The sequence below is a fragment of the Peromyscus eremicus genome, chromosome 9, assembly GCF_949786415.1.
Source record: "Peromyscus eremicus chromosome 9, PerEre_H2_v1, whole genome shotgun sequence".
Lineage (NCBI taxonomy): Eukaryota > Metazoa > Chordata > Mammalia > Rodentia > Cricetidae > Peromyscus > Peromyscus eremicus.
In genome coordinates this window covers 90,930,218-90,998,141 of record NC_081425.1, presented here as the reverse complement: position 1 = coordinate 90,998,141, position 67,924 = coordinate 90,930,218, and the positions used below count along the sequence as shown (strand labels likewise).

General features: G+C 48.0%; 2 protein-coding genes across 2 annotated transcripts; one reads left to right on the top strand and one right to left on the bottom strand.

The window, feature by feature from the left end:
- Positions 1 to 6,730: 6,730 nt before the first annotated feature.
- C9H10orf71 (chromosome 9 C10orf71 homolog) lies at positions 6,731 to 11,130 on the top strand. Its single transcript, XM_059274542.1, has one exon. It carries the CDS (start codon positions 6,731 to 6,733, stop codon positions 11,012 to 11,014), a length of 4,284 nt encoding a protein of 1,427 aa, XP_059130525.1. The 3' UTR covers positions 11,015 to 11,130.
- Positions 11,131 to 38,020: 26,890 nt separating this feature from the next.
- On the bottom strand, positions 38,021 to 67,111 carry Drgx (dorsal root ganglia homeobox). Its single transcript, XM_059274541.1, has 6 exons — positions 67,078 to 67,111; positions 63,258 to 63,355; positions 61,925 to 62,026; positions 58,872 to 59,050; positions 58,674 to 58,786; positions 38,021 to 38,663 (listed from the first exon to the last, which is right to left on the bottom strand). Exons 1-6 carry the CDS (start codon positions 67,109 to 67,111, stop codon positions 38,398 to 38,400), a joined length of 792 nt encoding a protein of 263 aa, XP_059130524.1. The 3' UTR covers positions 38,021 to 38,397.
- Between the last annotated feature and the right edge of the window lie 813 nt (positions 67,112 to 67,924).

The window sequence follows — 67,924 nt, the reverse complement described above, 5'->3', positions numbered from 1 at the left end:
ATCTTGGGGCTAAGAAGTGGAGAGGATGAAGGACTCAGAAAGAAGAAGAGAAGGAAGTTTCCTGTGTTTTGAGGTTAGTGGGATACCCAGAGACATCACCTGGGTGCTTTTTGAAACATGTGAGTTTGGAGGGAGGGAGACCCAAGCATGGAGCTGGCTGTCAGGTGGCTGGAGACTTGGAGACTCAGCTGAACCTGGACACAGCCTTGGTATGTAGATGCTTAGGTGTGAGCAAAGTCACAGTTACTGAACTTCGAGGGTTATACCCTACATCCCAACAAGGCAAGTTTAGCTACTTGTCCTCAATGAGCCAATCAAAGGAATCACATCAATAGTGAAAAGGCAGAAAAGGGAGTTTTATTCAATGTGGCACATTGGGAAGAGTAACAAAGACATCCAGCAACTTCCCCAAGTCCATCTTAGAGGGTCCTGACATGAATGTAGGATTTCAACAGAAAGTAAGAGATCCGCATGAACAGTGTGGCCAGGAGTGACCCCTGCCTGATACCACTTCAGCTCCAAGTCTCTCCTGCAAGGCCATTTGATAAGTCACGGAACCTTTCTCCAGGAGACAAGCTCCTCCTCTGCCTGACCCCAGGCTTTCAGCCTTTTCCTCTTCCTCCAGGAGACTCCTGGACAAACTTGGGGTCCTTTCTTTCAATAGTCTGATGGCCAAAGAGGGGAGCACGTATCTCTTTAGATAAATTCATCCCTGCCAGACAGGTGTGTTACAGCCTATGTCCATGGTACAGAGTGAGGAGGGAAGCCTTAGCTAGAAGAAACACCACAGTGAGGAGGGGAAGGCAAGAGACTGATGGGGGGGGGGAGCCAAGGGCACTTGCCAGAGGCCAATAGTCTTAATTGTAGCTAGAAGTTCCGAGAAGCAGTCCTAACCCCTTGGAAGATTCATCCAGGAGCAATGGAGGAGGTCCAAAGGCAAAGCAAGCAGGCTGAGGCACTCCTGGAGAAAATGATGTGCAGGGATCATGTAGAAAAACAGAGCTGTTTTGGAAGGTTGGGGGCATGTGGCGGAATCCACCCAACCCAGTTACATGTTCCCTTATGTCCCCCATGTACTTGTCAACTCCTATTCTAAGGCCAGCTTCTCACACGGCTCAACCCTGCACAATATGTCCGGTCAGCCACGTCATGTGCCAGAGAACTCACAAGCCTAGGTGGGCTTCTTTCCAGTGGTTCATAGGAGTGAGCCAGGTGCTGCCAAAGTGGTCAATGGAGACCACCCCAGCAGCAGTGACCATGAATCTATCAGGCAAGTGGGTAGGGGGAAGGTCTGAGCACAGAGTGGCCGGTCCTCAATGTCCTCAAAATAAATGCCACCATGTCATTCTCACCTAGGCGTGTCTACATGGAGCCCCACTGGCTTTACTACCCATTCCTGTCTTGTTTCAGGAGAGCTCTAGAAGTGGGATGCATTTTATTTGGTGGTGCAAACTAGTCGATCTAAACTTTTCAGATGGCCTTAAGGCCGAAAGTCAGGGCCTTTTGTCACCAAACTTTCTATCATCTTGCTCCTCCAACTGTTTATATGTGTGTGTGCCTTGGTTTGCCTTGGGTGGGGGTATAAATCATGATAAAGATTCTCAGTTGTAAGTACTGCCACATCAGGGTTGACACGCTCAGCATGCAGACACATAAGACCCTCTTCCTGGGTTCAAGGAACCTTCTAGTTTGTAAAAGAAAGAATCAATCACCAATTTGTAGAACATATGGGTCCTGATATCTGATCTGTCACAGCGCAGAGTGCTCTGGGAAAAGCAGTGGCAGCAAGCTGTGGGGACAGGAAGGAGACCCATCAAAACCAGCTGGGGAGTCGGGACGGGCCTCGCCGTATGGCAGTAGACACAAAGCTTCTCTCTGATTCTCTAAAGAAATATGATCCCCGAATTTGAGTTATTATGATTATTAATATTATTAATAAGCTAGCTTAGGCTAGATTAATATCCAGGAGCTACAATCTGGAGAAGGTCTGGAGGAAGCCCCATGGGTCTGCCTTTAAGATTTGCATAGTGGCTTTATTTTAATTAGTTTACCTTCATCGTGAGCGCTCTGGAAACCCTCCTGGGCAACTTTGGGGTTCTTTTAGCTGTCAAAACAGATACTCACACCTCCTGCCAGCAAGAAATCGAGCACCACAGCTGTCTGCTGAGTGGACTTAAATGGGCAGCTCTATGTCCCTTTACTGTAAAAACTAAGGTACCGATTTGTTAGGAAGGGGTCCTTGCTCAGATTTTACTAGGAAAGAAAAAGTTCTTCACTGGTCCACTCCTGTTAGAGATCTCTCCCACTGGCTACCAGGGGTACCTGGAGATTCTCCGGATCACCAGCAAATCCATGAATATTAGGAAGAATATAAATTAACTTTGTATTGGTTTTTACCAAAAAGTGTCTATATTTGAATTTCAAATGCATGGAAGTATGAATTTAACAAAGGAGATCGTCAGCCAACCACCTTACAAACTGTACTATTGACATTTGAAGACAGTTTTTCTATTGAAGACTCTGCAATTGGTTTCCTGAAAACTCATCTTCCTCTTCATTCTAGATGGGCAGGGATGACGCCAAATCTCAGTGTGAAAAAACGTTTGAAAAACACAGGTCCTAAAAAGCAGCAAGTCAGGCACCTGCAACCCCTACTGCCATAACAGGTAGGTGTGTGAGTCAGCTTTCCACCGCTGTAAGGAACACCTGAGATGATTCCCACAAAAAGGAAGAGCCCACTTTGGCTCACTTGCGTGTACAAACACAGTGAGCTCCATGGGCTTAGCACCATAGAGAGGAATGCATCACGGAGAAGTAAGCAGTGGAGGGAGATGCTCACCTCACAGCAGACTGGAAGAAGTGTGGAGGGGGACAGCCAAGGCTTCAATTTACTGGCTTCCCACTAGCCCCCACCATTTAAAATTTCTAACATCTCCAAGATAGGAACAAGCCTTTCACAGAAGGATCTAAGGGGGGCATCCTAGACCCAAACCAAAGCCCAGTGGAACCAATCCAAAAGCCAGCATCAGGAAATATTTTCTGTAATTGATGAATGGGCCAAAGGTACTACTGGGAAGGGTCGGGGTGAGGCTAATGTTATGACCGTTCCATTTGACTCCAGGTATCATATAGAATTGAAGAAATTATCTGAATGAAGCTGGTAGGCAGAAGTCATGTGGTTATTCTCTGACCATCAATGAGCATCTCTCCCTCTCTGTTTGGAACCACGCTGAACCCAAGATCAGGTAGGGTTTTCTGAAAGCAACAGAAACAGAACCTAAACACACACCAGAAATGGTTCGGTGTGAAGAGGAGACTCATGCCAGTTGTGATGGTACATGTAATCCCAGCACTTATGGATAGAGGCAGGAGGTTCAAGGTCATTCCTGGGCTATATGAGACCCTGTCTCAAAAAATCAGAATAAGGCGTTCAAGGTTGAGGCTGAAGTTCATGGAAAGCACCTTGAGCGTTTTCCTGCTGAGAACTCCCTTATACACATCAGCACCTGCACAGCTTCAGACAAACTATAATAGCTGCTTGTCTCTAGAGGAGCTCAGCAGTCACCTTGACTATACCATCAACCCTCAAGGGCATTATGCTAAATGAAATAATCCAGAAACAAAAAGGACAAACTGCTATGTGATTACAAAGTAGAGCTGAAGGCTGGGAGTCTAGCTGCACCCAGCTAGAGCTCTGGCTTTGTAAGATAAAAGCCCTGCCTTTGAACTCCCAGCACCACAGGAACTAAAGTGCCCTCAGTGAAACATAAAGACATATTCTTGCAATCCTAGCATTCAGGTGGCTGAGGCAGGAGGATCACCAGCTATAAACTTACTCAACAATCTCATCTCAAACAAATGAATCAGAAAAACAAAGTAAAATAGAGGATGTGAGATCTAGGAGAGAGATGAGTGCAGAGCTGGTGTTTAATGGCCAGACTGTCACTTTATAAGCTCAAACCATGCTGGAGAAGGAGGGTGGTGGGGTCGCATGCACACAAGTGTGTGTTAGAAATGGTTAAGATGGCAAACTTTATTTACTTACTTATTTTCCAAGACAGGGTTTCTCTGTGTACAGAGTGTCCTGGAACTCACTCTGTAGAGCAGGCTAGCCTTGAACTCACAGAGATGTGCCTGCCTCTGCCTCCCAAGTATGGGATTAAGGGCATTTGCCACCACTGCCCAACAGGGAATGTGGAATCACTCAGAAAGAATGGAAGCCAGTTTCCTGACAGCAATGGTTTTGGAGCCCAGGGAGGAGCCAGAGTTACAGAGGGCAGCAGTGTGGTCAGGACTCCTGCAGGGATGAGGCAGGAGGGAGGAGCATCTTCTGGGCAGATTCTGTGAGATGAGTGGCAGCCAGTGAACAGACTGTCCTGTGCTCCTAAGCTCCGGGTGCACACAGTATAACATGTGGACAAGAAACAAGGAAATAAAGAGACTAAGACGGGACAAGCCAGTGGAAGGTCAGAGGACACTGCCAACATGATCCACCTCAACTTCTGGTACCCGATTCATCGGGTTCTCCAGAACAGAGCAGTGAGATTCCAAATGATAGAAATTCAACCTAAGAGCTCCCCCCTCCCACAGCACATTTTGAAGCACAACGTTGTTAACTACAGGCACCATGCTCTACAGGACAGCTTTAGGTCTTATTCATCTTTTCAAAAAAATCAAAACTTTGGGGGCTGACGAGATAGTTCAGTAGGTAAAGGTGCTTGTCACCAGGCCTGAGTGACAACCTGAGTTTGATTCCCTGAACCCATGTGACCCAAGGAGAGAAGAGACTCCTGCAATTTTGTCCTCTAGTCCCCACACATTCATGGTGGCACCTACGTGCTTACACACACAAAATAAGTAAGTAAATAAATAATTTGAAAATCAACACTTTGATTTATTTGGCATCACCTCTCTGCCTACCTTTCTTTAGGCCAGCCCCTGGTGCCTACCATTCCACCCTCTGTTTCAAGGAGTTTGACTTTTAGATTTCTCACATAAATGGTATCACATCCCACTTATTCTTCTGTGACTGATTTATTGCACTTAGCACCCTGTCCTCTAGCTCATTCATGTCATCACTAACAACAGACTTCCCTTTGTTTTTAAGCATAAACAAGGTTCTACAGTGTATGTATCCCATTTCTCGATTCATTCAACTTTCTGTGCATATCTTGGCTGCTTCCATGTTTGGCTGTTGACAGTAGTGTCCCGGGAACATGAGAGAGCAGTGTCTCTGTAGGCCCCAGCTACATTGCATTGGTTACATGCACATGGCTGGATTGTTGGTGATTGTAATGGTTATAGTGCTTGTAATGACTAATTTATGTTTTAATGTATTTATTTGATGTGTGTGAGTGTTCTGCCTGCATGTATGTATATGCATCATGTCAGTGCCTGGGGCCTGAAGAGATCAGAAGTGGGCATCAGATCCCCCGAACTGGAGTTACAGGCAGTTGTGTACCCTGTTAATACAGCCTATACGCTTAACCACTGAGCCATCTCTCCCTAATTCACACTTTTCACATCAGTGCGCATGGGTTTTCTGTCCCTCTATCACATTTTTTTTTACATTTTATTTATTTTATATACTTTGTGTGTATAGGTGTGCACGTGGATGGTTTGAGTATGGCGGTCAGAGGATAACCTGTGAGAGTCGGTTCTCTCCTTTTACCACGTGGGACCTGGGGACCAAACTCAGATGTCAGCCTTGTCAACATGTACTTTCACCTGCTGAGCCAGCTCCCCACATGCCCCCTTTTGTTGCTGTTGGTGGCTTCTGTAGTAGTTAACCTAGCAGACATGGTTTCTCACTATGGTTTTAACATGCACTTCCTAGACAGTGATGCTGAGCACCTGTTCTTATACCTGGTCACCATTTGAATGTCTTCTTTGAAGAAATACCCATGTAATGACTTCCCTTTTATTTATTCATTTATTTTTAAGACAGAGTCTTTCTACATAGCTCAGGCTGTCCTGGAATGCACTGTACAGACCAGGCTGGCCTTGAACTCACCTGCCTCTGCCTCCCAAGTCCTGGGATGAAAGGTATATGCCACTATGCCTGGCTTTCTTTCCCAATTTTCCAATTGAGTTCTTCGGTTTTATTTTTTTAGGGTTTTGATGTTTTGAGGTTTTGGGGTTTTGCTCTTTAGTTATAGTCATTCCTTACTAATCCTTCGGGATACACAGTTGCCTTTTTACTTTGCTAACTACTTCCTTTGCCACACAGGAGCCTTGTAGTTTAGTGAAGTCACACTCAGCCATGTTAGCATCTGTTGCCCGTCACCTCAAGCATCTTTCTCTTAAGACCTTGGACTGATTAGGTACCATTCACTTGCATTACACAAGAGAAAGTGCTTTGCCCAAAGTCTACTGATTTTATTGCTAATCACATCTAAGAAATACTGTCCTGGCAACCTCTAGACTAGTGAGCAGAAATAGTACACTTGGTCAGTCAAGTTGACATGTGAAATTAACTACACACAGACACTAGTATCCACTTAAGACTGGCATGTAGCACTTGTATGGATTGATTAAGCTGGGTAGCCTGTTCACACCATGTACTTCTTCCTTTCACAGAGGAAAAAAAAAAAAATCCGCACTTTGCTATTGCAACTGGTCAACTCAAAGCTCTACTCCGTGCCAGGTGGGTTTCTCTTGACTCTTGCCGAAACCTCACCAGAAGCCACCTACCAGCTGCCGGGGACAGCCCTACTCCAGCCAGCAGACTATGCAGGCGAACAGAAAGGGCACAGATGGGTTCAGTGACACCTCCAGCATCGGCAGTGTGCTGGACGATGCAGACAGGGAGGTGAGCAACCTCACAGACCGGGCATTCCGGAGTTTATGCATCTCAGAGGACACTTCCTTCCACGACTCTGACCTGGCTCTGTCCCCAGATATCTCCAGCCAGGGGTTTGGGACTTTTCACCAGGAAACAGTGAGCCACACCAACAGGAAAAGTGGGATTTGGAGCCAGTTTCCAGCTCAAGATACAGAGCATTCTGGTTGGGCAGCCACCTTCCAACAGCAACCCAAATATGTTCAGGGAGAGGAAAAGTACCCCAAAAACAGTCCCCCGCCAACTCCAGTCCAGAGGAGACTGGAGGTACCCATTTCTGGCCTGAGGAGCAGCAGCAAGCCCATCTCCAAGGTCTCATCGCTAATCAGATCTTTTGACAGGACAGAGAATCAACGCTGTGACAGCAGGCCTCCTCCCAGCAAGCCTCCAGCTCTCAAAAATCCCCCCAAGTTTGCACTTCCCCCAGAAGGTGGTGTCAACTTCTGCTTCGATTCTGCCTTTTTGACCGTGAGGAGGGTGCCTGCTGAAGTCTCTAACACCCATCAGAGCAGCCACCAGCCTGGCAGAATTCCTGGAGAACAAGAGTCTCCCAAGAACCCAGAAGTAGTAGCATGCCACAGCTCAGAGAGACTCCTCCGGACACCTGACCATGTGGCTGACTCATTTGAGTCAAGGTTTCCCACTCCACCACTCAAGCCAGCCAAAGCTGAGCCGGGAAGAGGCAAGGAGTGGGTTCCCAGGGGGACTTTTCTGCACAGTGAAAATAGTGCATTTGAGTCATGGAATAGCCACCAACCAAAGCTCCCAGAAAGAAAGGACATTGCTGAAACAATCCCAGAAAGCAAAGCTCCCAAACATCATGAGGGCATGCCCTTGTTAAAGAAGCCCCACCCCTCTGAGTCCAAAGTCTCCCCCTGCCAAGCCCAGACTAACTGCACCCAGGAAGAGACCAGGTCAGCATCAGGGCCTCAGTCCATATCTGGAGCCTGGGGGGACAGGGATCCAGGATCCCAGGTATTCCCTATAGAGGGAAATGCTTCACAGATTGACCCTCAGATGAAGCAGAGCCAGGCCCCATGGAGGAAGCCAAAGGCTGGCAAAGGAGGAACAGATGGTCCACGTGATGCTTTGGAAGACAAGAAACAGCCTAATAAGAGAGGCCTACCTCTGTATTCAAAGCTCAACCCTCAGGATCAGCTTCCAGAAAATGGTGTTCTGGACATGCCAGAGGATCCCAATGATCATTACATCCCCCCCTTTAACATCAGTAAACTCCTCACCCCAATTATACCCACCAAGAATGTCCTGGAATCTTCAGACACCCAACCAGTGGAAATCAGCCCATCCTCTCCAGGACAGCTAAATGGATACCAGGAGAAGGAGCCCAACGAGGCTCAGTCTCGGGATAGCTACAAGTCCAAAGCACCCAGCTTACTGTTCAACCTCAAGGACGTCAGGAAGCGTGTCAAGAGTACTTACAGTCCCTTGCCTCTCTTAAAAAGCTCTGATGAGAAAACCAGAGGTAAGCTTGATAGCAAGCAAGAACTTGTGAGCAACGGGGTCACCCTTCCCAATGGGCTTGAAGAAAACCCTCCTGCAGAGCTTTTGAAGGAGAGGCCAGCTAGCATTTTGCACAGCATTACCCAGAAGGATCCTGCAATTAACTGCACTGAGTCCCTTGCCGACAGCCACTCGACCCTTGGTTCACCTTCCACCAGCTCCAAAACCCACGTCTGTGTCAATGGGGAAGCCGCAGAAAGGCACAGTAATGAGAAGGAAGATGCCAATGGAGCATCAGAGCAGGGTCCTTCCCAGCACGGCTGGCATCCAGACTCCAGGGAACACCTTCCCCGGAAACAGCTCTCCCTGAAACTCAGCAACAGGGAGTCGGAAACAGGACAGGCTACAGAGAAAATGAAGCCCCACCAGCTGGACAACGGGCTCTCAAGATCCATCTCCCAAGAGATGGAGCCTGAGCAAGAAACGGGGCTCCAGAACCCACCCTTGAACCAGAAGTCCTCCCCAGGGCCCCTTTCCCCTGAGGAGGAGGATGTGTTTTACAGCGACAGCCAATCCGATTTTACGCCATGCCTCCAAACCAAGGCTAAATTCAGCACCAGCTCTTCAGATCAGTCCTTTGCTTCTTTTGATGACCAGCAGAAGATGTGGTTTACAGAAGGTCCCTGGGAAGACAGGAAGAATCATGTGAGTGCAAGTGACGATCAAAAGGATGAGAAGGAGACCAGGATGGAGAAAGATGAGCCACAGCCATGTGCCTTAAGTAACGGACATATAGGTGTGGAAGAACACAGACAGGAAGAAATGCAAAGAAAAGCACAAGGTTGGTCGGGAGGGACACCCAGGAAGACATCGGTGGAGGAAGTCAATTTCAGAGGCTCTTGGGTGAGGGCCGATAAGGATACAGCTCTTCCGCATGCCAAGGACTGGACTCCCTTGCCAGCCTCTGCCAACAAGCACAGACTGTTCCCAATTAAAGACAACACACTCAGGGCCACCCCGGTGATAAAACCTATCATTCTGCCTCTCCTGAGGACAATGTCCTCAGAGGACTCACTTAGTAGTGGACACAAAGAGAGTGAATTACCAAGGCAACAGTGGGGTGAGGATGCTGGTGGCCTCTGTGCCTCAGAAAGTCAGGAAATGCGTAACACTCCTCTATCCAGCAACATGCTGGGCGCACAGCAGACGTGTGTGGTGTGTGAGGGCGTGGAGGAGGACCCGGTACACACTGCAGCCCAGGCTGAAACTTCTCAGCAAGCCCGGAAGGGAAGTTTCTCTTTTCTACCACTGGTGGAAGAGGAGGGCAAGATGAAGCCACGCCCAGATATAACAGGCGAAGCGCCAGCGCGTGGTAAGAGCAGGTCTGCAGACTCAGGGAAACCCTCTGCAGACTCAGGGAAACCCGCTGCCCCACAGCACATCCCCACCATTGCTTTACCCCCAGATGACCCAGAAGACCCGCCCTCCTCCCAACCACTCCACACCAGTTGGGAAGAACAAGGTTTCCAAAGCCACTTTCTGTCTGCACCCAGAGCAGGACCTTCAGGAAGAAGACTGGTCCCCAGTGAGGCAGCGACTTCCCCCAACCCCAGCTCTCTAGGTGAGAGCAGCACCTGCTCTCCCTCGGCCAGCAGTGTTTGGGAGGAAGCTCCCCAGGCTCCTGGGGAACAGTGGCTGCGCCAAGAGCCTCCAAGCCCCAGCCCCTGGGCCAGCCCGGGTCGAGCCAGGCTCACCCGGAGGGAGGACATGACACATGGCCTCACATGGGAGGCTGAAGGCTCTGATCCCCATCTCGAACGGTTGGCAGACCTCAGGACCCTCTCTCCGAGAGGCGCCTTGCTGGCAGAGGCTGCTGAGAAACCCGAGCCCCCTGCGCTGCTGGAGAGGGCGGCGGCGGGCAAGCCCCCTGCAGTCCCGCCCAAGACCGAGAAGGCCCTGCGGCGGGCCAAGAAGCTGGCCAGCAAGAGAAGGAAGAGCGATCAGGCGCCGGAGAAGCACACCGAGGCCTGGGAGGGCCAGTCTTTCGCAGAGGATATGCAAGGGACCGAGAGGAGGCCGGTGTCTCCCGGAAAGGGGCCGCGGCCCAGGTTCCCTGCGGTCCGCTCCCTGCCCCCGCCCATGCACCGCCACTCGGTGTCCTGCGGCTGGGAGTCCTCGGGGAGGAGGCCTTGGGGGCCCCAGCCCCTCACGCCCCTGCCCCCTTATCCCGCCACCCAGAAGGTGCTCCAGGATCCTCAGTCCGGACAATACTTTGTCTTCGATGTGCCTCTCCAAGTGAAAATCAAGACTTTCTATGACCCCGAGACTGGCAAGTATGTCAAGGTCTCTGTCCCATCCTCGGAGGATGCCTGCTCCGAACCACCTCTGCAGGATGCCCTGGCTGCTCCCTACCTACTGTACCCTGGCTTCCGGCCAGTGCCTGTAACCTCCGTGATGCCTCTGCGCTGCTCCTCTCAGCTGGCAGCTCCCACCTTTCTCAGGCAAGGGGGTTCCAGCCACAGGCCCCAGAGCTCCCAAGGCGCTAGACTGCAGCCTCCCCCTGAACGTCTGGGTGAGTCCACCCAGCATGCCTCTGCCCAGAGACCCCGCGGGCCTCCCCATAGTCCAGAGGAAGAGGCTGCAGAAGCGCCAAGCCTCAGCATCATCTCCACCGATGACCTAGAGGACTTTGCCACAGAGGGTGTTTCTTGAGAATTGAAGCCGACTGCCCCCAACTCCCCACAAACCAGAAAAGCTTACAGTCACAGATCCTCTCCAACAATGCCTCTATCTCTCTACCTACCTATCTACCTACCTACCTATCTCTGTCTACATGCATACACACACACACACACACACACACACACACACACACACACACTTCAACTCATATTTAGCCATTTGAGATTTCTATAGTCCAAGAGGAAGTGAAGATCCCTGTGGGCTCCCTGGGGCCAAGGCTCGTTCCCCTCTTCCCCTAGCCATCCCCTGCCCTTCTCTGATCCTGCAGTGGGGTGGATATGGCATGGGACATTGGCCATCCTAAGAGTTACTGGGCTCAGGGCACCCCCACAGTCTCCTTCTCGAGGGTGGGCTTCCTCAGCAAGGCTCCCAGAAACGCTGAGCCCTGCAGTGGGTGGGAAGCCCTCCACCTGGTGGACTCCACCACACCCAACCTGGGGTCAGGCGTAGCACATAGCAGCAGTTTTAGGTCCCCTCAGGTGGCACTGGCTAAGGACAGACCCAGGGCAATCTCGCAGAAGTGATCATTTGCACAGTGGTTCTCCTCATGGTGGAAACTTTGTCTCTGAAGAAGATCTACTGAGAAAGCAAAGGCTACTATTTGAAATGTGAAACAAGTTTGCCCGTGTGGTCCTGTCCCTGGACTCTGTCTTTCTTCTGTGCCGTTCTTAGCTAGGAGGCAGAGTCATGAACCCACCCCCCCCCCCAGCTGCCAAGACCTTCTCCCTCCTGGAACACCAACTCTGTACCTTCTCAGTCCAGGCCTGCTGCTCTTGCAGGGGATAAAAATGATGGCCTGAGCCCACCAAAAGAGATGGCCTAAAGAAACTAAGTCAGATTGTTAGTGACCCAATCAGTGACTGGTCCCTGTGTCCTGCACTCAAGACCCAGAGGATTCCTTAGTCCCTGGCCTCAGAGAATTTGGAATTGAATCTACAGAGGGAGCTGAGGGTGGTCACTGGCCCTCCTAGTCACACTGTGAGGGTCAGAGAGAAACAGCCTCAGCAGGCAGCCATGCCAGGGAGGAAAGCTTGCCCAAGCTCCAGGGCACCCACCTGGCCACTAGTGCTGGTGCTTAATTCCTGTTCTGGGGAGAGATGAGGATCAAGTAGCCTCCTTTCTTGTTTGCAGCTGTCAAGACTGTGTTTCCACCTCCCGGGAGCATGGGGGTAAAATCTGCCACCCTCGCTCTGTTGGGGTGTCACTGGGAATGGGAAATGTGTGCACAGCTCACCATGTCTAAAAACAGGCTTTGAGCAATATTCTGAGTCAGGATTTGAATTCAGGATTTGGTATCTAATGATTTTCCTAGCAAGTGAAGCCACAGCTGGAGCTCATAATGAAAATACCCCCACAGACCTCTACCTCATCTATACCATTAGAATTGGATACAGCCAGGTGATAGCCGGTCAGGAGTTCAAGTCACTTGTCCCACAAATGTGGCTCCTCCGAGTCACCGACAAGAGTCAAGACAGAGGTTGTGTTTGGGTGACGCAACCAAGTCATCTCAGGGTCCTCTCTGCTACCTTCTCATCTGACTAGAATTTGAAAAATGATCTCATCTTGAAAGTCTCAAGGCCCCTAGAAAAGAAGTACCTAACCAAAGTTGAGTTCCAAGGCTCAATAGTTACCATAGTTAAAGAAACGCTGTCCCCACAAGGAAAAATACCTGGGGCAGTTTGTTTGGGGAAAGCACTCTTGGAGGCAATGTTGGCAGGGCTATAAACAGAGACGGAAAGCTCATCAGGAGGGTGTTTGGAGGCCAGGGTCACCTCTCCTTGGTTGTAGTGGAGGAGCAGAACCCAGGCAGATGGTGGTATCTACTCACATTGGGGAGCAGGGATGTCATGGGCTCCAGGATCCCCCACAAGCCAGTCCTCACTCACAGCAAAGCATCAGTGGTCCTACATTCAGAGGCTAGCTCAGAGAACAAAAGGTAAGTTCCACCCAATGAGAGCAACTCACCGACCAGTGATCTCTTTCAGCTCCTCCCTGTCAAGAATGACAAAGCTCACTTATGCTTCTCTGCTCCCTGTTTTTGTTTGTTTGTTTGTCTCTCTTTCCTTCCTTCTCTTCTCCTTCCTCTATCCCTTTCTTCCGGCCTGCCTTCCTCTCTTTTCCTCTCCCTCCTTCCTTTTTACAAACTTTTGCACTATGATAGACACTTCAGTTGGACACTGAAATTACCACGGTATGATCTGGTCTCTGCACATTTGGAGTTCCAGTATAACAGACAAGGAAGACAATTACCATCCCGTATGTTCAGTAATTTAGAGGTAGCTCCGAGGAGCACCTAACTCAGCACAGAAGGAAAGGGGCCTTCCTTGGGCAGATGGCATCTGAGCCAAGTCAAGACACCCAAGGTATCACACTGGCCCGTGAAGACAGAAGGTCTCCCCAGCATTTGTTTAGCAAAGATGACATTGATCAAATACTAAGAGATTTGTCATACCATATCAAAGTACGTTGACTTAGCTAATTATTCATTATTATTTCTAATCAGAGCAAGAACTGAAATTATAGCCTCATGGGATAGACTTATTGATATGTCCTTCAGCTTTTGAACTGATATTTCATTCACTTGGTTGCCCAAAAATATCCCTCCTTCTGTCACTATATCTAAACAAGAAAGTGGTGAGACATGAACAGGTGTAATTTGTGGAGACTGCAGATGTTGCCTGCATCTTCTGTTTAGAAGGATGGTCCTCTTCTATGAGCTGGAGCTCCTGGGGAGCCGACCTAAATAAAGAATTCCTCTCAAGGGTACCACTGAAAATCCTGGGGCTGTTTAGCTAGAACGACCAAGAGTTTCCATGGTGTAGTGTTTTCTCCCCTCTCAGCCTGACCTCAGTCCCCCAGAAGGTATCTCAATGGCCTCACTTTACTACAATGCAAACAGTCTCCCAGCCACTATGGAGGGCCTGAGAAGGGTTGAACCTCTCTCACCTCTAGGTGGACATCCTTATCACCTAACTGGTGCTTCAGTAAATGCAGTCCTCATACTTGCTAGCACTACCTCACCAGGGAGCTGACCTGAAGCCTAGAATTCCAGTCTGCATCATCCTTCACCTATGAAGGTGACAATGGCTTATCTGTACAATGAGTTCTGGGAAGCCTGCCATCCCTGCTGATCCTGGACAGAGTCGGGGTTGGAGCCTGGCTTCCTGCCAGGTGCACAGAAAAGGCTGCTTACCCACCTCCTGCCTGGTGAGAGAGTGCCAAGAAAGGTGGTTTACATTCAACTGGAGCGCATCTACTCTAACAGCCTGAGCGGCCTCTACTTAACATGAGCAACTGGGAACACTGGTTCCTGTGACGGGATGGACAACAAAAGCCAAGAACCTCTTTACTAGGACAAGGATGGATCGGGATATCACAAGAGACCTGACTTAAAGCTTTTCATAACCCAAGCTATGTGTAAAGAGCAGAAGTCTAAACAGAGTGGCCTTATGCAAATAATGGGCGATCTTTTGCATACAAAAGAGATCTCAAGGAAAATCTGAATTGTTTGTGTGTAGAAAGCATTTCAACCCAGGTGGTATCGTGCAATTGAACACAACTGTCATGTAGGTCTTCCACAACATGCAGGTATAAAACCAAACTGAGCAGACAACTTTGGGCCGTATCACCAGAGCTTGTCACCATTAAACTCTACTTAGGCTTCTTCAGTGTCACATTTACAGAGCCCTCTGAGTAGAGGGACCCTCCCTTCATTCTTCCAGGTGTCTCGGGGTGTGGTTAGGAAGGAGGTCTTCCCTTCCCAGGATTCTGACCAACACAAGTAGATGCTTGAAGAAGAAAGGATTCCACTGACCTCATGTCCAAGCAGGGATGTGTATTAGTCTGTTTTCATGAGGCCTTAAGAAAAGCCTAAGGCTGCATGCCTTGCAAAGGAAAGAGTTTTGTTTGGTTCAGGGTTCTGATGGCTGTGAGGTCCAGACAGTATTCCGGTGAGAATCCCTGACTGACAGCATGGTGGAGAACCAGGAGAGGAACGGGAAACGGGCTGTACTCCGAAGAGGCATGTGCCTGAGGCGAGAAGTCTGAGACCTCCTTCTCTTGTCGCTGAGACAGAACATCTGGTAAGAGCAACTGAGGGAAGGAAAGCTCAGTTACAGCTCACAGTTGGAAGGCACAGGTCACGGTGTCAGAGAAGGTGTGATGGCAAGAGCGCGAGGTGGCTGGTCAGGCTGCATCTGCAACCAGGAAGCCAGGAGAGATGTGAGCTGGTGCTCAACCTTGTTTTTATTCAGTCCAGGACTCAAGTGCCACTTGCATTCAAGATAGGTCTTCAGTTCAACCGTTCTGGAAACACCCTCAAAGACACAGACAGAGATGTATTTCCACGGTGATTTAAGTCCCATTAAGTCGACAGTCAAGATTAACCGTCACATAAGAGAACAAGGGGCCAGATCCACTCTTCTGTAACTGTCCTTCAGGACAAAACTAGCACGCCCTTGCAAGACCAGTATTAAGCCCTTAGTGGGTGTGCTGCCCTGGTGACCTAACCATCCATCCCCTATTAGGTCCGCTTCTTAAAGGTCCCACCCATTATCTCAATTTCACCATGAGGACCAAACTTCAAGCACATGAATCTATGGGGGACAAGCCACACCGAGCAGTTTCTCCTTTGCTAAAATGTAGTTCACTGCGAAATTGTTTTTCTATCTCAGCACATTTCTCGGCTTAGGATGGCACTACCAACACTAGCCTTGTTTTAATGTCATTGGTCCTCTTGGATCTGAGCTCTGACTCTTGTCTCTTGTGTTCATCCCTTCTTTGTGTTACAGCCTTCTATCCCCTTCAGAAGACAGCCTCTGGAGGCTTTGTTGACCCCTGCCCACCTGCCTTTCTGCCTCCGTGCCCATGGCTCTACTTTCCCCTGAATTTGGGAGCTTTAAGCCAAACCTCTTTATTCTCGTTTCTAAACCCAGAGTGTTCTGAGTGACTTTGGTCTGGGTCTCTGTGCTTTTACCAGCCCTCTGTTCCTCCATGAATAAAAGTGAGAGTGTCAGCAGGCCAGTCCAGAGTTACCCCAATGGTCAGAGTCCCACAGGACTCCAGTCAAGGTTGCTCAAGTAGAAGCCATGGCTGTTCTCACTTATACACATCTGGTCCCACTGGGTAGTTTCACTAGGAAGGAACCAGTACACAGAGCAATATGACCTCAGTGGAACTCTGCCCCTTCCCACCCCACCCACAGTTACCATATTGACATTGTATAGCATGCTGCTTTTATAAAAGATGGGTATTTTCCTTTTGACCAGTGTTCATCATCACTAATCATCAGGAAATGCAAGTCAAAACCACAAGGAACTACTACCTCATACCCACTGCCTTAGCTACCACCAAGACAATAATGGAAAGAGGAGGGCTTAGAACCCTTGTGCTCCATTGGAGGAAAGTGAAATGGTATTGTGATTTGGGTCAGAAAGTCCCCCAAGGTCACCTGATAAAGGCCATTGGTTTCTAGCCTGTGGCGCAAGTGAGAAGTTGTTCAGTCTTTAGCAAAAGACCTAGCTGGAAGAAGCAATTTGTTGTGTGGGGTGGCCTTGAGGAAGCTGTTGGGACCAACTGTTCCACACACCTCTCTCTCTCCTCATCCTGGCCTCCATGAGATAAGCAGTTTCCTTTGTCATGTACTCCTACCACCATGATCTACAGTTTTGAGAGCACTGGGCTTGGTTGACTATGGATAGACACCTCTGAAACCGTGAGCCAAAATGAACCTTTCTTGGGTTAGTCTTCTTCCTCTCAGGCACTTTGTCCCAACAACACAGAGCTGACTAACACCAATGATGAGACCATTTTAGAGCAAAACAGTATGGCAGTTCCTCTAGAGTATGAATCCATCATTACTATATGGTGCAGCAATTCTACCATTGGCTGTCTGCACAGCGAAATAAAACGGGCTCAAACAGATGCTTGACCACTCAGGTTTATTGCAGTGTGGTTGACAATAGCCAAAAGATGAAAGCAACTCAAGTCCATTGATCAATGAATAGGCACAAAAAATACAGTGTGCCCACACAGTACAATAGCATTAAACCTGCAAAATGGGAGAAATTCTGACGTACACTATAAAATGGATCAACCTCAAGAACCTTGTGGTCTGTAAAATAAACCTTGTGGCCACAAAGGGACAAATGGGTGAGATTCCATTTACATGAGAGACCTAATACAGTGACACTCACAGATAGGAAAAACAGAATGTTTGCCAGGGACCAGGAGAGACAGCAGATGAAAGTTGCTTAATAGGTAGATAACTTTACCAGGGAAGATGAGAAAGGTGTGGAGAAGAGTGGATATACTTAATGGCATCTAATTTGCACCCAAATATGGTAAAATAGTAAATCTTAGATTATATATATTTTAAGAACAATAACAACACACCCACACACACACATATGCGCGCAAGTGTGTAAAGTTTTTGCCCTTTGTAATGCTCGCCATTCACCCACGTGAAACATCCCAGCACAGGCTAGAGCCTCAAGGAAACAGCCTGCCCCTCCCCAGTTCATCTCTACTTCTCCCCCAGATAAAGGTGCAAGTTGCCAGAGCAGTCCTAGATTCGTGCTTCCGAGCCAAAGCTGAGGTGGAGAGCCTGCTCGGAGCCACATTCTTGTGACAGTGGAAGGGGATGCAAGGTGACTGGCCTGACACCACGGAGCAAATGCAAGAAGAAGCCCTTCTTCCTTACCAGGTCTTCTTCTTCTTGGCCCGCAGGTTCAGCAGCTGCACTTTCTGGTGGTCCGGCTCCCTCCTGGTGCTCTTCCTACTACTCCCAACTCAATCCGGCCCCAAACCTCTCAGTTCTGCCTATAGATACCTTCATCCATCTGCACTTTACTATTACTCCTTATCCCAACTGCTGAGACTCCTCACTGCCCCTACGTACAATTCGTGCCTTCTCACATGTTCCACAGGGTAACCCAATGTCCCCACTAGCACAGGACTCTGATTCCCGCAGTGCCAGAATGTTCATGCTTACCTCAAGAAAGACTGGAACTCCTTGTCCCTGAAGCTCTCCAAGATGCCAGCTTCTCTGAGCCTCTTTGGGCTGACCACATGCTGTACATGCAGAATTCTTCTTGGTGATATGTTAAAGAATGTCCCCACATTTTTGGCCCCTCTATTAGAAGGGGGAAAATACCACACCACTCCTGTGGCCCTCAGGAACTTCTAAGCTGCCACAAAGACAACCCACAGTTCAAGGCCACTCATCTCTAAAGAAGCCCATCAGCCTCTGTGGGGAAATGGCCCTGAGAGGCCCTGAGACCATATAGCGAAAGAGGGAAGAGTGCTGAGCCTCCCGCCCACTCCAGCTGGAGGTGGTCAAATCCTCCTCAGAGCCCACATTCACAGAACCATGAGAGATAATATGGTCATGTGGTTTTAAAGAATTCTTTTTTAAGATTTATTTGTTCATTTGTTTACTGTGTGTGTATGTGTGCATACCTTCAGAAACATTATGCGCACCACATGCCTGCAGGTGCCTAAGGAGGCCACAAGAGGGAGTCAGATGTCCTGGAACAGGACTTACAGGTGGTCATGATCCAATGTGAGTGTTAGAATCTGAACCCAGGCCCAGTGCCAGAGTAGTAAGTGCTCTGAACTGCTGAGCCCTGTCTCCAGCCCCAAGTGATGTCATTCTTAAGCTGTGGGGTTTGGAATGTTTTTATGCTGTAGCAGGTAAGCAAGTCTACTCTTCCACGCCACCTTCATTGCACCTTCACCCTCTCCCTGCCAGTCTTCTGTCCACTTCCTAGAAGTCTGAACCTCACATCCTCCTGCTACTTCCTGGGAGTCATGACCTCCACCTCCACCCTTGCCCTGCCTGCTTCCTCTGGGTCTGGTCCTTATAAACACACCTCTGTTGTTTGCTTTCTGCAGCTCCTGATCTCACAGCCTCCTCTTGTCTGCTCTCAGGGTATCCTGTCCTCGAAATTTTATCCTGTCTGCCTCTTGTGTGTCCCACCCTCACAACCTCCTCCTGTCTATAGCCTTGGCATATAAACCTTTTCTTATATATTTCTTATGGATCTTAACCTTATCCTTTTTGCTTACCAGATTCCTATGGATCCTGATTTTCCAGCCTCTTCCTGTCAGCTTCCTATAGCCCTAAGTTCACAGCTTTTCCTTAACTCCTTCCTAGGTATCCTAACGTGCCCTACCTTAACCTGTCAGCCGCCTAATTCCTAGCCATACCTAACTTCCTGAGTCTGCAGGCACTATGTACTTCCCACACGTCACAAATACTATAATAATGTATGTAATATGTGTTTACACTGCCTACTCAGTAATCAGTTTTGAAGGGAGGAAACCATCCACATTACTGTTTCATCTTCCAGTGTCTATCACAGGAATAGATTCATCAGCCACAGCAGAGCCTATCAGAAAACCTCACTGAAGTCAGTGGAATTCTTCTTTTAAATTGTTGGGTTGAAGCTAGGGAAAAGAATCCTTTAGAAAATTAGCCACTGGCATTTCACGTTATCCCTTTTTCCAACTGTGGGACATCATGTAGATAAGCCCTATGCCCATGACAAAGCAAGCACTCTGCTGCTCTGATGCCTGTGCTGGATAGCCATTCATCCTATACCCCAGAAATGGGGTCTCAATGACCCAAAGCCCATGAACAGATGTCCCCCGATGTAACCTGTAAGCACTCGTACTTTACTAATGGTCTTTGATGAGAAATCTATACTTGCCAATGAAAGGAGGCCAAAAAGCCTGCCCAGCAACCAAATGACATCCAAAACCCAAATTAGAACCAAATAATTATTTGGCTTTGTGATGATGGGCTGATGAGGACATTAGGCAAATTGTATTATGTAAAGTGTTCAATGTGCCTGAGTTTTGTGTTTATTACCATGGGACCTCTGCATCAGAATTCAGGCTTCTCAAGTATTTCTCCCATTTGGTTGCCAAGTGGGGAGGCCAGTTAACGCAGGTGGGTTTCAACTTTCATGTCACCTAAGAAGATCCAAGGTGCCATCCTTCAGAATCAGGAGGGTGAATAACTCTTCACAATGAAGAGAAAAAGCATGCCATAAAGATAGATTCCTAAATGGAGGAAATGATGGATGACATTTCTTCTCTATATATTCAAGAATGTAGATGACACATGAGTATGATGAGAAGACAAACTCAAAGAACATAAACAAATAACTGGCATGTAACGTCAAGAGATGAGAAATAATGCATCTAAAATGAAAACCATATTGGATGAGATCAATAGCTTATGAGAGAATTAGAAATCAGGGGATTTGGCAATGGGCACCGTACAAAATGGCACACAGAGAAAAAATTCTGAGTTAAGAGCAGCAGCGACCTGTGATGTGATTTAATATACATTTGACTGAAATCACAATTAAAGGAGGGGAAAGAATAAGAAAAATTAGAGCTGTGATAATGAATTTTTTCCAAATTTAATAACAACTGTAAATTCAGTGGTCCAAGAAGTTCAGCAAACCCTAAGTAAAGTAAGTCTATATAAAATTCTTGCCAACAAATGGAAAGGGGAATGTTTAACAACCATAGAAAATGGATGTCTTAAAGTGTATCACAAAAATATTAAAGGTCAAAGGTAAAAATTACAGCCAGCTGATCACTGGAAACTATCCAGGCGAGAAGAGGGTGGAGGAAAGAGCTTTGGACACTTAAAGAAGTGCTTGTAGGCTATGGCGTAGTTCAGGGGTGGATCACTGGTCCTGAGTTAGACCCCAGTACAAAATAGGAAGGAGGAAAATGAGAGAGGAAGTGACGGTGGGTTAGCAAAATTAAAAATTCTGATGATCCGAGAGTGGACAGTGCTGAACAGATTAACAGCACTCTAGTCCACTGTCTCTCAGAATATTAACTAGTACAGATACTGTGTCCTTCTCTATTAACATGTAACAAAAATGCCAGCAATATGGCCACTTAAAACTTAACTATTTTTACAGAAATGACTCAGCCGTTAGGAGTATTTGCTGCTCTTCCAGAGGACCTGAGTTCAGTTCCCAGCAACCACATGGTGGCTCACAGTCACCCATAATCCCAGATGCAAGGGGTTCAGTGCCCTCTTCTAGCCTCCAAAGGCAGCTGCACATCTCTCTCTCTCTCTCTCTCTCTCTCTCTCTCTCTCTCTCTCTCTCTCTCTCTCTCTCTCTCACTCACTTTCTCTTTCTCTCTTACACACACACATACACACACACACACACACACACACACAGGGAGAGAGAGAGAAAGAGAGAGAGAGAGAGAGAGAGAGAGAGAGAGAGAGAGAGAGAGAGAGAGAGAGAGACCTAGATGTATAAATAAAATAAATCTTCAAGATTGTTAGCATTTTCACAATATTATGAGTCAGAAACACAGGCATAGCTTATCTATGTATCTATTCTATTCTCTTAGGGTCTTATGGCAATATATTGTTGAAGCTAAATTTATCCTCAGTAAGAGGGTCTGAGACCTCTACTCTGGATGCTTAAAATCTAAGCATGTGAGGATAACAAACCACTAACCACCCAGCTAATGTCCAGACTTCAAACCAGGTAGTCTGGGTTCACCATGATCCCCAGTCCCAGCTACTGTTGACCGAGCAGGCTACTCTGAACCTCGGTTTTTGTCCATAAAACCTCAGTCACAGACAATGATAATGAGGATTAGGTGAGCTAGCATGCCCAATACCTGGCACTAAGTGCTCGTGAGTGTCAGGTACTCACCGTTGTCCTCTGATGTCCTCAGCACAGCCCTTGCTATCATGGTCTCGAGGTAAACTGTTCCAGATTCTGAGCACTCTGCATGCGATGACCCCGGTCAGCAAGGCAAGGGTGAGCCAGGAGCAGGGACCCTGCCCACCACACAGATCTCCTTCTCCCTGGGACTGAGGTCAATCCTAGCTGCACATTCTCCAAGCAGGCCTGAGACAGCTACTAAGGGGAACCTCGGGGAGCTCTAGACAAGAGGCACCCGAGAGATCTTGGTCTGCTGCAGCTGGAGCCTAGCGTTTGCAGAGAAGGCCCAAGTTTAGGAATGGACCATTCCTAGACTGAGGGACACCTGGGGACCTGGATTCAGATGACAAGGTAAGTGCAGCTCAACTGGGGAAGAAGGAGTCCCTCCTTCCTTGCACCAGCCCCAAGACCTGCATCCACAGAAGCCAGCACAGCAGGACGGGTGGGCTCCAGAGAAAGAGCTGGGAGGCTTAGTGGTCTTGGCCAGCACGGAGTCCAGCTCTGAGGATGATGTCCAGGGCTCAAGTGTTGACCAAGGGTTCCCTGAGATGCAGGTCCTCAGGGCTCTGGAAGCAACCTGGTGTAGGAAAGTCCATACCAGGTAGAGTCCTAGAGCAGGAAACACAGGCCAGGCAGGTGCTGGCACCCCAGCATCCCCATCCACCCAGAAGGCCTCCCATCCCTCTCTGCCATCCTGACTTTGTCTCTTGCCATCAATGTTTGCTGTCCTTCACCTCCTCAAAGCTGTCTGTGACCCATCATAGCACCCACATTCCAAACACCTATGTATCTGGGATGTGACAGATGGGAGGAAAGAGCATGGAGAGAAGGAAGAGACACGAAGGAATCCAGAGGAAATGAGGCTGGACAGCAGGGGAGGGTGGGGTGGCCAGGGATTAGTATCAGATTGGAGACCTCCAGCTTCAAACCAAACTTTAAGATCTACAGTGACCCACACAAAGACAGAGGGGGACAGCTTAGCAAGCCATCAGGACCCCAATCCTGCAGGATTCTGAGCTCAATGAAATGGGGTCACAGCAGGGTGGCAGAGAGACTGGAAAGCTCACTGGGAAGCTGCCAGAGCAACAGACTAAGAAGAGCCTCTTCTCCCTGTTCATTCGTCACCACAAGGCTCCATGAGAGGACCAGAACTTAATGGGAACCATTCCTGAGCCAGACTCGGCTGGGTTGGCATTCTTCATAGAGGGCTGGACCACACTTTGGCCATCTAACCTTCCCAAGCAGAGTGACTCCATCTACTTGCCTCACAAACCCCACTGCGAGCCTGCCTCATTCTCAAGATCTCCGCACACTATCCACATATGAACACCTTCACCAAAGGGCCAGATGTCTAGATCAGTTAGAATGTAGATGCAAACCTTGGACCTAGCCTTGAGTCCTGTAGACTTTGTTTGATTTCTGGAGTCACCACTGTCACTGAGGACCACTTCAAGTAAAGACCATAGTCACTGGAAGTAAGAACAGTCCATCCCTGGCTCATGAGTAGGGTCACGGCAACAGAGGGTCACACAATGGATGTTCTTAGTTGGTTGGTGACAAAGACAAACTTCTCACCCCAGATCTGTTTCAGGAGCATCTTCCCAGATCAGAGCTCTGAAGAGTTTGATATTAGGAGGTAGTGCTGGGAGAACAAGAAGGGAAACTCAGGGGGTCAGGCGTTCCGTTGCTAAGGGGCCACAGGAGAAAGGAAAAGTGATGCTCTCTCATACCCACTGCCTACTGACATCTCCTGGTGGGCATGAGACAAAGCCCAGCCTGAGGGACATCTGAACCCAGCCAGAAGGGTGGGGATGAATCTTGGCATGAGTAGTCCCTAGTTTGGGAGGCACTGGGATGCATGGCATTGCTGGGTAAGGGAAGCCTGTGAGGGGCCAAGTCTACCCCAGCAAGCTCCCTCACTCCAAAAGCATCCCACTGAGTAAACAGAGATGAATCTTGCCATAAAGAGGGACTCCGACTGATGCCATTACTAATTGCTGGCAATAAAACTGCTAAATAAAGACCAGAGACGAAATGATGCATCTACAGGAGGTACACCGACAGAACAATTAGGCTTGAGAGATGAACCCATGCTCACAGGCTGCACAGCCAGGCATGTATTATTAATAAAAACAGACAGTGAGCCTAAGTCCATAGCAAAGGAAAGGGGGCCCCAGCCTCTCCACCCCATGGAAGCCATCAAACTCTCTTAACCTTGGCCCACAGCGGTGCCTGCCACCAGGAGGCGCTAGACCCTGACCTCATGCCTGGACCCTGATGATCCCACTTGCTCCTTCCCAGGACTGGCCCCTCTACTCTGAGAATTTGATGTCAGGAGATGGTGCTAGGGAGAGCAGGGAGGCTAGCTCCTGGTGTGACTCGACCCTGGACAGGTGCTAGTACCTCTCCATGGCAGGGCATCACTCAGCTGCCACTTTCAGTTAGCTCTGTGCCAAGGTTAAGAGCCGGTGTGTGGAAATGGCCCCCACCCTGTTGTTATATAACAGATTAACCTGGAGCTCAAGAGCTTAGGCTGCTGTGTTGCCTGAAGATCACTAGGGAAAGGAGTTCTTCCAGCCTCACCCAAACGGGCTTCCATTCTTCTAGGGCTGTGGACCCTGAGGCCCTGAGGTTCCTGCCTGGTGGCATGCAGCTGTTCCTCCCCTTCTGTCCCTACCGAACTGTCCAAGATGGGGCAATAGCCTGCATCCGACAGGGGAGCTGTCATCTTCTTGCCACCCATTTTGGAAGCAGTATCTCAGAATCCTGAATTACTCAATCCAGCATACACTCAAGATGAAGGGATTGTGCAGGAGGCTGGGACCGCTAGGGTCACCTTAGAGGCTATCTGCCACATCCCTGTATGTGCTGGGGTGACAGATGATAAGATGAGGTGAGTGGTGTCACCAATTAAAAGGAAGCTAGGGTTCAAGAAAGTCAAATGAGTCAAGGGAGAGAAGGAGAGAAGGAAGGGGAAGAGGAAGTATGAAAAAGGAGTCTCCTACTCCGTGTTATTAGTCAGCTTTACATGACTATGAGAAAATACCCAGCACAGACTGCTTACAAAGTAAAGAGGTTTGTTTTGACTTGTGGTCCTAGAGAATCGAGTCCAAAATTCAATAGCCTCATTGTTCTGAAAAAGGCCATATACCTTTGCAGAAGCATGTGTCTGAGAGTAACCCGGTTCATCAAGAGCAGGTGGCAGAAATCCTGGAGTCTGGGGTCCCATAATCTCCTTTAAAGGAACACCTTCAGTGACCTAATGATGTCTCACAAGGCCCCACTTTAAAGGGCCTAACCCTGCCATCCTTAGCACCAAGCCTTTAGCAAATGAACCACAGCATCCTGGCACCTACCTGACCTTCTAGGCGTAGCACTACCCTGCAGCTCCTGAGATGTACAGAGGGATCCATGCCCCTCTGTCAGTGGGATCCCCTCACTTCTCCATCTGACTACTGCCCCCAGGGGGCCTGGGCTGCATACTCTCAGCGTCCCATTGCCTTTTATACCATTCTTTTAACCAACTCGCTTTTTTATGCAGATCAAGTATTCTGTAGGTTGGGGGTGGGGGTAGGGGGGTGTCCTGGAGAGATGGCTCAGTGGTTAAGAGCACCAGCTGCTCTTCCAAAGGACTTGGGTTCGATTCCCAGCACCCACATGGCAGTTCACAACTGTCTATAACTCCAGTTCCAGGAGATCTGACACCTTCATACTGACAGGCAAAACCCCAATGTAAAACAAACAAACAAGCAAACAAACAAACAAATATTCTCTAGGGAAACTACCTCAAAGGCTTGCCGTACAGTAACTCATTTCTTACACATTTGACTGGTACACATCTACATGGCGGCAACATTGCCACACCAATTACCAGGTATTTCTGGGCCAGTAATTCACTGCAGCCCGCAACCCAGGAGGTTCTGCCTTGGCTCCATGCAGGGGACAGTCAGCCCGCTGTCAGTGCAACTCAGGAGCAGCCCTGGAGGGGTGGGGAGCAGGACACACAGGAGCCAGCCATCTGCTTTGGAATGGGCAGGGATGAGGGTCCCTGTGCTCCAAGCAGACTCTACTTATGTCTCCACTGCAGAGAGCAGAAACTTCTCTCCACCCCCAAGGCAGGAGGGTTCCTAACAGGGCCCTGTCATAGGCTGTCTTCCCGGTGGGCCTGTAGCAGCAGGAAGACAGGGTGCTGGAGTCTGGGTTCTACATGCCCCAAGTGGGAATTCTGGCTGTTGGACTCTGGATAAGTCACTCAAACCTGTGAGCCCATTTTCTCTGAAGAAAATAAAATAAAACCCACTCCTCTGCCGTGAATGTGCGTCACAGTTCTCCAGTGTGGCTAACTTAATCTCCCTTGCAATGGGGAGAGGGTGGGACTTCTTAAGAGTTGCTGAGGGGGACTTTGTGGGTAAATCAATGTCTTTATCACAAGAGTGAGCTTGTTAGGAACCAGCCCTGACTCACGTGCATAGCCCCCTGCCTCTCTCACACGTACCATGGGATGCTTTCTGACCCAGTGAAGCCGGACCAGCCGATCTTCCCAGTCTGCGAAATGATAAGCCAATAAACTGCTGTTCTTGATAAATCACTCGGTCTCGAGCATTTCATTACAGCCATGCAGAGCAAACTAAGACACTGGCCTTACAAACAAGGAGGACCTGGCACCGTGCCAGCAGGGGGACAACACCATGAACAACCTCTGTTTCATAGTCACAGCCTGCCTTGATATCCCCAACACTTCTGCCTTTCCTCGTAGATAATGCCAAGCCTCGTACCCTGGCTCACAAGCCCCTGGTCATGTGTTCCAGCCTGTGTCCCCCACCTTTCCCTACCCTCTGTCATCTGCTCAATCCCTTTGTTCTCTTCACTTAGGAGTATTGACTACTTTTGAAATTATTATCATTTTTCTTATGTTCATTTTAATGACACATATTGATTACACATATTTATGCGAACCATATTTCCATACATGATACCAAATGTGAGGGGAAGATTGGGGTGACAGGCATATTATATCCTTACTTCTTTGTGTCTGGATACAGTGACTCTCCACATATATACATCAACCTTTCCACAAAGTGAAGCTTTCACATATTGTACAGGCATCTGTAAATCTTTTTGAACCAAAGTTAGACTTTGAAACATTGGTCCATGAATTGACATTTTAAAGAAAACATCACTTTAGTAGATTTGTGTATTGATGTGGAAGTGTTTGTGCTCTACCACACTATCATTTTTTATTCTCTCTCTCTCCCTCTCTGTCTCTGTCTCTGTTTCTCTCTCTCTCTCTCTCTCTCTCTCTCTCTCTCTCTCTCTCTCTCTCTCTCATACACACACACACACACACACACACACACACACATACACACACACACACAGTGGTAGTCCTAGCACTGTGAAGGTGGAAACAGAAGGATTGGATTCAATTCCTGGACTTCACTGGACAGCCAGGACAGCCAAATCAGTGAGCTCCAGACTCAGTGAGCTCTGTTTCATGAGCTCCAGACTCAGTGAGCTCTGTTTCAAAAGGTAGAGGGCTTGGAAGATGGCTTATTGAGTAAAAGCATGAGGATCTAAGTTCAAATCCCAAAACTTAAACAAAAAGCTGGACGTGTAACTCCAGTGCCGTTGGGGGACAGAGGCAGGAGGATCACTGGGGCTTGCTGGCCTCCAGCCTAGCTCAAGTTCAATGAGAGACCCTATCCCAGGGGCCTAAGGTAGAGAGTGACAGGGCAGGACTCCCAATGCTGTTCTCTAGCCTCCTTGTGCACACATGGGCACACACACACACACACACACACACACACACACACACACACTTAATTGAAGTGGAGAAAGATTGAGGAAGACATCCAACCTCTGGCCTCCACACACGTGTACACACACATGAACACACACACACACACACACACTCATAGAAAGAGGGAACAAATGAAGTCACTGGGCTTCCAGCTGTTACAAACTGCTGTGCTCTCACCAGGCCTCACTGGACAGAAAACACTGGGCTCATCAGTGAGGAGAGAACAGTGGAAGAGTCCACATCACAACTTTCGAGAAGTTTCTAGAGGCAGAATGTACCAGTGGAGGGAATAGAGTCACATTACTTATGAACGAGCTGTCAAAGAACCACACACAAAGACAGGGGACTCTTCCCAGATTATATACTTTAGAGGGGAAAAAAAAAAAGCAAAGACCAAACAGTACAGAAGACACACTAATTTTGCTTGAAGAGAGAACATATCCGCACACACATCTCTGCCAGTATGCAGATACTGAGGAAAAGGGGCAGAGAAAAGGAGCCTGGCAATACCCTTCCTTACTGTGTGAGTAGATGGGAACAAAAGGTCCGAGGTGAGAGAAAGCTCACTTGCCCTTATGTTATGCTTCAACACGCTCCAGATTGCCTTGCCAAGGCGAGCAGGCTGGCATTCCATCTCCTCTTGATAAATTGTTCCAAAACGTTAATAAGACATTGCCACAGTCAATGTTGCATTCTTCTGCTTCACACTTTCAGGATCCCCATTAGCTAAGCTTTTTCCACTTTGAAAATAATTTCCTCCAATCAACATCACTAATCATTATGGAAATACCGATCAAAGTCACACCCACTAGCATGATCACTTTAGAAATAAAACAAATGCCGAGTATGATAAGCATACTGAGAGACTGGAACCCTTGTGCACTGCCAGGAGGGATGGAGGAGGGTGTGACCAAAACGGAATGTGATATGGTACCCCCTCACATGAGTCAAAGAAGAGCTTCCGTGAGATTGACAATCCCACTCGTGGGTACACACCCAAAAGATGTAAAAGCAAAAACTTGGACAAATAGTTGCACAACTGTGTTCCTAACAGTGCTATACACAAAAGGCAGAGGTAACCCAGTACCCAGAAGTAGGTGAATTCATAAGCTAAGTCTGGCACATACCTGTAGTAAAATATTCTTGAATGTTTATCTCTTCAAAAAATGCATGTTAAAACCCTAACCCCCAAGTCTAGCTGCATTGAGAGATGGGGGTTCTAAGGGCAAAGTTAAGATGAAATAGAGCTCAGATCTGACAGAACTTATGTCCCCATGACAGACAGTGGAGATAGTGCCCTCCCCATCATCTCTGTCCTCACCTCACTCATTGTCATGCATGCACACGGAAGACAAGCCACATGGAGACCTAAGAAGATCGTCTACAAGCTGTAAAGGGGTCAACCCACTGGTACCCTCATCCTAGACCTCCAGATCTATACTGATAAAATAAATCTCTGTCGCTTAAGCCACCCAGCTTGTGGTGTTATGTGACGGCAACCCAAACTAATAAATGTCTGGTATGGTTAATGCCAACTTTCCATGTCTGATGTCTTAAATCACCACAGGTAACAAATCACGTTTAACACTTTTTAAAACTAGTTGATAGCTGCTTCAGAATTCTGCATATAAAACAGTCTCAAAATAAAACAGATTGATGAGGAACAGACCTATTTGCTAGAAGTGGGGTTGGCATGCAGCAGTTCTGCACCCCCGCTGAAGGACAGTGAACGTGAACCTGCACATGCAGGTGGTACATTATCCAGCTGTTACCTGACCCACAAAATGAGCTAAAGTAAAAAGTGATGACATCCTAAAGATGTACAGATCACCAGTGCCAGTGCCAGCGTCCTGCCCAAGCCTATGCAGTCTGCTTTGAGGGGACATGGGTAAAAAGAATTATTCCCAAACAAAAAGCTTTTTTTCTATTGGATTTATTTCCGGGAATTCCTTGCCTGAGCCTATGTTTTGAAGTGTTTTACCTATGTTTTTTCCTCTAGTGGCTTCAGAGTCTTGGGTCTTACATGAAGGTTTGTGGTTCCTTTTGAATTGATGTTTGTGAAAGGTGAGAGATATGGGTCTAGTTTTGTTCCGCTACCTGTGGGAATACAGTTTTCCTAACATTGTTTGTTGATGAGGCTGTCCTTTCTCCAAGACATCTTTTTGACACCTTTGTCAAAATCAGCTAGCCATAGCTGTGTGGCCCCTAGTCTGGTAAGATCAGGTTTGTTTGGGGACCGGAGAGATGGCTCAGCGGTTAAGAGTACCCAGGTTCAACTCTCAGTACCCACATGGTGGCTCACAACTGTCTGTAACTACAGTTCCAGACCCAGCACCCTTCCACAGGCAAAACAGAACACCAATGCACATGAAAATAAATAATTTTAAAAAATCAAGTGTGTTCAATGTGGCACAGTCAAATACAGGCCCTCTACTCTGTTCCGACAGCCCACGTGTCTGTTTTTGTGTGGGTGCTATCCTAGTTTTTCTACCTCAGCTCTGTTATAAAAGACAGCACTGGAGATAATTCCAATATTTTATTAAAATAAAAAGCTTCTGCATCCAAGATAAACCATCACCACATAGAAGAGGGATTCTAAAGATCAGGAAAAATCACTTTGCCAACTACACAGCACACATATGCAGATGAGATGTTTTTCAAAAACTAAACACATACACAGAAAAAAAACAACTCATCCAATCAATATTTAGGTTAATGGACTGAATAGATGGCTCTCAAAAGAAGAAATGAAAATGGTAAGTAAAAATTTGAAAAAGTGTTCACAGACCTTCATTACCAGGGAAATGCAAAGTCAAATGACTTTCAGGTTCTCTCACCTCAGTCAGTTATCAAGAAACAAATGACAGGGTAGGAGAGACAGCTTGGTCACTAACGGTTAAAGTTCACAACCAAAATGACAACAGATGCTGGCGAGGATGTGGGGGAAAGGGAACTTTTATTCACTGCAAATAGGAGTGTCAACTTGTGTAGCTCCTCTGGAAGTCTGGGTAGAGACTCCTCAAGAGGCTAAAACTAAAACTAACATATGACCCAGCTATGCCATTCTTGGGTAGATAGCTGAAGTGACTCTAAGTCAAGACACCACACATCTGTCCATCCATGTTTACTGCTGCACTCTTCATCACAGTCAGGAGCTGGACTAGCCTGCATGTCCATCAACAGATGAATGGATAACGAAAATGTGGCATGTGTACCCAATGCAGCCATAAAGAAAAATGAAGTCAGGACAGTACCAGGAAAATGGGTGCAACTGAAAAGCATTATGCCAAGCAAAATAAGCCAGACTGGGGAAGATAAATACCTTGTTTTGTTGGTTGGCTGGCTGGTTGGTTGGTTGGTTGGCTGGTTGAAACAACCTTGATTTTAAATTATTGGACAGGGAAGATGGTACAGAGGTTAAGAGCACGTGCTGCTCTTACAGAAGACCCAAGCTCAGGTCCCACCACCCACACTGGGCAGCTCACAACTGCTTATAATTCCAGTGCCAGGGGATCTGATGCCGCTGACTTCTGAGAATACCTGCATGCACATTATCTACACATATACTCATAATTAAAAATAAAATAAAAGCAAAAGTGTGTGTGTGTGTTTGAGTGAGGGGGTGTGAGTGAGTGCGCAGAGTATGAAACTAGAAAGGGAATTATGAGAAGGGAGGAAGAGGTCTTAAGGGTGGTGAGAATACACGTATCAGGAGAACAGAAAGGGGAAGAAGAAGAAGAGGAGGAGGAGGAAAGGGAAGGAGAACAGAGGTGGAAGAATGAGCCAGCTGGAGGGGAGACAGTGCATGGAGGAGGGCCGTGGGGGCAGGGTGAAAAGGAATGAAAACAGTCTAATGACCTGTGTGTGAAGGTGCCTGATGACATCCATTACTTGTATGCTAACCTAAAAAGTAATTTTAAAAAGAAAAAGGAAATCATGACATTTGCAGGAAAATAGATGTAACTGGAAATCATTCAGTAAGTCAGACTCAGAAAGACAAATAGCACATTGTCTCTTATATACAGAACTTAGATTTTAAATTATGTGTGTTTGTATATTTATGTGTGTAGATCCTAAAGCTGGAAAGGGGGATCATGTGAAGAGAGGCAGCAATTTTTTTTTCTGAGACAGGGTTTCTCTGTGTAACAGTCCTGGCTGTCCTGGATCTCGCTCTGTAGACCAGGCTGGCCTCGAACTCACAGAGATCTGCCCATCTCTGCCCCCTGAGTGCTGGGCTTAAAGGCGTGCGCCACCACTGCCCAGCCTGAGAGTCAGCATTCTTAAGGGAATGAGAAAGTGAGAGGGGAGTGGAATACACAGCACGTGAGAAGAAAGCAGAGGAGGTACTCCTCTGGAAAAGTGGGGGAACCCGCAGGCTGGGGGAGGGGCATAGAGGAGGACAGGAGGGGCAGGATAATTAAGGGAAAGTATAGTGCTTCATACAAACGGAAATGCCATAATGAAACCAGTTTCTTCATATGCTAACCCAAAATACTGGGCCAGTGAGATAGCTCAGCAGGTAAAGGCATATGCTGCCAAGCCTGAGGACCTGAGTTCAATCCCTGGAACTCCTGCCAATTGTCCTCTGCATTCATACACAAAATAAAATTAAAGTTGAAAAAAAACTACGAAATAAATAAAGATATTTTTGTTTTGTTTTAGTGTATTCAATCCTTGGGAAAGTAGCCATTTTTGTAACCCTCGGTGACAGAAACCACTGCATAGCATGTTGGCGCACTGTTTCTGCGCACAGAGTCAGCACAGCTCCAGACGCATTCCAGGAGAACACTCAGTGAGTCCATCTCACAGATAGGAAAACTGAGGCTTGGAGAGGTCAAGGGACTAGTCGAAGACACACAGGCAAGGGATGATGTGGAATCCTTGTTTCCTGGGGAGAGTTCGGGTCATCCCTGCTGTGCTTCTGATCACCCCGTTAGCCACCTGGACTGCCACCTGCAGGCTGGCCTCGGGCCGCAGGTGTGAGACAAGCCCATAGGAGCAGGGAGCTAATTCGAGACTGTGGGCAGAGCAGCTGTTCCCAAGCTCCAGCAGCCTGCGGCCACGTTGCTCTAACGTTCTTGTAGAGAAAGTGCTCCACTTAGGAGAAGCGATCACCCGCTCTCCCGCTGCAGAGTCATTAGCTCACTGACGACTCCTGGAAAAACCATTTGGCCCTTGCTGACAGATGCGGCCATTACAGGATCACTTAGCCCCTCTCCCTGCCCCTCCCGACCTTGGGGGAGGAGGGGAGCTCAAGGCAGGCAAAGCCCGGGGGACAGTCCGGGCCGTTCACTTCCTGCCTCTGGCTCCTCCCCAGTCCTAGGCTGGCTGCATCTCACCAGGCCCCACTGAAGCAGCGGGAGGCAGCTCCAGAGGCTGTAGTAAGCTGTGCCAATGACCTTGTCCTCCTGAGACCCGTTCCGAAGCTGCCCGCACCTTCAGCATCTCCCTGGCTCCTCACAACAACTGTGTGTGCTGGAAATGAGGGTTGTAACAGTCACTCCACAGGTACTGGAGAGGAGCAGGGAAGTTGAGTTGCCCAAGGTCACACAGGTAGTCACGTCAAACCTCAGATTCCCAGACCTGTCCTGCTTCCCCAGCCCCAGGAGGCCAGTCCTGCAGAGATGCTAATGTTTATGGGGACTCCAGTAGGGGAGTCCCGGGCTAGGGCTAGAGCAAGGGCCGTTTCTCAAAAAGATGGAATGAGCTGCTGGGCCTGGTTCTGGAGGGAGAACAGCTCATACTGGGAGGGAGAATGGGGCCCTGGTCAGGACAGAGAAAATGCAGGCCGGTATGTCACACATCATTTCTGTTGAACAGCTGTTGGTGGTGCTCTTCCCTCCCAGGCAAGAGCTTTGTTGTCACTGGAAGGGCCATCTGGAGGCAGGTGGGAGCTGTTGGGTGCTGTGTGGCCACAGAGTCCACGAGCCTCTTGGATTTGGGCAGGCACGTTACCCATTTCATCCACACCGCTTCTGTGTGGATCTGAAGCGGTGGCCGAGCCCTGCTATGAAAATATCAAGTGCTGAATTACGAGGAAGTGGATTTCCTGGGTCCTGGAGTGGAGCCTGGGTTGGGGCTTTGCTGCCTTTCTCTTTTAGGTGGAGGTGGGTCAAACAGCCCAGGCTGGCCTTGGACTTGCTGTGTAGTAGAGGACAACCTTGAAGCCCTGATCCTTTGCGGGCGCTTCTTGAGAGCCAGGACAGGCAAGCATCACCACGACTACTTTTATGTGGTCCTGGGAATCCCACCCAGGGCATTGTGACCACAAGGCAAGTACTCTGAGCTTCACTTGGAGCCCTCAACGGCCATTTTATAAATGAATCTCTCAAATCTCTCTTTAAGGAACGTATCATCCTTATGGTGGTTCTTTCCACCACATCTATCCTTCCCTGCCTCTAACGCAGCCTGCCCTAAGAGGCACACTCCTTGTCTCTATCTAGGACTGGGCGAAACCTGGGCAGCCCTGATTGGCCACACTCCGCTGGACCAGGAGTATCTGCTGGGCCCTGGCTGGACTGATCAGTTCCACTACCCAAGCGGTCTAGATGAAGCCCCACAACTACCATGAACCAATCAATGTCCAGGTGAATGAGGCAGATGGGGGGTGAAACAGGGTCTATGTGGCCCAGGGCAGATATCAGAGGCCTCTCTGCAGAGAGCCACAGAAAGAAATAGGGAGACCCCCAACAACTGCCTGATTCTTGATACCTGCCCCCCTGAAATCCACGATGAATCTGAGACGTATGAAGTGACCTGGTATCCTTTTGACTTAAGTTTCAACTTAGCACGAAACTAAGAACCTGTACCAGGGCATCCTCAATCCTCCCAGAACCTGCTTCCACCTGTCTCAGTGCTGAGGGTCAAGTGCAAGCCTGAGCATATGCCTCCTTCCGGGTGGAAGCCCTGCTCTTCCATGAATTTTGCTGGAAAAGGGGTCTGGTGAGCTCCTTCATCCCCTTTCCCCCTTTTCCTTCTTGAGGACATGAGGTTTCCAACTAAGAAACAATTTCCAGACCCTGCTACCTACGAGACATGGTGGGAAGAGAACCAGCCTTCACACTTTGCTTTCTCTGCACCAGGCACCATTCAGAAATGAATCCAATCATCGCCTTCAAAATAACCCCAAGAGCCTGTTGCCATGGTTACAGAAGAGCTACAGCACAGAGAGGTGAGATGACTTGTCAGAACCACACAGCCGAACGAGCTGGGATTTCAAACATGTCAAATGTGTACCTTGGGCAAGACTCTGAACTGGCAAAAGTTTTACTTTTTCTAATGAAGCCAGAAAGTTTCATCGTGTGCGTTGGTTGAGTCCCAGCCTGATTGGTGGTAAACACCCTAGAAAAACCATCTAAGGTGCCCAGGAGCTCTCATACCATCGCAGCTGGGAATCCCTGCTGGGTCTGTCCCCAAACAGACTTGCACACACCAGGAGGCTAGTGCTCTGGCCCAGAGCCAAACCAAGAGGGAACAGGCTAGCCTCGGCTCTGCTAGGCTGAACCCAGGGAGGCCTCCTCCCTTCCCACAAGCCTTCAGGCCAGAGTCCATAGACAGCAAGCAAAGCAACAAAGCGGCCCCACTTGCCATCTGTCAAACTTCTGCCACTCACCTGCTCTCAGAGGCCACCTGTGCCCTAATGATAGGAGCAGGGCCATTACACACTGCTGTGTGCTCAGCAGTGAGCCCCTGTTCCTCCACTGAACCTCACCAGGCAGTGTCACTCTAGGGACGCTATCCAATCTTCCTGCCCTCAGTTTTTATATCCATTAAATGGGTATAGGAATGTCTCAGATGCTTGTGGCCAGAAGCGTTTGAGATTTGAGACGTTTTCAGATATTGGAATTTTTTTTTCATAAATATAAAGAGATGCTTTGGGGAAAAGACCCAAATGAAACCACAGGTTTGGTGTTTCATAAACACTTTACATAGACCATACATAGTTGTTTCAATGACTTTGGGTATGAAGTATGGAATGGAATTTTCCACTTCTGTAATATCAGTACTCAAGAGCTTTTGGGTTTTGGAACATTTTGGACTTTGGATTTTCAGATAGGGTTGTACTGGAGCAGGAGCAGTACTTACTTATGGGTGGATTGAGATGGTGTAATGCATTAACCCCTGTTGTGTTCCCAACCAATGGGACAGTGGTGTCTAACAAAGCTCTTGCTACCCACTTGAGAGACCCCTGCACTGGATAGTCCTAAATAAAATGCAAACTGACAAAGGGAAGAAGCCTCCTAGCAATGGCCCAGTGCCTTGTACCCAGGTCACCCACTGTGATACCCCGTGGCCCAGCTATCACTCCTCTGCCCAGGACACCACCCTGACCAAGGCTGGCCACTGCCCATGTCATGGCTGCGGTGGCTTCTAAGCCCTATTACCATAACCCGCCCTGCATTAAGATATGCTCTTTGGAATGTTTCAACTAATAAATTAATAATAGTTATTAATCAATCATCAATCAATCCCTAGGGCCTGAACCTCCTTCCCAGACCAAAGCTGGATGTCTTTTTATAGTCACATTATGAACTTCTGCAGACAGGGCAGCCCACAGGGGCTCCATCTATAACTGCCCCAAAGAGCACTTCACCAGTGATGGCCCTGATTAGGACAAGGTGGGGCAGGTGGCCTGAGTCCCGAAGACCTGAGGGAGAACTCTGGATTGCACAGGGGCCTCCAACCTGCCCCAGCATCTGCTAAAAGGTTCTTGTGCCTGAGGCTTCCAAGTTCTCCCTCCTGCAAGCTTCAAGAGCATTTCCATTTGCACGCTGGCCAGAATGGAGTATTAGAGAGCGCAGGACTCCACCCAGCCCGGAAGCTTAGGATCAGGGACTGGGAAGGAGAAAGAGAAGTCTAGGGAGGTCTTTAAAGTCTAAATTTATTCAGGTGTTTAAACGAACAGAAACAGTATCATGCATCGGTTACCTTTCCCCTTTGTACAGCAAAACTAAGTGCTCAGATATCTCTGCAGAGGTTTGGCGCTCACTTTTTTTTTTCCTTTCTTTCCAGAACGTCAGGCAGACTTTTCAATGTTATCCAGTTTTGCACAGTCACTGGAGTGTCGCGTCATGAATTATTAAATCAGTGCTTCGTGGTAATACATAATTTCTTATCAATTATTCATGCTAATGTGTGTGTAGTTTACTTAATTGTGTTATTGACGATCAAAAGTAATTTCCTGAAAGTCCTCAAGGACACAAAATTTAATCAGCATAACTACTTTTCGGATGCAATGCTGTTAAGTATTCTTAATTTGCCCAACAGTTCACTTATTTATGTACCTTTCTGGAGGAAATACGAGTTTAATCAAACAATTAGATTGAAGAGTTAGTGCGCATAAGGGCTAGAGCATACACTGCTCAACCAAACCTTCGTAATTACAGGCAAATGGAAGCAACTTGGCCGCTTTTTGGCGAATCACTTCATCTTTGTACTCAACAAGCAAAATACAGCAGGAACAAGGATCTGGCTTCTTTTTTTTTCTTTTTCTTTTTTTTTTTTTTAAAGGAGACAGTGTGTTCTATCAAATGCGTTCGATGCGGTAATCGTGAGGCACGGTACACTTGGGAGGACTACAGGGATAGGGGCTCCTGAAGAGTCAAGAGGGAGGCAGAGGGCCTTTCGACGATCAGAACTGAACCGAAAACAGCCTTCACGAAAGCAGCAGCTCTTTGCATGGAAACATCATCAGCCAGAGCCGCTGCCCGCCGCCCGCAGACCACCACCCTTCCAGGACGGGAGGGGCGGGGCTCACGCTATTGCACCTCTCCCTCTGATCTCTTCCGGGTCACCACCCATGTGAAAGAACACAGCCACACCAGTCTGAGGCAGAAATCTCTATGCAGTGTGGCCCTTTGGGATCCATTCTCTTCCACCACAAGGAGTCATCTTCCTGGGTTCCCTGTCTGCACGCTGGCACATCGGCCAGTCCTGTCTCATCGGCCCCTGCAGACCCCCTCCACGTGAAGAAGGGCAGTTGACTTGTGCGTGCATATTTCAGGAGACTTCCTGGGGCTCTCCGCCCTCTTCAGGGGCTCTTGACCTTTCACAGGCCACAAAGCTCCTTTCTGGTTGGTGACCTTCCCAGCATTCTTTACCATTCTTCGGAAGAGACACCGGGCCTGCAGGTGGACGCTCGAATTGCAGGGGACCCACACTTGCCCCACACCCGCAGTATCGAGATAGCAGCCCTCGGGTCACAGAACCGACAGGCTGTGTGACCGGGACCAGCCAGATGTGTCCAGGGAATTCTGCCAGGGTCAGGACCACTGTGCAGTCACCCCACATTCCGTCACTTCCTACCCAAAACCTCAGCTAAGACCTTAAAACAAGAGAAAGCCTGTCTTGGCTGAGAGGAGTGAGAAGTGGTAGATGTCTGCCAGTTCTGTGGTTCTGGAACAATATGAGAGTGACTGTCTCCTTTCCTCTTGTGAGATGTCACTTCTTGGTGTCTTTCAGAGGTGATCCATGCCACAGTCCTCGGAGTTGACGAGACCTCCCCAGATAGCTCAAGAAGAGTGCTGAGGTGAACAAATACGCTTTGTTCCAATGCTGCTTGGCCTGGAAAACAAACAAACAACCCAAGGGCCTCCCCACAGAGCAGTTTCCCGAGCCACTCGGTGCCATTGGGAACTGTCACCAAGAAAAGCCACAACAACACAGCCCACCCGCAGAATTCTGGAGTGACTCTCCGGGTGTCAAATGGCTGGAGGCCTCTCTTTCCCTGCCAGATCCATGAGGAGGTGGCTACTCCTTGTGGTTCGGAGAGTTGCAGGGCTGAGGCTGAGAGAAGCAGGGGGTGGGCAGGGCTCCAGGCTGGGTACTCCGGACCCTCATACACTCTTCTCTCCCTCACTCTGTTCCTTGGTTGGGGAGGTCTTGTCCTGGCTGCCTTCTGGAGGTGCCGGCTTGGAGGCGGGGCTGGGGCTGCTGCTGGTGGACGGCAGGAGATTGGCAGACTGCAGAACCGCTTCTGAATGCTCACGGGCCTTCATGCGCAGGGCGGCCACGCTGGCCGTGCGGTTACTCTGGCAGCCGTAAGTGGGGAGGAAAGAGAGCCCCATGGGGTCTGGGACACAGCAAGAGCACAGTGGGCCTCCTAGAGGAAGGAAAACAATAGGCTCCATCAGTGTCCACACCCCGATTCTTAGGGCCCAAAAGAGGGACATTAATTCCTTTTGGTTCCAGATACTAGACTAAGGACAAAACCCCAGGTCCCCAAGGATGCATGGCTGTAGGCATCCAGTTGGTAGTCCAAAGGACTATCAGAGCGTCAGGAGACCTGGTCAGTCTTGGTCCTCACTCTCACGGGCCATCTGTGTTGTCTTAATTGAACATTGGCTTCTCTTACTTTGGTGAGGTGGAAATACATATATATATATATATATATATATATATATATATATATATATATATATATATATATATATATATATATATACATATATATATATATATATGTATATATATGTATATATCCCAGGATTGTTATAAGGGTCTGATAAAGTCATCCCATACTCCCAAACTGTGTGCCAAGTCACCCATGACAGCTCAGTGTGAGGCTCTGCTGGGTACCCAGCCACTGTGCCAGCTGCCAGCTCGAAACCACTCACAGCTTCCATGTGAGACCAGAACACATCCCATCCAAGAAGGTCAAACCTTTGTGAAGCATGACTTTGCAGGAACGGGGGGGGGGGGGGGGGGGGGGAGGGGACCACATGGGATATAACATGGAAGTGGTGGTGCGGTCTGCCTGCAATGTCGGAGAAGCTGAGCAAGGCTCACCGAGTGCACCAGCTCATTACAGGTGTCAGCGGCCTAAACTGATTATCTTTCCAGTTATAAGAATTCTTTCCCAAATGCCTGCAAAGGAGCTGAGAAGACATACTGCTCACGAAGTCATTTGGATCTGGCCATTTGATGAATAGAACTGTTGGGTGTTGCTTATGGCCCCAGGGCTGGAAGGACTGAGCTCTGGGGCTCTGAAGTAGTTGTTGGGAACACATTTAGCACAAACCCATGCCATGGGTTATTATTCTTCCTCATTTGCGGCCTATTGGCTGGCAAAGATGAGACATACTGTACTGGAATCCCTGAAGGGGCCAAGCCGGAGCTGAGAACCATGGAAAGACTAGAGTCCCCCGTATCCGATTCCCCTGCCATCTCGGACATGCCCATGAGTGCTTGTGGCTGATTTTCTACTCTCTGAGCATGGCTTGAAATACCCTCTTCAGACCACCTCCGAGTAACAATCCAAATGCCAGTGTCCACTTAGCCTTCAAAGCCATGAAGGCCTGTGTCTCACAGAGACCAGCCTCTGCGGGTGACCTCAGGAGTAGGCATCTGGAAGGCCTCCACCCTCCTTCCCCAGGGACAAGCTTTGTCTCTCAGTGCCAGGGCTGGGCAACCCTCCTCCTCTTCAGCATATTCAAGGACTTTGCCCTTCTTTGCCCATCCTGCTCAAAAGCAACAAGAAGATCCCCTTGGCCCTGTTCTCCATCACCTCTCATCACCAGTATGGCCCTGAGAGGGGTGAGTATTCCTCCTCGATCTCTCCAAATAAAAAGTCAGAGTCTCCGTGCCTTATAGAAGTGGGGGCAGCCACTTCTGGCACCTTGGTTTTTTAATGAGGACCTGCTATCTCTACACAGGGAGCAACTACTACAATGAGGGGGAGACGTACCACCAAGGCAGGTGCACAAGGGAATTCTGAGAGCTATTTTCCAAACCCTGACCACCTGGCTGGCATCTAACCTGAGGTGCATTTGATCAAGCTCTGAGCCCTGCCTGTTCTCTATTCCCAGGGGCTTCACACAAAGTGGTATGCTGACAACGTCATAGTGAGATGTCATTGCAGAAACTCAGTTTTTGCTGGGAGGGATGTCTGTGCTGGCGCCATGATCTGGGGACCTCCCCTAGGAGCCTTCTCCCCTCCAAGTCCCTTTCCCAACAGGGCACTTGTCTAAGAAGGTGTGAAGAGACCAAAATATTAAGAATTGTGGTCGTTTGGGGGAAAGGGATAGCAAAAAATTTGTGGTTTTCTCAGTTTGGAATGTTACACTTTTCTATAAAGATCACAAACTTCATTTAAACCTAGAAACCTTCTTTGTTAATGAATAGTAAAAGGAGAGAAGACTGGAGATGACCCAGCTTTCTGAGAGGAGGCCAGGTGGCAGGAGCCCAAGGCCACACACAACCTGAAAGTCCCAGAGAGTGGGCTGGGGACCTGGAAGAGGCCATAGCTTCAGGATTAACAGGCTCAGCCCTAAGCAGCCACTGTTTTGAACTACTTAAGGAAGGCTAGTTTTGCCACAGAATAGGACTTGCTCCAGCGTGTCATGTGAGTTAGATGCTCTGTGACTCAGGTGACATTTACCTTCTGTAGAATACAGAAGTGACAAAGCTTCTCCTGAGGCCACAGTCTGCATGCCCTAGGTGACACCAACAATGGCCTCAACAGCCTCCAATAACTTCAGTCCTGGCCCTCAGGCCCCAGATTTAGAGGTGAATAAAAATAATTCAGAACCCAGTTTGTGGCCTGGTTCTCATCCCACCCCCACCCTAGACAGATAGGGAAACCGAGGACCAAATGAAGTCAAAGGCTCTAGGGGACCCTATGATTAAAAACTGTAAGTGCTGCACACTATGGAGTGACGTTCTTCTTTGGAAGGAGACACTGACCCATGTCACAACAAGAAGGGACCCCAAGGACTTGATGAGTGAAATTAGCCATTAGGAAGACTGTGCTCCAGGATTCCAGTCACAGGGCGTACTAAGGACAATAGACGGATCTATAGGGACAGAAAGTAGAATGCCAGCTCTGGGGGTGGGGCCAGCAGGGACAAGGAGCTGCCGTCTAATTAACACAGCTCTAGTTTTCTGAGAGGAAAAGACTTCAAAGATCTCACGAAGTAAACAGTCATCCCTCGGCATTCATGTAGAACTACCTGCAACACCAAAACCCAAGGATGCCTTGGTCCCTTGTAAGAAAGTGGCAATGTTTGCACAGAACCCATGAGCACCCTCTCACACACTTCCTCTCATCTCTGGATGATACAAGCATTGGGCAAGTAGCCGTCATACCGTATTGTTTAGGCAACAATCACAAGAAAAAATGTGTCTGCCTGGGTTTGCATAGATTCAAGTTTCTACCTGTAGGTGGTTGAATTGAGGAATGTGGAACTCGGCACATCCAGGGATGGTTGCATATTTAATGACATTGAAATGTACACTTAAAAGTGGTGAAGGGGCCGGGCGGTGGTGGCGCACGCCTTTAATCCCAGCACTCGGGAGGCAGAGCCAGGCAGATCTCTGTGAGTTCGAGGCCAGCCTGGGCTACCAAGTGAGTTCCAGGAAAAGGCACAAAGCTACACAGAGAAACCTTGTCTCGAAAAAACCAAAAAAAAAAAAAAAAAAAAAAAAAAAAAGTGGTGAAGGGGTTGGAGATCGGGCTCAGCAGTTAAAAGCACAAAATGTTCTTGCAGAGGACCCAAGTTCAGTTCCCAGAACCCACATCAGGTGGCTAACAACCACCTGGAATTCCAACTCCAGAGGACCTGACACCCTCTGGCCTCCAAGAGCGTAGCACTCAAATACATATACCCCTCCTGTAGACATACACATATACACATCATTAAATTAATTAAAATAAATCTTTTTCAATGTGGCTAAGATAATAAAATTAGTTAAATGCACTTTTCCATAATTAAAAATAAATTTAAAAAACTGACAGGTTCAAAGGATGGGTCCTACTAGTAGTCCATGAAGACAAGGACCACAAGAGATTTTTCAAATTCCTACAGTGACTGAGGACTTCCAAAGTCCCTGGGGCCACCCTACACTGGCCCAGCCATATAGCTTCACACCCACTGGCTAATTCCCTCAACCCTGCTGGCTTGGTGAGTCTTTGTCTAAAGCAGCATTGCAGGGTTGTAAACCTCCATCAAGCTGGTACATGCCTATAGATGAGACCATGAAGCAGGGCACTGATTCTCAGATGGACAGTAACCACTGGGTTCCTAAGGCATTCATCAATGGTCAAGGTGTCTAAACGAACTCACAAATGCCTGCACCCCCGTCCAGGAAAGCTGAGGAGTGAAGCCTCAGCAGAGTGAAGGATGCCCAGTGGGGTATCAAAAAGGGCCTTTCCCTTGTCCTTCCCTGCCCTGCCCCAAATAAAAGCATAGAAGATGTAACTAACCAGGATGGAAATGCATATGAGACAGACAGGAGAGAGACTGTCTATGTGATAGCATCAAAAGCAAGCAAAAGACAATGGAGTAAGGATGGGATTTACCAGGGAGAAGTGTAGAATCCGTGATCTGTGCCCAATGATCCAATTGTCCAAAGTGAAACCTGGTTTGTCCATGAGTATGCTGTCAATGTGACTTTATGGGAAACTTGTTGTGACCCCATAATGTTATAAGCTGCCTTAATAGAGGCAAAATCCACAGGAATGAGGATGGCGAAATCTTCTTCCTCTCGGGTGGCTATACTATGCCTTTAGTACTCCATCAACAGATTCCTGCCATCACTCTAGGAAAAGGGGGTGACACTCCAGATTGCTGGGTACACACACACATATTCATTTAAATTGCCATCAGCCAACATCTCCCTTAAATCTCACAGCCATTTTTAAACAAAGAAAACAATGACTTCCACGTAGAATCCCTATAAATCTAACTCTTGATTTCTCAGTAATCTTGCAAATAAGGACAGGCCACCAGATGTCTCCACAAGTCATCATCCCAAATAGCTTCCATGGCCAAAACACTCCTGAGAACTTGAGACAACAGTGGTGAACTTCATCCTCCCTGTTTCCAGAGTAGTTGGTTATCAAAGAGCTACGGTGGGGAAAATTCAGGCCAAGACTCAATGCCCCTGAAAAGTCCAAAGTCTTTTCTCAGTGCTTCTGGGTTCTTGTACATGGATTTCTGGCTAAAACTGTCTGGTTTAGAAGGCTGTCACAAACAGGGAAAGCAAACATGTTGGTGGGTAATACAGAGGAGACAAGATTACATAAACAGCCTTAAAAAAAAAAAAAAAAAAACCTCAAAACACATAGAAACCTAGGGCCGTCTAGTCCTGGGAAAGCCCACAAAAGATTATCTGAGGACTAGGGAGGGAGCCCATGGGTAACATGCTTGCTGAGTCAGCATAGGGACCTGAGTTCAGATCCCCAGAACCCACAGAAAAGCTTGGTTCAGTGGTCCTGTACCTTCCAAGCTGGGGGCCAAAGACAGGCAGATTCTAGGGCCTCACTTCCAGCTGAAATGGGAAGCTCCAGGTTCAGTCAGACACCCTGTGTCAAAAACTAAGATAAAGTGATGGAGGGAGATAGCTTTTGATTTCCACTCCCTCTTGGACAAGTGAGCACACACACATATGGACAAACATGTACACATATGTACACACACACACACACACACACACACACATACATATACATAATTTTTTAAAAGATTAGGAAATGATGGCTTGAAGCTGTCATAACAGAGATTGGCAAGCCACACAAAATGAAGTTGTATGAAGCTTTGAAATCCACGCCACACTATTAGTGACAGTGACATCGAGTTGGCCAGAAGAGAGGCTCAGCATTCTTCTCTAGTGCATCAAGGAAGTAACAAAGACATTTAGAAAATGCATACCGTTGCCGGGCGGTGGTGGCGCACACCTTTAATCCCAGCACTCAGGAGGCAGAGCCAGGTAGATCTCTGTGAGTTCGAGGCCAGCCTGGGCTACAGAGTGAGATCCAGGAAAGGCGCAAAGCTACACAGAGAAACCCTGTCTCGAAAAAAACCAAAAAAAGAAAATGCATACAGCAAAATCAAGTCATCACTGAGTTCAGAAGCTCAAGAAAGGATGTCTCTCAGCCTGGTGAATTAGAAGAAGGTAGTTTTTGAAGTATGACCCTCGCCCAGTGATCCAAGCAGGACCACAAATGTTCCTCTGTTTGTGATGGGGTCACACACCAATGAACCAAATGCCAGGTGGAAATACTACAAATTGAAAAGGCACCTAATAGAGCCAACCCACCCGCAATCTGAGCTCAGCCTGACTACCTTCATGTGCCCAGAACACTTACATTAGCCCATAATTAGGCAAAAACATTCAGCATGCAGCCTACACTATAAGAAAGTGTTTAATCCTTCACAGTTTCACGAATACCATATAGAAGATGAGAATGAAAACAGCATGCCTTTCAGCCAACCATCTAAGCCCAAAGCCATCATGACTGCAAGATCTTTCGTCATTCAAGCTTCTTAATTCATTTCCGCTTCATAAGTTACCACTGAGATCTAGTCTAGAAAGTAGGGTGCTAAGTCCTCAAACTGTAACTTCCATAAACCCTGAACAAAGTAGAGGGCAATTGAAAGTCCCAGCTCACAGCTTCCTCCAGTTTTCTGTTCTAGTCGGCCTGACTTGTTCTAAGTATCCCAGAGGATGGCCCCGAGAGCAGGAGATGGGCATCACGATGCTCCACTGAAGCCACATTCCCATCTGTACTTTCCCTACCCTGCCACGGGGACAATTCCTGCACTCTTTCGGCCATGTTTATTCCTCCACCAAACTTTCCATCTGCCCCAGAAACAGGATATTCATTCTGTTATGAAAATTTTGAGAAGATAAACAAATGTTCAAAGCTCCTGATTTCTAGACCTGGGGAGCCAGACGGAATTAGCTAGAGAAGTTATCATTCAATCTTTTTTTTTCCTTCTTCTTTCCATCTTATTTTGTTCTTAGTTTACCAAAATCCATCATCGTGATTGGGCCAAAAATTAAATTCTCTACAAAAGACGATGTTCTGGTGTGGCACACGGCAATGAGAACCATGAGTGGTCTGCTAGTCAACGTTGTATCCAGAACATACTGCTGCTGCATTGAACTTGCACTGCGGGAGAATGGCTAGTGCCATGGGAAAGACAAGAACTAAATACCAAGCTAAAAGCAGGTTTAGGGACAGGAAGTCAGAGTGATCTGGCTTTGACATATATGTGAGCCTCCAAAATCTGTATATTGAGGTCCTAATCCTCACAGTGATGTCACAGGGAAGCAGAGCCTTTGAAAAATGATTAGTTCACAAGGGAAGCATTCTCCCTGTAGGATCTCAAAGAACTTGAGAGGTGATGGGTAGATGATAGACAGATAGATAGATAGATAGATAGATAGATAGATAGATAGATACATACATACATACATACATACATACATACATATATACATAGATGATAAATAGACTGAAGGAAGGAAAGAAAGAAAGAGGGAGGGAGGGCGGGAGGGAGGGAGGGAGAGAAGGAAGGAAAGAAGGAAGGAAAAAGAAAAAAGAGCACACACAGCTGTCCACATTATTTATGGGGGATTGGTACCAGGACCCCCTGAGAATACAAAAACCCATGGATGCTCAAGTCTTTTAAATAAAGTGACAGAAGTTTGTCATTTTTCACACTCCTGCCCTAAACCGTAAATCATTGCTAAACCACTTGTAACAAATACCTAACAAAATGTAAGTGCTATGAAGATAATTGTGCTGTATTCTTTACTGTCCAACAAGAAAAAAGTCTATGCATGCTAGTATAGAGACAATTTTCTATTTCTTTCTCCGTGGGGTTGAATCTGTGGGTGTAGAACTCTCAGATACAGGAATCCAATAACATGCATATAGAATATTTACAAATATATATAACATGTTGATTTTGTATCACAGGTATATATTAATTTACAACATTTAAAAAATTTTAGAAATATAACATTTATTAATTTTAATAATAAATTTAAATTTATAAATAAGTTACAGGGTTAAAAAAAAGTTGCACAAATACAAAACAAAGTGGTTGGTTCTGTTTGCTGGTTATGTATCATCTTTCATTTGCGTTATATTGTATTTTCTAAGCTAACCAGGTATTGCTCTCATCAACAGCATGTCTGGTACTTCTTGTGGCCTCTGCTTTCTGGTCTGCTCCCATGCAGACAATGGGACAGATGTTGCTCAATCCCCTGAAGCTGCAAAGGAGTAAAGACTATGTCCTCAACTCCCAGCAAAGACTCTGAATGCCTAATGGCCTCCGGCTGCACCAGACTATTAGCAGACATGAAGCTGAGGATACACCATGAGATTCACCCAGGAACACAACATACATCTTCCAGTCGGTGAGAACTGACATCTGTAAGTCCCGTCACATGGGACCCAAACAGCCCCCAAGCCTGTAACACCCCCAAAACCTCCCTCCCTTAGACTACCAACTTCTGCCATCATGCAAAAACTACGTGGTCCTTAAACACAGCCTGAGAATTGTTTTGTTTGGGAAAATACTACCTCCTGGACACTAAATTAAAACATACAATTAGATTTCCATTAAGTTACAGCAAATTCTGCTGAACTGATCTAATCGGCCTCTATCCCTATATGACATCATGCTTTAAAGGCTTGGCCTGAACATAAATACTTAATGTAATAAATACAGTCTGAAATATTTGATCTTCTTGGCAGCTTAATTGATCTACTACAGAGACTGACAGGAAAAATTAAGTTAGCTCTGTCTCGTCTCTGCCAATAGCACAGTTTCCTCCTAAAGGGCCATGTGACCCATGTGGGCGGCAGGTAGTGTTCTGCTACACTGTTTCCTTGTTGGAACATTCCAGTTAAATATAAAGTTGAATGAAAGCAGAGATGCCCGGAGTGGTGAGACATTTCTTACTAATGTTGTAGTCCTTTTTGCTTCCTAACCAGATAAATAAATGAAGAACCATATTTCTGAGAAAGAACCATTACCTATTCCCTAAATTCTCAAGGAGAATCTGTGTGGGTCTGTGAGCAGACGCCCATGATATTTTCAGCCTGGTTTTAGCCCCTGTGGCTAGGTGTGTTTGTCATAACCAGCTACAAAGCCAAATTCATGCTCAGCCACTCTCTCCTACTATGGACCCCTGATTGTGTGTTCCTGGTCCTGCCCTGTGGTGTTTCAGCCTTTGCACCATGAGATATTTGCTTGCTTGTTTTCATCACGCTTCCAAGCTTGCTCTAAGTACCCTTCTCCAGACCGTGATCCCAGAACCAAAGGGTCCCATTTTCATACAAAGTAAACACTCAGGGAATATGTGGGGGATGGAGAAAGCCAGGGACAATCTGTCCTTTCTAGCGAGTTGGCCCATGTCAGTCTCTCAAGATTTCTATGGCCCAGGTTCCAAGCCTCCTCATGGAAGGAAACCCCGTGGCCACGGCAAAGTCACACACTGTGATTGATACCAAGAGCATGAAGCTACTTTGGCAAGTTCCTATAGTGCTACTAAGCCTGAATCACATACTACCCTGATGCCCTCTAACACATACAAATCCAGTATCTCCACATTCACTCATCATTCAGAAAACATTTGTGGACAGGGATCAATTCTACTCACAATCGCCACCAGGTTTTTGATGTCATTCCAGGGTTAATGAAGGTGTTCTATTTCTGCCTGGATGCTTTCCCAGAGGTTTTGGGGGTTTTGTTGTTGTTGTTGTTTGGGTTTTTTGTTTGTTTGTTTGTTTTTCTTTTAAATACATGAGCAGCTCCCAGATCTGAGAACCCCAAGCACAGCCAGAGCAAATGCAGGGGCATGTATAGGCTGTTTTTTCTGGCTGCCTCGCTCAGCCTCTGGCACCAGCTGAACACTTCCTCTCAGCTCCCTGCACTCCTGGGCCCCATTGATTAGCAGGAAGGGCAAACCCATCAGCACCCATAGGAAATGACTTCCAGAAAATGAACTGTAGGTTTTAAGCTGGAAGATGACAGCATGTGCCTGTCAAAGAAGCAGTCCGAGAGCCTGGCCTGGGGTCTCAGAGAGGGACACTCGGTGTCCCGCTGACTTGGCCTGCCACTAGCAGATGTACTCTGTGACCTTGAGCAGTACTATTGCTTCTGCTGGCCTCAGTTTCCCCCACTGCTACATGGAGAGATGTTCACCGAGGAGGTTCCTTACAAATCATGAGTGCCAGGTTCTCCACCCCTCCAGAATTTGAACGTACACCCCCCCCCACACACACCGCTGCAAAGGTCCACCTGTCATTAAAAGTTGGTCCCCAGCCCGTGGTACTGTTGAGATGGTGGGAATTTTAGGGGGTGAGACTGTGAGAAGAAGTTAGGCCATTGGGGACATGTCTTTGACAGGCAGATTGAAACGCTGACCCCTGCTCTCCCATCCCTTTGCTTCTCAGGTGCCCTGAGGAACAGGCCTCCTTCACCACATGCCCCTGCTGTGACGTTCTATGCAGCCAAAGGCTCAAAGCAATAGTACAGAAAGATCAAAACTTCAGAAACCAGGAGCTGAAACAGACTTCTCTTCCTTTTAAGTTTAGCGTCTCAGATATCTGCTCACAATCCCAGGAGCTAGCACTGATATAAATAATGAACAACAGCCAGGCAGAGAGGGAGCTAGGGCTGACCCAATCACTTTCCACATGAGGAATGGCCATGTTCTGTCCCTCAGGTTCCCTGTTCCCCTAAACTCTTGCGTTATGGAATCCTGCAGGCCTGCAGCTTTCCCGGGGCACTATGCACTGCCCATGCACCATGGGCCTCTATCACTGCCCCCTGGGGGCCAGGAGGCCCTTCCTTGGGTGAGTAAATATTTGTGGGGTATAAGTTCTTCTGCCCCAGAGATCTAAACCCAAGCTCTTATCAGAACCAAGGTAACCTCTGCTCCTTGTCATCTTGACCCTAAAGTCAATTGCTATTACTAACTGGAATTGCTGTGCCAGGCTTGGAGACATGCCTACTTACCATAGCACCTCTGTGTGTGGCCATGATGACCCTCCTTTCACAGGAGACCCAGTAACAGGAAGGAGGAGCTGCTGCTAGTCCTTGTGTCCCAGGAAGCCCTCACCACCACCACCACCACCACCACCCACCCACCCAACCCCACCCCAGGGAATCTCCTATACCTCTTTCAAACCTTCCTCACTCCTCTGCAAAACAAATTCTTGTCATTTGCATATCTCTTTGCATATCTTTGTTTAAGTCTGTCACCTGACGCAAGGATTCATAGCCAACTTAACTCCCTCTGCATATCCAGCCCCCTAGTCTTCCAGCCCCTTAGCGTAGGGATACACCTAAGCCATTACTGGATGCTTAGCCTTTTTTAGAGTGGTCTGTGGTGTCCTGCTGATACTGGATGATGAAGGCTAGGGGTTTGGAGGAACACAGACTGCCTACAGTACAGGCTAGGATCAATATCCCTCTACCTTCCTAAAGAGCCTTTCTCCACTCCCAGAGTACCTTGGCCTTCTCTCCTGCTTTCCCCAAGCTTCATTACCTTCCACTCTGCAAAGACCATGCTGGGGCAGAGGTGAGTGTCTTAGAAGGATCTAGAGCAGTGGTTCTCAAGCCCTTCCACAGGGGTCGCCTAAGACCATCGGAAAACACAGATACTTACATTATGATTCGTAACAGTAGCAAAATTACAGTTATGAAGTAGCAACAGAAATAATTTTATGGTTGGGGGTCACCACAGCATGAGGAACCATATTTAAGGGTTGCAGCATTAGGATGGTTGACAACCACTGATCTAGAAATTAGTCCAATATAACCAACACCTTCAAAGTGTATATAGTAAGGACTGGGAAGTGAGCTGAGTTTAAAAACAAATGTCCTAATTCATGTCACAAGATCAACATATCCCTTATAGCTGTGGTTGTTGGTCTCCAAAGAAAGCTTTCAATGAAACATAGCTCTAGTACTGAAGCCCTGGGAAATTCCCTCCCCCAAGTCTGAGCTGGCCCTGGGATTGGCTTTCATCACTACAATATAGCAAAGATAGTACCCATCCAGCTGTGGGCCAGGTGTGGCAGGCTTGGCAACTCCTGCTTTTACACTCTAGGAACCTTACCACCACCAAACTTCATCCCAGCCTGGAATGAGGGGAACCGCAGAGAGAAAGAAGGGGCGCCCCTGCTCCCCCCGGAAGATCCCGAGTAAAAGCAGCAGAACCGCCCATCAGAGCCCAGCCAGTCCTGAGGACTCGGGGAGAATGAAGCAGGTTCATTATGTAATAGGCCCACTGTATCTGTTCCTGGATTCATCAGAGAAAACATATTCTCTGCTGAACACATCCAGACATTTTTCTTGTAATCACTCCCCACACAACAATTTGCCAAGCATTCAAATTGCGTTAAGGAGCATAAGTAACTCGTGATGGTTTAATGCAGACAGGAAGGTAGTATGGGCTATACACAGACACCGTTTTATTGAAGGGATTTAGTGTCTATAGACTGTGGTGTTCATGGAGGATACTGGAACCAATCCTCATCAAAAACCAAAGAACAAGTGTGCTAAGATTTGAGGTAATCATGGCTATGCAAAGCTAAACCAAAACCTGGATTAGAGATTCTAAGAAAATAAAACCAGCCAATGCTGGTGAAGATTCGGGAAAAGCGGAACAAATATTCCTTGTCTGTGAGAATGTAGACTGGCGAAGCCACTGTGGAAGTCAGTACAGATGCTGCTAAAAGAAATAAAATAGAAAGATTATAGGGGAGGGTCCACCAGAAGATCTCTGTGTGAAAATGCCAAAGGAAACCCGCTACTCTGTAAGCTAATGGTAAATAAACAGAGAAGCACAGATCAACCTCTTCATGATAATAAATGCAGAAAGAAAATATTAGCAAATCAAATCTAGCAATCTATAAAAAGGATAACATGCCACATCTAATTTGGGTTTACTTCGGGACTGTAAACATTTTAAAAGCCAATCAACATAATTCATCATATTAACACAAAGAAAAACCATGGGACCATTTCAGCAGCTGCTGAGAAAACATCAGATGAAGCTCTGTGTCCACTCTCAGCACTAATTTTTAAATCATAATCTAGGACAAGAAGGGAGTAGCCCCCTTTGATAAAAAGGCTTCTTGAAAAGTAAAAATAAGCCAGGCATGGTAGCACATTCCTGGAATTCCAGCATTTGGGAAGCTGAGGCAGGAGGATTTTGAGTTTGAGGCCAACCTGAGCCATAGCTTATGTGAAACTTTTTTCTTGAAACTTCCAGAGCTGAGACCACAGTGGTTACTGTGGGAGACCCTGGGTTCCGTCTTAAGCACCACAAATAGTTAAGCAAATAAGGATCATAGACAGGATTGTAAGGCCTTGAGAGCTTTTTCAGGAGAGCAAGAATAGGACAAGACAGGTAACATCAACAAGACAGGAAGATGGAGTTGGCTGTGGTGGCGCCCGACTTTAATCCCAACACTGGGGAGGCAGGTGGAACTCTGTGATTCAAGGCCAGCTTGGTACATAGTGACTGCAGAGTGAGATCCTGTCTCCAAAAAAGAGATGTAATATTGCATGAGTTTGTTGATTTTAAAGGTCTACAATAGCAACCTCAAAATGTCTACATCTAACCAGACAGAGTCTCGGAACTGAGGAAACAAGGACGTGATCGCCAGTGGAGCTGGGAAGATGGGTAGCACAACTAGTTACGTGATACGTTAGCTGTATCTCAACAAAACTTAGTTAGGAAGTCAGTCGAGCACAGGACTGCCTGGTAGGATCCCTTCTACTCAAGATTATTTGAGAAGCGAAGACAGGAGGAGAACATAAGCCCAGGAGTTCAAGGTGGTGGAGGCAACATAGCAAGACTCTATCTAGAAATAAAACAAGAGATTAATACACCAGGAATCCTGACCAGCAAATCCAGACAAGAAAAGGAAGAGTATACAGATGTGAAAAAGAGACAAACTATACTTAGAGATGACCTTCTCAAGTATACGAGCTGTCACAAAGACTCCACAGCTAAACCTAATTACACAGCGCAACACTGAGCCTGAGAGAGCAGACTCCCCAAAATGCACACTGTGTGATTTGTCTTCAGTCACGTGCCACTTAGAGATGGGAAGTTTATTCTGAGAAACACATAGAAAATGTCACCATTGTGTGAACGAACATCATGTGATGCACCTGTGATATGGTGTGTGTGTGTATGTGCACATGCGTGTGTGCGTGTGCACAATTCAAATGGCAAAAACTACAGTATTCCAGAACGCCCACTTCAATGGGAAAGCTATCTCATCCTAAAAATCAGCAGGTTGACTGAAGCAAGGTGATGTGAGTTCCCTGGGGAAGGTCTCCTGTGATGCCACTGGCCAGCCCAGAGTAAGCTTGCTGGACAGAGCACAATGTGCGTCACGAAAACTCTCTCCTGGCGCACTTGGTTCTGTGAATCACAGGTTAGAGGCATGGAGCTAAGCAGTTCAGTCCTCCAGGGAGCTCCTTCCTCTGCTGCCCCCAGCAGGGCCTGCTCACCTGCAGCCAGCACTTCCCTGGAACAAACCCAAGTGCCTCTGAGGCCGTTAACAACCTCTTCTACACTAATGAATCATGATCCCAAGGCTGTCCATTAAGACAACACAGAAAAATTCTCGGTGTTGTCCTCTGGATACCCACTGCTGTTCTGTCAACCTTCCCTGTCCAAGCAGGGTCCTGTGACTTTCCATCAAGAGCCACGCTACGTGAGAGCCAGACCAGCCTGTCTGACCAGTGTGAGTCCTCTCGAAGCATTCCATAGGCAAAACATATCACCTAGAAAGCGCCACGACACCGTACAAGAGTTGTTAAAGCCCTTTGACGTTGTCAAAACTTAGAGTTATGGAAAATATGAGGCAAGGGTTGGTGGGAGGGGCACCCCAAGAACAACAAAGCTCCAGGACGTAGAAGTCTCGGGAGCAAATTTTTCTGTGGGTCTGTGAGAGATGACCAAGCATGCCACAAGATGAAATCATAGGACTCTGAGCGCTAGTGGCAGGCAGTATTCAACTCCCACATGCTGTCTATTGTCCTTACGCATGGCCTCCACATTTCATCCCATGTACATATTCTCCCCACTCTGCTAATCTGCTAACACACACACACACACACACACACACACACACACACAGAGTTGTTTTTTTGTTTTGTTTTGTTTTTTAAGGACTTACAAAAAAGGCTAGAGAAAGGAAAAGCTCATGCCGCACCAGCCAGGCCACTCCAGAGCCCTCATTTGGAATCCATGCTAGCCTCTGCACACTGATTAAGGAGGAACGCGCCTGGGTTCAGTTTTCTGACTCTGTCCTTGGTGAGCAGTTTCCTGGCCAGGGGACCCAGCTGCTTCACTCTCTGATGGTGGCTACTCAGTGAGCCTGGAAGCTGGTCTCACACATCCCCTCTGCACACTCCTCGAAACTGCCACACTAGAGGGTCCACAGGCTCCTCCTACCAAAGGCTGTCATCACACACTTTCTACATGCCTTCTGTTTCCATCGCCAGCGTCCCCCAGCTGACCAGCACAACTGTGTCCTAGTGCACTGCATCACCCCTAAGGTCACAACACCGAGCCTCCTGTGTAAGCACTGTAGCCCAGAAGCGTTACCTGGCTCCAGACAGCACCACCAGCACCAGAGGACAGAGCAGGAGGCATGGCATGCTTTCTGCCCTCACCTCTGGGCCTGAGAGAGGGCTATCAAGTCCAACCTTCAGCACATGCACAGAAACAATGGGATGTAGGGATTTTTCAGACAGTAACCAATGTTGGCTTCTCCAGCCTTCTAGCCAAGTCCCAGGCTCTACCCTCAACAGGAATTTCCAAAGAGGCAAAATTGGTCCCTCTGATTTTCTAAGGAAGCCACCATCTAGAGTTACCTGCCTTGACTGCTTAGACTGAACACAGCGTGGAGGATGGGCAGAAGTCCCTCTCATCTACATACTTTCTGGAGCATCCCTCCCCTCAATGACCTTAACTTTCAAAAATCAGGTGGAGATATCGTTCCATGGAATTTTCCACAGGATCAAAAAAAAAAAGCTCAGGACTATGGACACTAAGCTGCTGGGGTCCAGTCTGACTTTCTTACTTACCAGGGAGGGATGCTTGATAATGGTTTTGCCTTAACAGTGCCCTTTGCCCATGTCTGCTAGAGCCAAACATCTGCCCCAACACAGCCAGCTGTGAACAACTGACTTCCCGACCCTGAACTTGAGTTTTCTGTTTCTAGAAAGCCGAGATGGGTTCTCTGAGCTCCTGTATACACAATGGTCTTCCCAACTGCCTGAGGCAGTCTCTTGCTGGCCAGGACCCTTGGACACTGAGTTCAAGCCCAAGAGAAGGAGATAGTGGACCCAGCCAGCATCTGGGGGTACAGGCAGTAATGGAAACTGAGTCACAGACCAGGGCTCCTAGAACTCAACCAGGCCCTAGAAAGTGGGGCTCTTCTCCTGAGTCCACAAGCCGCTACTCACTTCATTTTGAAGACTGGGGAAAGTCTGGGAAGAAAGGGGATGGTCTTTGAGAGTTGGGGATCTGACCACTCTCCAAAGCATTTAACACACGTCCCACAAAACGACTGAGTGTTGAATCTCAAGAGTGTTCAGAAACCAACTTACAACAGAAGGACACGTCTCACTCTGTATCCTGGAGTTACCCCAAACAAATCTCAGGAGCTGCAGAGCCCACCTGGATTTACAGCAGACAGTGGTGCAGCCCTGGGGATTTCCAGATCAGAACCCGTCCTATCTGGAAGAGCCGTCACAGGAGGAAGTGACAAACCGGCCATTATTTCAGCCATCCTAGCCCCAGCACACTAGTAATCTGTCCGAATCCCCTCCTTGCAGGATGCTGACCGTGTCACCACAAGAACTCAGTAGACAAGACCAAGACGTGAGACTGCCTGGCCAACACAGGAGATTCTCAATAATTGCTCATTTCCCTCCTTTTCCCGTGTGCCTTAGCCTGCAGGAGGTGAAAAAGCCAGATGCTCAGAGAGGCCAAAGGGCGTGGGGCCACAGAGGGTGGCCAGGGAGAGCCCAGGAAGGGGCTTTGCTGGGGAGGAATCTGAGGAGGAGAGAAGAATGGGAACACAGGAGAAGAATTCAGAAAGCAGACAGAGAAGACAGAAAGAAAAACCCTTCTCAGCTCAGCAGGGACCACAGAAGGGCAGGTCCATTGTACTGTTCATGGATGTGCTGTGTTGCCCCCAAAACTTTGGAGACAACATTTGAAACACAAACTATTGTGGACTGAGTGATTGTATTCCCCCCCATTCACGTGCTGACATCTTAACCCACCAGCTGACAGTGTTAGGAGGTAGGGCTTTAGGAGGGACAAGGACCAGCAGAGCCCTCCTGAGGAGAGTGGTGCCCTCCTGAAGGAGGCCTGAGAACTAGCTCACTTATTCTTTCTGCTGTGTATGCAGCCCAGAGCTAGGCCTCAGTAGAGACACGTGCTGCCAGAACTCTAACTTCCAAGCTTCTAGAACAACAAGAAACAAATGTCTCTTATCTATACATCATGGTCTACATCAGTGGTTCTCAACCTTCCTAATGCTGCGACCCTTTAACACAGTTCCTCATGTTATGGTGACCCCCCCACACCATAAAATTATTTTTGTTGCTATTTCATAACCGTAATTTTGCTACTCTTATGAATCATAATGTAAATATCTGTGTTGTCCAATGGTCTTAGGCGGCCCCTGCGAAAGGGGCCGCTACCCACAGGTTGAGAACCACTGGTCTATGTGCTTCTTTATAGTTGTCCAAAAAGAGTAAGGCAGGAATCTTCCAAATAAAAACACATTTCTAACTTCTATAGAAAATTCGGAAATTCTAGCAAAACTGTCCACTCTCCCATTTGCTACCATCCGCTGGCTTGGTAGGCCACTGGCCCTTTGTGGGCAAAGCCTCCTGATCTTTCTAACCCCACCTCACCTCTGCCCAGGCCAAATCTTAGAGTTCCTCAGCATCGCTCCTGCCATCACTGTCCCTAGGAACGCAGAATTCTATGTTTTACTCATGCCTGTCTTGACGCAGGAAAACGACAAATCAAAAGAGCCCTCTGCTTCCAGAACAGTAGGCAAGTGCTCGCTTGTCTCTAGGGAGGCAGAATGGGACTACACTGCTCAATTTTCTCACTTTTTCCCCCTCCCTCTAGAACAATGGTTCTCAACCTGTGGGCCTTGACCCCTTTGACAAACCTCTAGTGCCAAAAATATTTATATTACGATTCATAACAGTAGCAAAATTACAGTTGTGGAGTAGCAATGAAAATAATTTTACGGTTGGGGGGATCACACCACAACATGGGGAACTGTATTAAAGGGTCTCGGCATTATAAGGTTGAGAACCACTGCTCTAGAAGCATCCCAGCATGCTGTGGGTCCCAATAGGTCTTATTGTCCACCCTCTCTCCCTACCTAACCCTGACCTGCCAGGAACAGTGTACATATGAGGATACTGTAGGCTCCCAGGCAAGCCCCTGCAGTGTGCAGAGATGTGTCCGTGCCTAGTGAGTACACTGTGATTCCTGCCTCCTCTGCAAGGCCCTGCCCATCCCAGATCCCCCAAAAGCAATGTCCTATCAAAGGAATTCAGTTCCTAACAAGGCAGGCCAGGACAGCCTCTGGGGGTGCACAGGTCCAAAGGGATTAGTGAAGGGGTGGGAGGGGAAACAGAAGAAGGGGAAAGCAGGGAGGGAGGCAGATGTGTATAAACAGCTGGCCCAATCAGCAGCCCTCTACCAGCCTGCCCTCTACCTTAGGACACCATCAAGGCGGATGCTCCCTAAGACACAGAGAGCACAAACCTCAGCTGACCCCTCCCTCCCTGCCCACCCACTGCCGTTGGACTGTCTGCCCTTCCTGTCCCAAAGTTTAGCTCTTGCCTGCCCCACCCTCCCTCCAGCCACTGCAGGCAAAGCTCCACTGAAGAGTCCCTTCTCTACTTCCCAAAAAGAGAGAGACACCCTGAGAAGTACAAGAAAGGAGAAATGTGCAATCGCTCCCACTTAGAGGGCTGGTGTGGAGTGAGCGAAGCATGTTTATTAGAGGTGGCCATTCGCTGCTGAACTGCCCCTCACCACAGCTGATGGTGCTGTACAGACAGATGGATGAGGCTTGTGCCTTTGTCAGGATCAGCCCCTCGGATAACGCCAAGCTCCTCTGGGACCTTGAGTTGGCTAAGCAGCCTATCTCTGTGCAGACTGAACACCCCTTATCTGAAATGCCTGAGACCAGAAATGTTTCTGATCTGGGATTTTTTTTTTTTTTAAGATACAGGGAATATTTGAATATACATAATAAGGTATCTTGGGGTTGAGCCAGAAGTCCAAAGACAAAGTTTGTGTAGGTTTCCTGGGCATTTACACATTGAGCAGGAAGGGCATTTTGCACAATAATTTTAGTATCTCTGACTTTTGACAACCTCCTGTCACAGGAGGCCAGTGTGGAATTTTCCACGTGTTGCATCACCTCTATATTCAAGTTTGTGGTTCTGGAGCATTTTATACTTCACAGCTTTGTACTGGGATGCCTCAGCACACGCAGCAGATATTGCAGGAGGCCTGTTCTCCGGGAAAAACCTGCAGCCCACACCTGCATGCCCATCCCCCAGGCCTAACGTGACAAACCAACCCTGCAGACAGCACTCACAACAGTCTCCCAGATCCACTATAGGGCCCTCCCTCTTTCCCGCCAGCGCAGCAGTCACCAGACTGACTAAACATCTCCAGTAGGGTTTTGTTTCACGCTGTTTTGTTTTTGTGGACCGGAATTGAAAGACCCTAGATAAGCCCCCACTTCTGGGGACAGTGCCCCAGAAATCCCCAAGGAACAGCCCGGCAAAGCCCTTTGCTCTGGGTCTGACCAAGCAACTACAGTAGATGTCTCCCCTCTCATAATACCAGCCACTGACAAGACATCAAAAGTCCCAGGGATTGAGACCTCTGTCCTGAGGAATCCCCGAGGGGCGCAAATAAGCAAGATGCACAGAACAGGTCCTTGGAAGCTGAGACAGCCATCCCTCCCAGACCTCCCCATGAGCTCCAGATCAGCACCTTCAACTATGACCAGGTAAGGGAGGAGACTGTGGAAACACAGCTGCTTCTGAGAGGGCTTCCTCTAAGAAAAGCCCTCTGTTGGGTGGGACGAAGTAACATTCACCTACATTCTCAGGCTGTTGGAAATCAAACAGGACAGCAGTGTGGAAGTGGATGGTGACTGTGAGCCTGGCTGTGACTGATAGGAGCAGAAGGTTGCCCAGCAGAGACAGCAGGGAGGCCAGACAGTCTCCGCCCTCTCTACCATCCCCCCCTCTGCACCCGCCCGCCCAGCAAATCTTACCTTTCAGAGATGCCACATGTGACAGGGCCTGGGCATAAGTGGCTGTGTTCAGGAGGGTCCCTGGCAAGCAGGAGGGGAAGAAAGGCCCAGCAGGGCCCACTGTTCGTCCCAGGCTGGCAAAAACAGAACATTCCATTGAGGTCCAGCCTGTCTACAGAGCTACCCCAGACCCACGGTCCATGGTGCAGCTAATCTTACCTCTGCTGGGCCTCCAGGGCTTCCTTCTTGCTCCGAGCCTGGTCCCCTGGGGGCGGGGAATTGATGTTCCTCACTGGCGGTGGTGTCACTTCTGCCATGGGCTCCTTGGCCCCTGGTTCCTGGTCAGAGGCCCCTCTCTCTGTCTTCCTCCATTTGGCTCTTCGGTTCTGGAACCAAACCTGAATCCCACAGGAAACATACCCAAGGGAGGCAGACAGTCAGCCATGACCCAAGCATGACCCCCAGGAGGCCCATAAGACATCCTCAGTTCTCTGCCTCCGAACTTCGGACCACAGATGGATCAGCTGAACTGCCTCTGACAGGCACTTTTTGAACGACCAGTAAAGAGCAGAAAACATCAAGGGCATTGCCCACAGGAAGGGAAAGCGTCGTCCTGTAGGAGTTTGCAATGCTCAGCTGCCGGTGAGAACGTGAATTTGATGTGAAAAGTTTTCCCTACAGGGAACACGGTGAAAGCAATTTGCAAAATGCTGTTCCGGGGCTTCTCGTCAAAGAAGACACACCGCACCTTCCGGCAAGCTCACACCTGGGCTTTGCCCTGAAGAATCGTCCCTACAGGAACCTGTTCCTGACTAGCCACCCACAGCACCCAGGAGAAACCCTCTCCCTGGAGTCAGTGTGGCTTAGAAATTCTGAATCTTGGTTAACAAATGTGGGCTGGGGTCCGCAGCAACCCTCAGAGATAAATAGTCCTGTCACCCCCATTTCACAGACAGGGAGGTTCACTGACCTGCTGAAGTTCATCCAAGTGGCAAACTGAAAAGCCACAACAAGAAGCCCAGTGGTTTGGCTCAGGACTGTGGGCCACACTTTTGGGAAAGAGGGCAATGCTACCATCCCTAAGTATTGTTTGAAAGACAATGTTAAATATTTCACAGTGCCTGGTGTATGGCAACTGGACACTCAGTAAAGAGGGATTACTGTCCCATCTACTTTACTATTTTATCCTTAGGTCAGAAGGTTTGTGTCTGACCTTGACCTTGGTTTGGTACCCCCTTAGAAATTGGTGTCAGGTGATTCCTAAGTCTTGGGAGATTATATATATATATATATATATATATATATATATATATATATATATATATATATATATACATTTGCCTGATAGAATCCTGGAGTTCCAGCTCAAGATGTTCACAGAAGGCAATAAAAGCCCACGGATCTTTTCCCAGGGAAACTACCCCCTCCTCACCTTTTTTTCTTCTCAGAGATAATTTCTGTCTAAAAGCTGGGTTTGGCCAGGCTTCTCTCCAACTCCCAGGGACAACATCCCACCCCCTCTGGCCACAGAACCCTGGAATGGGGAAAGAGCCTGGGTCCTTGAGGCTGAGCCCTTTGCCAGCCCACCCCATCCCTTAATTTTCTTTCTCCTTCAACTGAGTTTCTTTCTTTCTTTTTTTAATCGTGTTGGCTTTTAATTGCACATATCAGCAACCATTGAATAATGATTTTATCTATATTCTAAATTTAGGGCAGTTAAATGCAAAGCAAAATGCAGACACTTTCTTGTGTCTTAATTGAATGAAGGTCACAGCTATAACAACATTTAATTGAGCTATTTTTCATTATCATATTTTAATGGCTTTTCACTGACAGTTCGCCTGCTTCTGAGGAAGGAGCATGATGGAGTCGTTTATTTCCCTATTTAGTTATTGTTGGACAACATCAGCTTCGATTAAGACCCTGCTTTATAGAACATTAATCATATTTGAATGAGCAAGTGGTGTAAGTGTAAACACATCTCCCTTCCCGCCACCAAGGCTCTTGTCCCCACATGGAAGCCGGCTAAGCACAAGCTTGGCTGCCATTGTCTGCCTACATAATAACCAACAACAGCCTGGACAACAATTCTCCGCTCTAATTGTCACCACCCTATCTTACCCTTGCACCTTTCAGGGAGAAGTTATGATCTGCTACTTCTGAATGCTCAATAATTGTGTCATTTATCTCAATTTGCAGTTCAGTCTTTAGGCAGCTATTGGCAAGCTGGCATTAAAAAAAGAAACTATAGACGGGGTCCGGGCCAAAGAACATTTTCATTCCCAAATAATAATCAGTTTAATTTGCCCGCATATGACCAATGATTCATGTTCAGATTTAATAATCAGGATCACATAATCTGATTATAGGGGAAATAATTTGTTTACAACCCCCAATTTACTGCTCAGAATTCCATTATCTCTCTTCAGCCATTGGTTTTTAAGAGATACTAACATGACCCAGGGGAACAGAAAGCAAACTATTATATTTCCTACAATTAGATCTTTGCATAGTCTTAACCCCAAGCTCCTACATAAAAAAGAACAGAAACAGCATGGAGGAAACCCCATAAATAAAATGAATATATAATTGTGCTCACAGAATAACTGGCCTGGAGAGGCAGCCCTGTGAGTCTGCCTCCCGTACTCACTAGGGCACGGCTGCTGGGCTCGGTCGGTCAGCACTTAAAAGCAGCTTCCAGAAAAGCATTGCAGCTTAGTGGCCGCCACCCCAGCCCGCCAGCCCATATCTGCTCGGCCCTTTCGCTGCTGCTGTTTAAAGATTTTTAAATTGCACGTGTTTTCCAGGTCCACTTTGCTCAAAGAGTCTGTGCAGGGGAAAAGTTGGGCATGATGCAATTTCTGGAAAGCAGATCCTGCCCTGTTTCCCATCTGAAAACGTGGTTCTCTGCAATTGACCGGCCTCACCCCGGAGCGGTCAGATTTGCTTTGCGAATAGCATCTCAGCTTTTTTTTTTTTTTTTTTTTTTTTCCAAAGCAAGGAAATGGATGTGCATTGATGTAATTTAGTACCTTAGAGACGCGGACAAATTAGTGTAGAACATTATCACTAGTTAATTATGAATGACCGATTAATCAACCTAATCTAATATTCCACATTATGTTGATGTTATTAAAGTGCATCATGAAAATGACAGATAGTCCTCATTTGCTTTCTTTGGCCAAATGTGCACTCTGCAGTCATGATGTCAAAAAAAAAAAAGTTTGCCAGTTTTAATATTAGAGAGTTAAATAATTTAAAAGAAGGTTTACCTGCACTCTGGCTTCTGTGAGGTTTATTTTCATGGCTAGCTCTTCTCTGGTGAAGACATCAGGATAGTGTGTTTGGGCAAAGACTGCCTCCAGAGCTTCCAGCTGGTAAAAGAGAAAATGTTTATTGGTGAGAGGCTGCGGCTAGGTGAGGGAGAGGACGTTGCCAGGGGTGGTGAGAAGCAACTTTGAAGATCAAATCCAGGAAGGAAATGAAAAAAAAGAGCTGTCTGAAAAGATTCCACAAAGGCCTGGAAGGAGGCTCAGACCGTAAAGGTGCTCGGCCTGAGCCTGATGAACAGAGCCTGATCCCAGAGACATGGTGGAAGGAGAGAATCAACTCCTGCAAGTTGTTCTCTGACCTCTTCATGTACACAATGGCATGCATGTGCACATAGGTACAACACATATACAATAAATAAATAAAATATAATTTTTTAAAAGGTAAGGAAAATTCCACAGAATGACGATTTAAATCCCAGTTGATTTCATAGCCCAGGCTACTGACAACCACAGCATGCCCTCCCTGAGACATAGAAATAGACAATAGACATTTCTGTGTGTTTACATTTAAAGTTTATCATAGGAATAAAGAGTCGAGGGTAGCCTCATGAATAGAGTAATTCCCATGGTGCCACCATGGGAGTAGAAAAGATTGTCTACGTATGGAACCGTCGCTAAGTCAGCCCCACAGAAGCCTCAAAGGAGTGTGGGAGTCATCTCTGCTCTGCTCGGCAAGGAAGCTGCTCTTGGAACACTCAGCTCTGAGAAACCAGGAAGAAAAGTTTCAGCTGTGGCCCCTCAACTCCCAGACAGCAAGAGTGTCTGCTCATGAGTCAACCTTGTAGGTCAGTTTCCCCATCTGTCTATTTGGGGATAAGAATGCCCAACCTGAGGCAGGGCGTGGTGGTGCACACTTTTAATCCCAGTACCCGGGAGGCAGAGGCAGGCAGATCTCTGTGAGTTCAAAGCCAGCCTGGTCTACAGAGCAAGTTCCAGGACAGCCAGGGCTACACAGAGAAACCCTGTCTCGGGGAAAAAAAAAAAAAAAAAAAAAAAGTCCAACCTGCATTCTGCTGACAGGGAAATGTGCCTCAGATCTGTCTAAGATACGTTGAAAATTTCATATCTGCTTCTTTTACTGATTATCCAGAGTTACAAGGCCCAAGTTAACTATCCTTTCCCCAGGCAAACGCGTAAGTTATTCAAGAAAACAAAGACCTAGTTAACTCAACAGTTGGTCTCCTTTTAAAAGACAAGGGAGAAGTAGCTCATCTGTGGCTGGCGTGGGGGGAGGTGGGAAAAACTGGTTCTCACGTGGGGAGTCTGTACTCACCTGCTGAAGGGTGAAGGTTGTCCGGTTCCTGCGCTGTTTTCTTCGAAGAAACCCATCATCGAAATCCCCTGTGGAGTGGTTGCCAAAAGGTGCTGTGCCTGCAGGAGTAATGGGATCAGTATGGACAGCGAGACCAGGTCTTCAGACCCTCACACACACACAGTAACCCCCTTCCACCCTCCTCCCCAGAGAGCCCATCCTTCCAACGTGTTACCCTATGCTTTCTTAGTAAGACCCTTCTTCTTGCTATCCCCTGCTTTTGTTTCTACAAAACCTTTGCTGTAGAAGCAGGCTTCCCTACTGCATAGGGCAATGGTGACCTTAATACAGTGAAGTCCACTCCCAGTGAAATTGTGCTCTAAGTCAGGAGGGGTCAGTGGCTTGAGTGAACTCTGGTCCTCACCCGCCTTCCTACTCCTGGCTGCCCCTCTGTCCCCTATCTGCTCACCCCCTACCTTGGCCCCTCCCACGGACTCCTGAATTCCTCCCTTACTACTATAACTGCTGAGGGCTACAGGATGGGGAAGAAAGAAAACACCAAGAGCTGTTCACACCACTTTCCTTCTCGAAGTGCAGAATTCAAGGAGGTAAGGAGCTTAGAAACGATTATTAATTACTGCTGGCCACAGCTCATCAGCACCATGGTGGATCTCTTATATAGACACCCATTAACAAAAGACCTGCACCAAGAGAACGCCAAGCCAACTTGCTAGGGCCACTCTCCAAGGGCACTCCACCAGGTAACCAGGCCTCACACAACATCCTGCTGTCCCCACTTCCCTGGAAAAAGAAAAACACTGTTCTCGACAGCAGCCTCCCATGCTCACGATAAAGCCAGAACAGAGTCTGGCCCCAAACGTACATTTGGATCATTTTCCAAATGTGCACTATTTACTTGATAGTCCACAATGGCTTCTTAGGAAAACAAATGAGTAGGCTTCCATTAACCAGTGCGCATTTCACCTGCCATGGGCCCTGCTGTCAGAATCACCCAGTGCTCAGGACCAGTTCTCAGGCCACAGCCTCCAAGCAGCATTCTTCACCAGCACCTCAGCCCTGGAAGGCCAAGTTGTCCAGGCCTTTTCATATCCCGTCCACTACAGAGAGTCCCACTGAGTGATACTTAACCCTACCTGACCACATGTCGTCAAAACACTGCCCCCCTTCTCCACTAGAGCTTTCTCCTTTCTCCTGCCGTCTTCCTATCCAAATGGCGTTCTTTCTCCAAACCCTAGTAAGTATTTCTCTTCATCTCGGTAGAAACCGAAAGGGACTGCTTCACAGCAGTCTTGTTTCCATTACTTTGCAGAAGGCCATGCTGTCTCTTTTTGAAGTAAAGTATTTGACTGGTGGGCACGGAGCACTCTCTCAGACGTCCTGGTCACTGTCTCCCCCCAGTCTCCTCACTTACACCTCGCTCCAACCTTGCTCACAGTGCTTCCCAGCAGAAGCCTGCAAAAGCTGACCTCACCAAGCCAGGAAGAAAAAGACTGACCACCGAAGAATAAAGAAAAAGAGATGAGGGTGGCCTTCTTGAAAAGAACTAGACTCCTCCTCGATAAACTTAGGCGCAGCTCCTCAGATAGAATATAACAGGACAAGGAAAGAATAGGCCCATTGCTTTGTCCAAAAAGGTGCATAATGATACCCAGAACCGATAAACTGTAATAAATTGTGCATGTTCATTTATTATTCATTTGAGTATCAATTGGTGAAAGTGTATTAGAAGGCAACTGAATAGCAACCGTCAAAGATTTAAGTGCACAGGTTTTTAATCTATGAATATAGTTATGAAGTATGCTGAAAGAGAGAGGGAAGAATGCTCTTGGAGATGTTGCAATTAAGAAATAAACAAGAAACACACAAAAGCATCCATCAGTGGATAGATTCTGCAAAACAAATCCTGGAATACTACACAGCAGTCTAAAAGAAAATAAGTAGATCCATATACATATGCATGGAAAAAATCTCAAAGATGTATTATAAAGTAAAAACAACACTGAATCCAGAATGATGAGACACCACAATCTCAGTGCAAATAAGACATAAGTCATGAAATGAAAGGCTCATGTGACAGAATCACAAGAACTACACAGTATCAGATGCCTTTCAGGGAGGAGGACTTTGCTAGCCAGTGTGTGGGTTCTTGTTCTGAAAAAACCTTAAGACCCATGCAGCACTCTAAATGAATTTGAACAAAGTATCTGAGAAGTAAGGTTGCATTCACACTTTGCTTCCTCCTTTGTATCTCCCTAGGTCTGTCCTCGGCCATTCTCAACTTTCCCATCTTCAGAGCATCATCCTACTCCAGCAACAATGACCTAGACGTAAACTCCCCTCCTGAAAAACTGGCACAGCTCTATATCTATAAAAGTCTGAAAGGTGCTTAAAGCTTCCCCCTCCTTCTGGTCACATCAGTCGGAGTCAGTATCAAGGTGGGGCCTGCAGAGAGCATGAATAGCAAATGCAAGCCCCCCAGAAATAAGCAAAGAACAGTAAGCAAGTCAGAGAGAGAGCCTGGGCTAGGGTGGTCTCTAATCTAAGTCACCCTTACAAACGGGTTCCCCATTAGGTCACCAGAATGTACACAGCTTACTAAATGCCCAAACCTCTTCCTTTCTCACTTGATAATAGTCTGGGCTGGGAACTGGCAATCAGTGCTGAGATTGGAGTCAACAGCACATAGAAACTACACACCACAAACCAGTAGGGTCTCCTCCAGTCCTGGGCTATAGTTATCAAGGACTGCACCTTTCTGACTTTAAAGCCTCCCTGCCTGGGTCTTTCCTGGTGTTGAAATGCAGGCATGCAGAGCTTAAACACTGCTTCCCACTAGCTTTCCTTAGCAAACTCTGCTGGATGCTTAAGGGCTTTTATAGGGAAAATGAAAACAAACTCTCAGATCAGTGGCTGAGACTGGAAACTGCTTAAGGTAACCTACAGCAAGGTGGACAAGTGTCCCAGGGATATAAAAGTTTCAGGGTCTCAGGGCCACAGCATAAGCCAGAGTGCGAGGCAGGGAGAATTTACCCTTGGGTCCCCTGGGCCCTGGCTTAGGGACACCCAGAGATTCAAGCTCTTCGCTTCTCACCATCCCTGTCCCACCTAACAACTGGGAGCAGAAACCACACACGGAATAGGGAAGGACATTTTTTTTTTTTTCTAAAGTCTGAAGACCTTAAACAACCAGACCCTGGTTCCTGGGGGCTTGCGAGAGTATGGCATTTGTGGTCAGAAATTCAGTGAGTTGCTGAGATGAAGCTATGCCTAGACACTCCGAGCAGGGACCTTGCCTCCAGGGACAGCTTTGCCACTAGGAACTGACATTAAGTTGTCCAGAATTTCGTGTGAGATCCCGGAGAACTCTCACCAACGCCCAGGGTGAGGGCAGCCTAGCAATCGGGCCCTTCCTGGCGTGCGGTGGAGCCCAGGACGCAGCGGGCAGTTCAACTTGCTTTGGCTTTCTGGGATGTTAGCAAAGCACCGTGAAAGATTGATGCGGGCCCCCTGGGTGGAGGAGCCCCGATTAGAGGCGTGACACCAGCATCTGTGCTGGGAGGACCAGGCGTCCCCGAGGCACCCATAGCCCCGGGCAGCGCACGATCCAGGCGTAGAGGGAGGTGGGAGGCAGGTGGCACCCGGGCGGAGGGATGGAGCTGGGTGTAGGGAGGGGGCTAAGGGCGCCCCTAAGCACCACCATGCGGCTGCCACCTCGCGGGGCGAAGACCCCAACACCCATCAGTCCTGCTGCGGTCCCGGTCGCTTTTGGCTGGCTTGGCCTGGCCAAACAGTCCGGAAAGGGAAAGCGGCGTTTACTCACCCTCAAGCTGTGGCGGGCAGTGGAAATAAAACATCGCCGACGGTCGGATGGGCCCTGACGGCTGGACCAGGGCTGGTGGTGGCCTGGCAGACCTGTGCCTGTGCGTGGCTCCGGCCTGGCTGCAAAGCAAACAGCAGTAGAGCCTGAGTCTCCTGCCCGCGCACCCCGAGGATCACGGGGAGTGCCCCTCCTACAAAGCCCTTCCACGAGCCCTTGGCCCCCTGGGGCCACCGCGCGGGAGTGGGGTGGGGGGGAAGTGGTTGCACCTCCAGTCCCAAGCCGTGACACTACGGTCAGCCTTTCACGTAGGTCCGGCTGCTGGACAACCGCGCCCTCACCAAGCTGGGCACAGTCTGGCTCCTGGTTCTCAGGGGTCCCGGCCGCAAGCCCTGCACTTGGCCACCGCAGCGAGGTCAGGCGATCGCGCAAGGCCATCTGCACACGCAGCAGCTCGGGCCAAGAAGCTGGTGGAGCCCCAAGGCCCAGAGCAGGGAGCCGGGGGAGCGGATCGGGAACCCTGCCTACCTCCGCGGGAGGCGGGCGAGAAGGCCCGAGTGTGATCGCCTCTGGTCCGCACGCGGGGCTCGGCTGGCGGCGGGCGGGGCTTGGCGCTGCTGGCGCCCGCAGGACCAGAGAAGTGACTGGGGAAGTGGCCAGATGTCTTGCTGTCTGTCTACAGCGCGCGCCGCCGCTCAGCACTCGCCTTTATAATCTCACGCATAATTGGCCTTAATCTGATTATTTCCAGCGCTGTCTACAGCGAGTAACTTGGATAGGTCTATTGGGCCTTACAAATGGCCCACGTGGTGTAAAAAAAAAAAAAAAAAAAAAAAAATCCGTCACTTCT

Coding starts and splice junctions, on each gene's coding strand:
- C9H10orf71 (XM_059274542.1), top strand. CDS start 6,731: ATGCAGGCGAACAGAAAGGGCACAGATGGGTTCAGTGACACCTCCAGC.
- Drgx (XM_059274541.1), bottom strand. CDS start 67,111: ATGTTTTATTTCCACTGCCCGCCACAGCTTGAGG. Junction 62,027..63,257: donor CAACCTTCACCCTTCAGCAG/GTGAGTACAGAC, acceptor CTCTTTTACCAG/CTGGAAGCTCTGGAGGCAGT. Junction 59,051..61,924: donor TCACAGAAGCCAGAGTGCAG/GTAAACCTTCTT, acceptor TGTGGGATTCAG/GTTTGGTTCCAGAACCGAAG.